Source organism: Dermacentor silvarum, chromosome 5, assembly GCF_013339745.2.
Source record: "Dermacentor silvarum isolate Dsil-2018 chromosome 5, BIME_Dsil_1.4, whole genome shotgun sequence".
Taxonomy (NCBI): Eukaryota; Metazoa; Arthropoda; class Arachnida; order Ixodida; family Ixodidae; genus Dermacentor; species Dermacentor silvarum.
Window position 1 is genome coordinate 112,751,547 of NC_051158.1, and position 72,089 is coordinate 112,823,635.

Here is a 72,089-nt window from a genome sequence, read left to right on the forward strand (position 1 = left end):
AACACCAAGTCAGGTGGCTGCCTTGTGAGAGACGTATAAGCAGTACAAAGGCGATCTATAATGCTTGTCGAAGGCCGAATTAACAATTAATGAAAAGAAAGGCTTTGCTTTAAAAACTGTCTTAGCCTATTGCTTCGATCGAAATGTTGCCGCCACAGGAAAATCTCTGCTAATGAAGTCCCAGCTGTCGGTAGAGTCCACATAAAGATGATGATGAAATAAACTTTAATTTACGTGACAGTGTTCACGCATAGAGAAACAGACAAAATGCATACAATGAATTTACAGTCACTCCGTGATGTATGCAACGAAAACTGCTCACTGAAAGATGGTTCCGTGTCAAGCGCGGCACGCTCTAGATAAATACAACTGTGCAGGCGATTCAGTTTCCTGTAATATAGTATTACTCGTTCTCTTATTAATTTTATTCCTAGTTTGTAGTTCCCACAATCATCTGACATATTTGAATGACACGCTTATTTCCTAAACGAGAATTTTGCATCTAAATCCTTGCTATTCAAAGTGCAATAATTCACTGCAGTGAAGAACAGGCTCGCATATTTCCCTATCGATGAAGACCCGCCGAGGACAGCCCGTGAGCATCCAAGAGCAGTTTCGTGGAAACGTTTCATAAAACTTTCTTTAGCAAATAGTTGTTGTTGAAATACAGTATGAGAATTGCCGAGACACAGACGTGTGTTACAGGTGGTTGAATGGGACGCACGCAGTAATGCACTGTGCCTGCCTTTCTGCGCAATCAGCATTGATCAGGTACATCACTAATTCCAAAGACGGACGTGCGCCAAATGCATATAGTTCAACTTTGAAGCGCTGTCATTCCGGACTCATGCGAGCTGCGAACCATGAAGCAAGATATTGTCTTCTCTTCTGGTGAACCTATCAATAGCACACTGCGGTTCGTTCTCTTGGGGCCTTATTATCAATACAATATTATCATCCATATTATACTGCAATAAGAGCAGTAAAGGTAATTCTTGCGCTAATGTTTGCGTCAGCCAATATCCAAACTGCTAGGCCAGCGTGTCAGTGACGTCTTTATTCCATCAATTTCTCTTAATTATTACTTGCCTTTTCTTACGACGTTCATGAAGATAACTTGCCGTCAAAAAAAAAAGGAAAGTTTAGGGCAAGGCTTATCCTCACATTAAATCAATGTCGTGTTGCTTCTTCTGTTTTGGAGCATTCTAAACAAAAATTATAAGGTATACCAAATACATGAGAACCATACATCTATGCAGAGGGATTCTACGGCAATATTATCTATATAGGAAGATATCGTGGTCCACGCCGATATTTACGCGATGAAATAATTTTGCCTAGCACTTTAAAAACAATTCTGGTCAGCCGAAACGCTGCGACTCTGGCGTGCAGAATAAAATTAAACATTAGCTCGAGAGCTCACTAAATACAGGGGAAGGAAAAAATAGTTTTTCTTGTCAACCACAGTCTTGATTTTCGTGAAGTTTGTTGCACTTAAAAAAAAAAAAACGTTTACATTTACCAACTGTAGTTGCCGAATTTTTTCATTATTATTTAGGTAGCTATCTTTTTTTTAATTGTTCAAAACTTGCAAACAAAAATACAGCTCACGTAGCATATTTCAAATCTGTAGCATAGTAATAACCATTGGCATCAAAATTTTGTATTGTTCTCTTAGTAAGACAGGTAGAGCCAAAAATTTTCATGTCATTTTCACGGCGCCTGAAATATGCCACAAATTACTGAGAAATATTTTTAGAAAGCGTCCGTAAACGTTGCAGCAATTTCACGTAAGCTGTCAATTCATAAGTCAAATTTGCCTGCTTTATATGCTCTATCAGTTACTTTTGCCGAATTGCGATATCTCTTCTTGGTCCACAGTTCCGGATGTCTAAATTTCGTCTTTAAATATTTTGTAAAAATTCATCGCCCTAAATTAAAATTTTACTCATGAGAGCAAGAGCAAGTACCGGTGCGAGATCAAGTGTGAACGTAGCCTCAGGCTTCGTTCGCATTTGGTCTCGAAGCGGGCGATAGCGGAAAAAAACGCCGATTAATCCGCCCGCTTTTCCGCAAATGTGACTGTAAAACCAAACGGAGGGCCAGATCGGTCTCGGTCCGATTTCTGCGCCTCGGTGAAAGCTTAATGTCGTTCTGCTTAGGCGGAAGCTGCATTGACACGCAAGCACTGAGAATAGCGGACTAAGTTTCAGCGACAATTTTAATCGACGCGATGAAAAATTACTCAATCGTGTACGATAAAACTCGCAGACTCTACAAGGACATGTTCCGCAAGAGTGAGATTTGGAAGAAGATTGCCGAGGAGCTGAGAACTTTCCAAAGGTGCAAGAGCACAGCGTTGTCGAGTACAACCTAACTTCTCGCTTTTGCAGAACTGTCAAAATTCATCACAGCCGCTTCCGGGGCGTCTGCTTCAACAGCTGCTTTTCGTACGTCTCCACAAAAGAAAAGCTTGCACGGATTGAGACTATTTATTCTGTTTGGTGGCTTAAAACCAGCGCGGGCAAAGTTGCATGCATTCACTCCATAGAATCACTCATTTTGATGACCAGTGGATCAATGAATGAACCCATCCCGCTTGAAATTGCGTACTCACCAGTGCCCCCACGCGGACAAATGCGCTCACGGTAGGTAGATTTGGCGAAAGCAGCGGCGGTGGTGGCAGAACAAGTGGGAACAGCTTTGGCACGTGCAGAAAAGAATTTCCGCCCGATTTGGAGTTCTCGCTCTCTCCTTTAGGTTCCCAAGTGCGAACGAAGCCTCAGAGTTCGATGTCGATACACATTGTGAACTCACCAGCTACAATTAGTAATTTGCAACGTGTGTCGTAAAAAAAGTTAGCTTAAACAGTAATTAGCGAAATTTTTTTATAATTTGTCGCCTATGAATTTCGACTTCGAAACAACGTACGCGTGGCAACGCCAGAAACAAACTGGGGCTGTTTCCTCCGCTGCAATCGGCATGAAATAAAATTTAATCAAATCCGCATGCTAACAGTAGCGGATGCTGACGACGCATCCGGCCAGGTGCTGCTGGTAGCACTTAAGAGTGCAACATGCCGCAAGTTATTTGACTACCGGGACAAAGCCAACATACTTCGTAATTGCAAAAAGCTAAAGGGAACGGAATAATAAATTAGCGAGGATTCTTCGCCCACAGTAAGAGAAGTTAGAAAGAAGCTATGGGAAAGAACGAAAGTGCATCGAGAGCAGAAAGATAAAGTTTATCTGTCTTACGATAAAGTCAAAATAAATAATCGCCTGTACACCTGGGATGATCAAACCAAATAATAGTGGAAGTTTCAAAAAAACGAAAGCATGGACAACGGACCAGTAAAGCGAACATGAAACCGCCGTCGGCCGTAGTTGTTCTCAATGTTAAGCGCGCAGCCTTTTGAACAAAATCGAGCAGCTGGAGGCGATTCTGATTGCTCTTGAACCTGACATTATCGGGGTGACAGACATAGCTGCATGCTGACACTGGAAACCATGAAGTGGCTCCACCGGTATACTCCGTCGTCCGAAAAGATAGGACAATTAGAGGGGGTGGTGGTGTTGCTTTGCTCCTACGCCAAGGCATACATTACTCAGTGATGCCAGATGTCCCAGGTGTGGAGGCGATCTGGTGTAAGATTCTGTTGGGCCAGAGCCACGTCTGTGTTGGCGCAGTGTACAGACCCCCCCCCCCCCCCCCCCCCTAAGCCGAGGTGTCGTATCGTGAGCAGGTTTTAGAGTACATGCATGAACACATGGTGCGGAACGCCATAATAATGGGAGGGGACTTTCATCTCCTAGATATTAACTGGAGTTCTCTGAGCCCAACCAATGTAACCAACAATATCTTGCTGGGTCATCTGTTTACCTTCAACCTAACCTAAGTTCCAAACCTACCCGTCTGCAGGGAGCTTCAAGCATGTTAGACCTTATTTTCGTAAGCGATTTCTTTTTGAAAGAAAAAAATAACGTCTATATTTTTGAAGGATTATCTGATCATGACAATGTTCTTTGCAGGCTAACTATTCCAAATCGAATCTGCCATCGTAGTACTAGAAAGCGCGTGTACGCATTCAACAAAGCAGACGGCGACGCTATTATGACTTACCTTGACCACGAGTACTACAACTTCCACGAGTTAGTCAATGAGGGCTAGGCCAGCATTGATTAAATTTCGTTGCTGTTCAAGGCACATGTTATGCAGTGCTTGAGGAAATTTGGCCAACAAATACAAAAGAACACTAATAAGCACAACCCATGGATAACACGCGATGTATACCCGCCGGGGTGGCTCAGTCGGCTAAGGCGTTACGCTGCTGAGCACGAGGTAGCGGGATCGAATCCCGGCCGCGGCGGCCGCATTTTGATGCAGGCGAAATGCAAAAACGCCCGTGTGCTTGCATTGTAGTGCACGTTAAAGAACCCCAGGTGGTCAAAATTAATCCGGAGCCCTCTACTACGGCGTGCCTCATAATCAGAACTGGTTTTGGCACGTAAAACCCCAGAAAGAAGAAGAAGAACACGCGATGTAATTCATTTAAAACGCAGAATAAAAAGGTTTAGGAAATCTAACAAATTATGCCCAGTTTCAAACTTGTGCCAAAAAATAAGCTCTTTAAACAGACTGCTTACAGAAAAAAGAAAAATAGAAAAACAGCGCTTCTGCAGTACAACGCTTAGCAATTTTATCAAAGAGTCACCCCAAAAATTCTGGCGTTATGTCAGGCATAAAGATAACCCTCCAAAACCGTTTTCGCCGACCGAAGAAAAGAAACAAGCAGAAGCGTTTAACGCATTCTTCCATTCCGTATTTGCCCCTGACAATGGTGTTACGCATGATCACAGGCCAGAAAATATAAAGCAAAACAAGGCGCTGAGCGCACCAGTCAAACCGAAGCAGGCGTGCTCTCAATATTATTAAATTTAGACGATAAAAAGTGCAATGGTCCTGACGGAATACCGAACTGCTTTCTTAAACGCTATGCCGAGCCTGTATGCAATGCCTTGTGTACAATAAATCAATCTCCGAACATCGCCTTCCATTAGAGTGGGAGATTGAAAAAATAGTGCCAGTCTACAAATCGGGTGATCCCTCTTGTCAAGGAAATTATAGGCCTATTTTTTTCAGACGTACTTGCTGTAAAATCTCGGAACATATTATCTTAAAATCTGTTACAGAGTTCGTTGAGGCAAATAATGTTCTCCATCCCTACCAACATGGCGTCATTACTCGTCTGTCTACAGTTACCCAACTTGTTGAGATCCTACACGATTACGCCAAAGCAATTAACGACCAAATACAAATAGTTGTAATTTACCTAGACTTCTCAAAGGCATTTTATCGTGTCTGCCATGCTAAACTATTTCCGAAACCCAAACATATACTAGGAAATGGGCCAATTTTTCGTTGCATTAGCTGTTACTGTTATGACCGACGCAAGTTTGTTCAGTTAAGCGCCCACACTTCTGAAATTATGCCAGTCGTTGCTGGCGTACCTCAGGGTTCCGTTTTGGCTTCTATCTTGTTCTTTCTGTTCATAAACGACATAACTAGTCAGGTTGAATCCAAGATGAGGTTATGTGCAGATTACTGCGTCCTGTATAGAGAAGTTATGAACCAACAAGAATATTAATTAGTCTTAACAAGGAAAATGAGAGCGAGAGAGAGAGAGACACTTCAAGAAATAGAAAGAGAAAGAAAGAAACACAGATAGAGAGAAAGAGAGAGACAGAAAGAAATGAAAAATGAAACGCTGCAAATGAAAACATCAATGCGTTGGAAATGGTGTCGAAGAGTCACTAGGCGTAAAAAACAAGCCAACTGAAGCCGCGGCTCGGTAGCCGGCTAAGCGCACAGTAATAAAACGCTCCAACAGATGGCACAAGTGCAGAGCGAACGCGGGAAACTTGAATTCGGCAAAACCTTCGCTGCATTCATGATGGGAGGAGTGAAAGTGGAGGGGAAGAGCGCGAGGGGTGGGAGGTGAGAGAGGAGAGGGTGTTACGTATCAGGGGCGGCAGAAGACTTTCGGGTTCATTTGCAGCGAAGCAAGCAGATATGCGGCCAATGTTTGTATCTCATCCTGCATATTAAGGTTAAAGTGGATCCTGACACCTGCATTTCCTAAAACACGTCTTGAGAAACCCGTCATAAGAACCACCTTACAGTCCAAGAATATTTCTGCACTAATAATACATTTAAATATTCGTTCTTCACGCGAGCTGTTCGTGAGTGGAATGCTTTAGCACAGACGGTGGTCGCACAGCCTAGCGTTGGCAAATGTTTTGAACTTGCTGGTCAAACTGTGCTGTCCGCAACGAGTAAGTGATACTATCATTATTGCGTTTATCATTGCTTTACTTACCAAGTAAATCGGAAATCTAGGATGTGATATTGTGGATGATGTTATCAATTTTATATCTCATGTGCTTGTCTTCCTTTTTTTTCTTGCAGTACAGGGTATGTAACTAAAATAAGTTGATTATGCGTTATATTTGTGCCCTACTCAATGCTGTTAACATTGGGTGCATTATCTGTAACATTTTATAGTTACCCTATTGTATACTTGTGTGAATGCCTGTACCACAATGTCTACAGACCCTTCTAACCCACTCCTGTAAAACTCCGTGATGGGACTGACAGTATCACGAAATAAATAAATAAAAATAAAGAATACAATTGACAACTTGGTCCCTGGGGTCTTTACTATGACATTAGCATCCTCTCCTCCACCCATTCCTTCCCCCTGCCCCCCCCCCCCCAAAAAAAAAAGAAAAAAAGAAGGGGTTATGTGTCTATTATTTTCTACCACATCGGCCTGATTTAAATTTGCGCTCAAGGAGAACGCTAGCGTCCATATAAAAATTTGTTTTATAAGTGTATTCTTTATAGGAATATTTTTTATGATAAAGGCTGCTAGTTATAAAACACTACCACATTTTAAGCACTTTAGCTGCTTAAATATCTTCTGATACGAATAAAAATGTCATTGGATGCAAGGTTTCGGCACATATCTCGCTCTAAGTTTGTTGCGCACCGAGAGAGAGAATAAAACATTTATTATTGAAAATTAATAGCCGTTTTGTGGTCGGACCTCCTAGTCCGGAAGAGCATTGGCTTTTGCCGCCGTGCGGGCTCGGTTGACCAGGGCTTGTTGCTGTTCTGGGTCCGAGCTGGACAGGGTCGCCTCCCACTCGACTGTCGTCCGATTATGATTGGCCGATATTTGCGGATTTTGTTGGCACGGCCAGACCATGTGGTATAACATGGCCGTCTGGGGACAGAATTTGCATTGCGGATTGTATGTCATAGCATCTATCTTTGATAATACATAAGGATTTGGAAAGGACAATGTTTGTAAGCGTCTCCATGCTACCTGCGTTGCCTTATCTAATTTGGGATTAGGCGGGGGTAAAGTGCGTCTACTCAGCCGGAGGTGGTGTAGGATCTCAGAATGGTCAGCGAGAATTTGTGCTGTGGAGCAATCGGCGGAGCCCCGGTGTAGAAGTTCTCGGGCGGAGGCATGAGCAGTCTCATTGCCTCGAACTCCCGCGTGCCCTGGTATCCACAGCAGCTGTTTCCACTGACCCTCTTGACGATTTGCCGCAGCCTGTTGCAGTATTGTGTGTGCGAGGGTGCCGACTTGACCTCTTGCGAAATTGCGATATGCCGTCTGGGAATCCGTGAGGACAAAGGTGGCTCTTGGATTACGCATGGCTAAGGCTATACCGGCCTCTTCCATGGCTTTGATGTCCATTCCGGTGGCCGAGATGCAGTCTACCACCTGTCCCCTGTGTACAACGGTTGCCGTGGAGCGGTTGTGCAGGGGTCCGGCGGCATCTACAAAGAAGGCACCTGCGTGATCCGAATACTTGTCGTAGGCTTTGGCTCTGGCAGTTCTCCTGTTTTCATGGTGGACGGGGTGCATATTACGTGGCAACGGGTGAGTGATGATATCCTGCTGCCATTCTGGTGGTAGTGATCGCTTGCTGGCGACCTGAGTGGGTGCATTGATGCCCAGTGCTTCTAGCGTGGTGCGACCTGCTTTGGTGCGGGTGAGCCGAATGACTTGGTTCATGTAATGAGCTTGGAAGAGTTCTGACGCTGTATCATAGATGCCCATTTCAAGGAGCCTGTCATTCATGGCCCATGGTGGCAGAGTGAGTGCTTTCCGATATGTAAGTCGGAGTAGACGGTCCAGTTTGAGTTCGTCCTTTTTGAGAACGCGCAGGTACGGGAAGCTGTAAGTGACACGACTGATCACAAAGGCTTGTTCCGCACCGAGTAAAAATTCAGAACTTCTGAGAAGACAGGGTGACGTTCACGGGAATTGAATTTCAAATGGTAATGAAAAATGAAAAAGCACTGTGTCACTTTCGTATAAGCATGCAAATAAGGAATTAAATATTGGGTTAAGACTTCTTAGCAGAGTTCAATAAAGCACGTTTTACCATCCATGGGTAACAAAATGAAGGAGTGTTTAGGACGTCAGTGAACATAAATTACTGCTGCAATTACTCATAAGAGCACACCGATAGTAGAGACAGGCAAGGCCCACGTGCTCTATCGTCTAGCTGTAGCTGCTTCAATACGCAGTGTGTTATTAAAGTGCATGCTATTTCGTTTTACAGACTTCGGCGTTTAGGGAGCTTGTGTTCATTTTGGTTCTGGTATCGAGACGCCGCCCTAGTGGCCCTATAGCAAAGTGCTCGCAGGGTTTCTCATGTTATTGTACGGTACCTACAGCCAGAGCAACTGCGAACACCAGTCATACATACTCTGACAGACGCAGAATCAGTGCGAGAACTATGCAGTGCACCGAGAGTGAGCGAGAGAAAACAAGCGTAATGTCCTATCGTGATAAAACTTTACACATGCGGCTGTGAACGTAAGAAAGCGGCGCGCGAAACCACGTACTTGCCTTCAACATGATGATCACGCCTGTCCTTCGTTTTCACAGCACATGCTTGTGAAACATAACTTGCACATTGTAATGGTATTTTCGACTGGTCAGCTCCATCCTCCGCAGCAGAGTCAAGGAGATCCGGCGTTCCCCGTACTCAGAGGTAGAGAACAAGCGCACCAGACTGGCTCTTGGAGGAGGAAATTGCTGATGCGAACCCACGTGACTGCGGCCAACGTGCGATGTTTCGCCTATCCAAAGCTCCCGCTGGGACGAGCGTTCGTTGAGACGCCAGCATGGAGTGACCTAGGTTGCCTAGGTTACGGTGGACCATCGCCAGCAGTGGCGAAGCTGTGTTGTGATGACGTTGCTGGAAACGCTCTCAATCTCGACGACTGCTCCGACGACAGGGCTCGGAGGGCCTCAGAGCGCCTGAAGATGGAGGAGAGCAATTTAAGAGAACCAGGCGAACGCAAGGCGCGCACCCTCTTTGAACCAGCGCCGAAGACAACGCTGCTCGCGAGAGTTTTCCAGGGGCTTTACGCGAGAGCGGTTTAGAGCGCTCCGAAACGGCAAGCTGAAGATGTCATAAGTGCGTACACTCGAAGCGAGAATCCAACGCGAGCAGAACAACTACCGATGTTATTTGTTGCATGCATAGAGCTTTCTCATCAAATTCGACGAACAACCCTAGTTCGTCGATCTTGGATTTCTCACATACCATGCATTTTCTTGCTGGCGCTTTTAGTCTGGAGCATTCCTGCAACTTTCTTTTATATGTATGACGAGGAATTAGGAGAGCAATTCAGTAATTTTTTTCGGAGGGCTTAGCTTAGGTACGCGCAAGTTGTCGTTAAAAGAGGCTCGGCGTAGGATTCTGTTTCAAAGCAATACACCTATTGTGAAGGCCTTCCAAGAGTGCACAGCTGAGGTGCAATCGAATGGTCAATCCACGCATACAAATCCAGATGTGGAATTCAAAGGTACATGGGTGCAAAAACAGGCTGTCACTACTACGCCAGCAAAACGAAGTTCGCTGTTCATTATTCGCTGGATGATAGAGGTGATTGTCGCACTTTTATAGCCCTGAATGTCCGCACGGCGACTACGGTTGAGCCTTGCAACACAACAGAGTGGCCTCGCAACTACACCGTCTGATAGAAGGCACACGTGGCCAGTGTTACCCGATGACTACGGATTTTATAGCGTATAGCATTCTTGGCCTACTTCATTCATTTGGAGCCTATCTATCTATCTATCCATCTATCTATCTATATATCTAACTATCTATCTATCTATCTATCTATCTATCTATCTATCTAGCCTCTCTCGCCGGCCCAATCGCCCACGTTGTCTACCTGTTTCGGCCACTAGGTATATGCTCCTGGTGGTGATGCCCTCGTTGCAGTTCCAATGTAGTCCTTCTAGTTTCGGGATCTGACTTTCATCATGCTTGGATCACCAAGTGATCGAAGTTGTCTAATAGATTGCGCCACTACGTATGTTTTTCGCGTTCATGGTGCCGTCGTGCTCATTGCGTGGTCTTCATTACAGCTAGGTTAACCGACTCTAGTAGTCCCGCCCATCGTCGTCTCACAGTCGTCGGCATGCCATCGTAGTCGTTTGAACGTCATCAAACCGACTTTCGTTATTCCATCGCTGTCATTCTTTCTTATGCATTGTATTGTAATCATACCGCCGTCATTCAATTGTGATTGTGCCTCCCTTGTAATGCTGTCATCCTGAGACAGTCGCTATCATGCCTTCATCGTCAGACCGTGGTCGCAATGCAGCCATGGTCGCGCCATTCTTGTCACTCCAACTTTTTTAAGCCCGACACTTGTCAAGCCTTTAGTCTTCGTGTCATCGTCGTTATACAGGTTTCCTGATACGGTCATCATCACGCCATCGTCTTTGTACACTCGTCGACTACCCATTGTCCTCATGCTTTTGTCTTGCCACAGCCGTCACTGCATCGTCGTCATACTGTCGTTTTCATGCATCCGTTCATATACCATCGTCGGGAGGATTTTGCGGTCGTTCCATCATCATCATTGTAACTTCGACATCCGACTCTCGTCATGTCGTCGTCGTCATACTGTTGACGTTTAACCATCGTCATCACTTCCGTATCCTCATCCCATTGTCGTCATGCCATCGTCGTCAATTCATATATGGAATGATATTGTGAGGAGTGCCCCGCATCGTTGTCTGAATAAAACAAAATGAAATGAAGTCCATTCCTGACAGGTCTTTTGTGAGCACTGGTGTCCTGCTCACGCTGGTGGTCACTATGCCGCCCCCCCCCCCCCCGTAAAAACAAAAAAATAAACACTCACACGAAATGACACGACAACACAGCGCCGACTCTATGCTCGAGGTCTATTCGCGACAAACAGAGCATTATATAATCACACGTGGTTAAACAAAGTGAACAGTTAGCCATTGGTAAAGAAAACTTCTTTCTCATGGAGCGCAACTCAAGCAAAACTGATACATCGATCTCGTTTTTTTTACGATGTGTGGACCGTGTCTCGATAATCTGTCGAACTGTCCGACTGTGATGCTTGGGTACAAGTTGAGTCTTGCTGAACTCGGGCATGGAGCCGCAGTTCTCTCAGTGCGAGGCCGCTGTGTTATTTTCCGCGTTTGGGTGCTTGCTGTTATGCACGGGAGACCAAGAAATGGAGTGATAAAATGAAGGTAGGGGAGCTAGCCAAAAAGCGTCTGGCCATATATAAAACCTATATAAAGTATGTTGAAGCTCCCCGAACACGTACGTGCAAAAGTTAAGCGTCACTAAGCGTCAAAAGTTAAGCGTGAGATAGTGCAGTGAAAGCAAATAAAGAATATGTTTCCTGGAACGGCCTAAATGATTGAAGCACCACAGTTTCTTTAAAGTTGTATAAATTCTGGGGCTTTATTAGACCAAACTACGATCTCATTACCAGCCACGCCATAGTGGGCAGCTCGTGAATAATTTCGTCCACCTGCGGTTCATTAGCGTGCGCCTAAATTACACGAGCGTTTTTGCACATAGGGCCCATTGAATTGCAGCTGCCGCGGCAGGAAAGGTACCCGCGACCTCTAGCTCAGCTGCCCAACGCCGAAGTACCGAGCTGCAGCGTAGGGCACGTGTAAGCGTTCGAATAAAATAATTTGAACGTTGAATTGTGAGACTTTGAGTAAGAATTAGTTACAAAAACTAAAAAGAAATAGCTTTGTTGTTCAGTGTGGTTCAGACCTACGCTGAAGACCTACGCTTAATCGCACTTGTTCACGAAACAATCTTGGGGATGCTCTGCATAGATGACTTCCTACGACCTAACATTAACCAAGCTCTTCTTCACTGAAACAAGCATTCCAGTGCAGATAAATTGCGATCAACAGCGTAGCCCCATCATGACTCATTAAAGCTTTCACAGACGCCCGGTAATATACGTACAGGTTAGCACGGTAACGGAGTGAGACTGCTCTCACGGATCAATGGTCGGATTACCAAACTCAAGAGAATACGTTTTGGATGACAGCGCAGATTACTAGCACCTTCGTGGCGTATACCGCTAATGAATGCACCGACGAATATTTAATGAAAGTGCCACGCACACAGAGCCGTGAACCAGTCCATCATTACGCTGCTAACCACGTTGCGCCGTGAAAGCTTAGCGTTTCTTGCCCGAGCGGCACGTTATTACCGCAAGATTATTCAGAGTGCCAGTGTACTGGAATTGGAGACACGCGCGCCTTTCTATCCCGCTTGGTTACGCGTTGTATATATATATAGCAATAGGTGCTCTCACGCAAGCGCCTTGCATGCACAGACATAGCTGAATAAAATAATTTGTACTTTGAATTGTCAGACTTTGAGTAAAAATTAATTACCTGGGCACTGAGCTACAAGTGCTTTTCGCGTTTCTGTTCCGATATTAAATACTCGAGAGTTGAGACGATGACGCATATAATTTGCGAAGCAGCTAATCTATTCATTAAAACCACTAGGTAGTGGAATTTGTGGCGACCGGCGGGTTACAAGAATTACAGCCTTTTTTTTATAGGACTATTTAGCCCGTGTGGCTTGAGGCAGTTTTGCCGGAATTTAGGTTACCTAAGCCAGTTAGCTACCTGAGTAGCACGTCGTACGGTAGGATTAGAAGGAGCGTGTTTGAAAACGTCGCTGTACCTTTGTGAATGGGATGTTATTGTTTTCTGAAGTCTCGGGATTGTCAGCATAAGTTCTGGCAATTTGAATCAGAAAGTATTGTGTTCCTAAAGACATTCCTCATGGCCCGGTGATCTTCTTTGGCCATTTAGCCTGTCAAAATAACGCTTTTAGTGCGCCTTCCTACGTGATGAGATTTTGGGCCAGCGTAGCTTTTGTTTGACTTGCCGGTCGGTTCTTCTTGTGCTCCTCCAAGGGAATTTCTAAGGGTAATATTCACGAGTGAAAATTACGAACTGAATACTTCAAATGCCTTACGTGGTCATTTCAATAGAGCATTATGAGAAAGAATTGTGAGGATTATGAGAAAATTATTAAAGTAAATGTTATGTCACGGTTATTGTTGATATTACGTACGACTCGTATCTCCTATAATTACACGGCCTGGATGGTGCCGTGTGTCTATGGTGCTACAGACGATACACCACGCGAAACAGAGGAGGCGCTGTTAGCGCCAGCCGTGCCTATTTGAGGTTGTGTTCCATTTGCAGCGATGGAAATACACCAACTAAATAAAGCAACCAACCATTTCAGCATTCTGCCTTAGCTTTTATGGCCCTTACTAAAAACAAAGCGTGAGATATATTGGCGGTGCACTGGGGGCAGTGCCTTGAGCACAGGCAAACCACATTTCAGAGGGCTGATCATACAGGTAACTTACTCCGTATAGCCTCTCAGATGCATTTTACGTCCATGTCATCCTCAAAGCGATTCGTTTAGTAATGCACCTGCATATACATGGAGTGTTGTGAATCACGCTCACAACAACAAGAGGCGCCTTTTCCGTGCAGCTGATGTAAAAGACGTAACGTCTGTAAAATTGCGGCAATTACAAGGGGAAGGTGTGACAACGTCAGCGTATAGTGCAATAAGTGTTTGATGTGATTTTGGGCACGTATTGTTTTGTTTTCTTTTATAACTGAAGCACTAGATATTCTGCTGAAGTCCACTGCCTGTCAGTCTATCAGTTTTTTAGAATGCGTTCATCTGTATTACACAAAACGCGTGCGTTACCTCAGCTTAGGATTACCTAAACCTGCTCTTTAAATAAGTCGCTGCATATGAGTTCGCCTAATTAGGCATGTTTACTGCGTGCGTGAAATTTCGAACCTTCGGATTGGCGAAAATGTGGGGTTTTTTTTTCATAGCAAAACCTCATACGCCAGCCAGCTTTCTCAACGTATATCGAGATGTACGGCAAGGGTTAAATTTCCAGTACTCTAATTATTTACACGACACCGCGCTCGTGTCGTGTTTCTTTCTCGTCCCTCGTCTATCGCGTTGTTCTTCGTCAAGATAATTCACTTTGAATACGCTACACACAAAGTTCAAAACACCAAAAACGAAATTGTTGATATTTCTAACGTGCCCAAGATTGTGAATTGAAATATTATAGGTCCAGTGCCACATCAACGCAGTATATGCCATTACGATTCCCGTTTCAGTGTCTTTAATGAAGTCAGTGTCATGACCCGCGGACATCGTAATCTTACAAAAGGAACCAACCAACGTCCGCTGAGTTTAGAAAGCGAGTGGAATTTAAATTTCCTGTGATCTAAAATGATCTTTAAAAAGTGGGTTCATTGCGAGTGAATCGTAGTATCACTACTTAATATTCTCTACATCAACTCGTACAAATAAAATGCAGCCGCAAGTAGTCGCAAATAGCCGCGAAAGGCTTACTGCCCTATACTGCGTTTCACAGCCTCCGTTGAGTGATGGTCTCATGCAGAACCTCGAACTGCAAACCTGCGAAAAAAAGCAAGCCACTGAATAAAGTGTAGCATAGGGGCACAAACAGCGTGGTGGCGCTGTGAATTGTGAGCTTCCGGCCAATTCAAAGCTATTTACGGCAGAAGAGAGAAAACTGATTTATGGAAAACGCAGGAAGATGACCCAGTTCGATAAGGAGAACACAACAGCGACGGTGCTCTCGGTGAAGCATAGCTTTCAATATTGGATAGCGTTACTTCCAGTGCGCGCGGAAAGAGAGAGGCTAGCGAATGTAGTAAAGTATTTGCTATACGTCTCGCTTTTCTTAGTTTTCTTGCCAGTGTTTCAAGTTTTGATCCTTCGGAACCCATTCATGCAAAAACAAGCGCTAAGCGTGCTACGAGTGTGCTGTTTAAATTAGTTTCGTTTTGTGCACCCAATATGACTAAAAAATAGTAAAACTCTACACGATCGTTTTAAACAATATGAAGTACTGGATCGAAATTTAGGGCAGAGAAGCTTATTTGCGTATCCTTTGTTTTTTGCCATTTAAAAAATTACTTTAACTAAGCTGAAAGAACGTTGATACGGCGGACAAAGAGAAGGGAACATAAGTATGGAATTGTAATTACCTGCGCGCCGCCCAATGATTTTTTATAGAAAGAAACACACTTGCCTTAGCATTCCAAGGAATCGCATTCTTGAGGCAGAAGTGCAATAAGGTGTCCTGCACAACATATGGTCTTTCAATGTTCAAAATGTTTTCGGCTGTTTCATCGAAGAAATCTGCTAAGTAAGCACTTCAGCGTGAAGAGGGTATTTCACCTGCGAACTCCTGGAAACAAATATGACACTAAAACAAGTAAGCATTAATCAAAGGGAGAGAGCGACATTTCGCGATAAATTATATTATAAATGACTGTAAGTGAACGTCATGTCTGTATGAAAGAGGAAGTGATGACAAATTTCGCTTATGCGTGAAAATAAAAAAAAAGGTCACTGTATCACACTACTGTTATAAACGTCCATACTAGGCATATTTATTGCGTTACAAAAAAAGAAAAATTGCTCGGATTTCACTCGCGAACCGAGGCCACAAATTCAGCGCCATTTCTTCTACTATACAATCATCTGGAATTCAATATACCTATGGCTTCCCAAGAAAGGTTGGGCGCTTCTTGTCTTATTCTTGCCTTATTGCATGAAGCTGGTTTGTCAAGTCCCTCAAAAAATTTTCAATACGACAAGCCCGCAGTGTGCGCGCACCTTCTCTTTGGCGCACTATCTATTGTACATCCTTCTCCAAAGAAAAAAGCCAAATGCCCAGGTCAAATTACGTTTATACATAGAATGGCGCATGACGTATAAAAAGACAGTTTTGAGACACGCGCTTGCACATATTTCTGTTCTTTTTCTCTGAGGGATCAGCTAAGCAGGATTTTCGAGCTCGTCAACAGACCGCAGGCAGCCTTCCAGAATAATTCCCACAGCAACCACATGTGGGCAAGTCTGTATCTGGTTCTCTTAGGAGGGGGAGAGGAGGTCTATGTTGTGCCACTATCAGTATACGATGTCTGATCGCGTGCCTAAGAGAGCACTTTGCTGCTGGTAATATATGCACATGATCAAACCGGCTATCTCATTGTAACAGTATCCCCATGCAGTGCTACTTTATGTGAAACGAACGTTGTGTCCATTAGAAAGAACCATTTATACTTGCAGCTAGTCGAGGTCTATCAGAGTTACAAAGATTTTGCCACTCATTCACCGGCTGCACTTCGATTGCAGTGCAGGGCCAAGAGAGATATTTTATTAGCGACATGGCTTGGCCAATAAGTCGTACTTTGCAATTTGATGTTTTGCATTTATCGCGCAATTTTCTGCGTATATAATGCCATTAGTTGTAGTAAACCGTGATGTTAAGAATGCAGCGCCCATGTTGCTTTTTTGTTGTTTATCCTATCCTTCGCACTGTTTTGTTTCAAAAAACAAAACAAACGGTGCCACCTTCGCTGATGTCAGAATCACAATCACTAAGGCGTGCTGGCCGGACAGGCTGAGTAAGGTCGTATTCGTGAGAGGAGACAATTAACAAAGTAGCGCTAGCACTTCTACTCTAGCTTCTTTTTCATTAAGCCGTCATACAACAAAGTGCTGAGAAAATAAAGGGTATCGTCATATATGTGTGACGTGGTCTCTGCAATCACAACTTGCCACAGCAATATCAGAAGCCACTCTTTGCCACAGCAACACCGGAAGCCACTGTCGGAAGAAGCTGTGCGAGTGGTTCCACATGTTCGCGATGCATTAGGCCATATAAATGCAACAGGCAAGCAAGCATACGTTTAATTGGCTGGGGTTGAAATTGTAATGTAGAAAATGATGTTCAAAGTGGAAAATGAAGGTGGACAAAAAGAGAACTCGTCACGAGCGGCAGATGAACCTACCACCTCCGCGTTACGCGTTCGTCGAACTATGAATCTTGCTACGGCGACGGCCGTCAATCCGTCCACTAGCTTGGATATTTATGTTTACTAGATCTATACCCCTGGGAGTGTTAGCCAGCGCCACTCAGAGCCATGGCGGGCGGATGTGGAACATCGCGTTGAACAAACATTCAGCCCCTCTATTTCCCTTATTGTCCTTCATTCATAGTGCTGGTCTCGAATCTGGCAGCCTTGGTGCTATCAGGTAGCATACGAGGGTTAATTAGCCACGTGCCTGTCTCCTAAGTTCGCGTGTCACGTGACGCTATCGGGCAAAAAAAAGAAAACGACTGGCGAGCTGTTGAAGACGTTTTAATGCTACAGCGTTACATGTGACCTTGATCCACTTGCAGGTATCTAACAGAGAGCATAAGTAGAAAAAGATCCTGACATCGGTGCAGCTTATAGAGCGCCTCTAAATTATAGCTGTCATGATAAATTATGCCAGAAAACGAACGAAATTGGCTCCAGAGAAGCATGCGTGCGATTGTGGTCCAATGGCTAGAGCTTTGGGCTGCTGTGCTGAAAGACACGGGTTAAATGCGTCTTTTCTTGCAGCGCGAAGCCCCGAAGTGCGGATAGAAAAGAACGAATTAGTTATCGAAAGGACAAACACGAGCACTGACTACCAACTCGATTTATTTTGTCAAGAACACATAGATGTATACACAAAGTGATAGGGTTATCAAACACTGTATCAGAGACACTAGTCGCATCGGTAGGTCACTGTACCAGCAGTAAGAACTTGTAAACACTTATGCATCGCAAGAATATTCCATAGATTAAAAACTAGACTCGATGACGACATAAACTTAGACGAACTCGCCAAAATCGATATTCTTATCCACGGCAGATGTTCGCTCCCACCACCGGTCCCACATTTTTAGTAGCATTATAGGTGTATTTCACTTAATTCGGAGACGTCTAACGGAAATCTCGATGTGTGTCCAGGGAGAGTGCCACAGTGTGCACGAAATCAGAGGTTTATAATAGATACAAGGTATAGAAACGTCACTTTTGATAAAATGTGAGCGTGCCAGGACTCCCGCGCGAGCAGCTATTGAGATGTCAAAATTCAAATATGCTGTCGCATACTTGAGAATTGGCAGTGTCAAACCCTGACCTAGTTTTCTTTTTTATTTACGTTTTCATTGTAGATGCCATGACTTCCCCACGTGGCCTGTTGCATAGCCTACACACAATCTCTATTTTCTTGTTTGTTCAGTCCTCTACAAAGTCCTGTGTTCTTTCGTGCTTCGGTACAGAAAAGATTCAACTCTTCGGCCAGCACCAGTTCAATGACCCAGCAGGGCTGCCACAAATTACCATGAATGACACCCGCACCCGTCCGTATGCAACAAGCGGGGAGATGTATTTGTTTGCCACAATGAAAAATGCGAGTCAGTTTACACCTTTACGCAATGTTGAACATTGAAGACCGCTATTTCGAAAACGACAACGTGTTTCTCACACAACAAATAAGCGCCATTCGAAACGCGTTCAAACGATTCACGCCACGAAAATATCTGTAACTGTGTTAGCATTGGTGCCGGGGATTCAGAACAGGCTTCAAAAAAAAAAAGATTACAGTATTTACTTTGCAAACAAGACATGCGCTATGTGCAAGGGGTTGCTGCAGTTGCATGCACGAAAGAAACCTAAAAGCCGATGCAAGCATTTCTTTCTTGCGGCTTTTTTTAGGGGGAAACGCTGAATAAATTCGATATCTCTACGAAAGAAATTTTTGTTGCAGAACAGCGAGTGGTGTTACTGAAGCCACGTTATAGTTTATAGTGCATGCACATGCCTTCCGAGAACGCCTTTCTGTTGACGTAGGCATACAGCGAGCAAAATAAGTTGGCCGCATGAACGCAATCGGAATCTGATGCTGGACAAAAATACAGCTATGCCTCAGTGGCCTGGAGTGCTGACGCGTTCGGCCGGAATGCACAATTGCAGCCTTTCTGTCTACGATGGCTACGTACGAAAAGGAGCTATAAAATAGAGCAATCGTTCGCGGTCGCCCCAACTTTCGCGTATTATTGTTTCGTAATCTCCGCACCGATGGCCGCTGCACTTACGTTACAGCTGATTGAGATCCACGAGTGATATATGCTGAAGAAACAGGAAAGCAGTTGAAAAAGAACAACGCTAGATTGCTACACACGAAGAAGGCATTCACAAAGAATGGCGGAAGAAAATTAGGTGGGGCGATGAGAATAGGAAACTAGAAGGCGGAGGGTGTAACATAGGCTTGCGAAATACAGGGGTAATGTGGAGGTCGCCGGGACAGGTCTCTGTTCTGCAGTGCACAGGAATAGGCTGACGATGAAGCGAGAAAAAGACGACAATTCACCGCGAGGGCTTTCAGTGCTCCTTTATAAGGAAGCTTTAGCTCGCCAGCTCCTATATCGAAACACATTGCAATGAGCAAATAGTTTTTCTGGGCAACCGCTGCACCGAATTTGATTACGTTTGTTGCACGTAAAAGGAAGAGTTTAAATATAGTGACTGATGAAAGGAGATTTTTGATTCACGCCGTCATGTTTTTGCAATACGATAATTGTGGAGTCTTGCAAAATTTAAAACAAAAACAAAACACGTAAAGTCCGAATTTACAACCCTTTAACTATGCAGTAAAAAGCGATATCATAATTAGGTAAACTTCCCCTAATGGCACATATAAAGTGGACACAGTTGCTGTATTATAGACTGCATGCTTTAATTTATGCCCCTAATTTGTGAATAGGACGTTCGCAAAACCCTCGTGAACATTGGAAAAACTTCACGTAAGCTGCAAATTCATTGATCAAGTTTGTCAAACTGCAGATGTTCTTACACATTCAACTTACCGAACAACGATATCCGTTTTTCGTGCAGAGTGACGGATTTCTAAACTTCGTATTTCAATGTTTGTTTGTTTTTTTACTACTAGGTTGCGGAAAAATTTCCAAGAAAAGTTTCAGGCCATAAATAAAAATTCTGTGGCACAGAGTGGGTGAAATTTAGCTTTCTTTTTCAAGTACATTTTTTTTTACAATTGATAGAGCCGTTGTCTCAGAAAATAACTCTGCGCTTTAGATGTTTTGAATACAGGGCATTCAGTAGCTGCCGAGCTAAATCTCTTTCTTACAAATTACCTCTCATGGCGCATTCCAATGGCCTAACAGGAACAGGAGCGCTGTGTTCTAATGGCTGGAAAAAAAAGCTTAAAAAAAGCTGGAAAAAAAAGCTGCTATAGCAAATTAACCTTGTAATATACCGAAAAGCCAGTACTTGCCGTGGGAAGGAGCTTCGTAAGGCAGAAAGACGCCAAACACGAAAGACGGGCCGCGCCGCCGCCTTCAAGTTCGCGCCCCAGATCGTCTTAATTAACGTCATGGATTCAGACGCCGTCTTATCATATAAGGTTAATTTTATTGCGATAGCAATTATATGGACACACCAAAGCAGATTTCTGCCGTCGGCGTCGCCGTCGCCGTGAGGTTCCGTATGACGTCAATGGAGATGAAATCGTCGCCGCGCGCCGCCGCACGCTGTATGTCCGAGTGAAAGGGCGCGAGGGACGCGCGCTTTCACGGAGAGTGAACCCACGGCGGAGAACAAACGCGCGTTCTGCGCCGTGCTCCCTTAAGGGCTGCAGAAGTAGGCGTCTCTTTCCTCCTTTACAATCACCATATATGTAGAGCAAACGCGCCTTCTTCCGACGCGCGAAAGGCCGTGGGGGGGGGGGGGGGGGGGAGGAAAGGGAGGGGACGTTTAGCTGCGGCACCAAGTGCCTATTTATATCAGAGGCTCCGGCAACAGTCACCAACGCCGCACGCATTTTGTGCGAACGCGGGCAAAACGCCGATGGCGTCGACAACAGTTCTGCGCGTTGCCGGTGCTGCTGCATGTCCAAGTTAATACAGCTGATAAAGCTAATATCATTTACTCCGTATAGCTCTCTTCAAATTTGCTATCGCAATTGATGCTTCGCATTTCAGGTGAAACTGCGACAACTTTTTATTGCGATAGCAATTATATGGACACTCCAAAGCAGATTTCTGCCGTCGGCGTCGCCGTCGCCGTCGCCGTCGCCGTCGCTGTCGCCGTCGCCGTCGCCGTGAGGTTCCGTATGACGTCAATGGAGATGAAATAGTCGCCGCGCGCCGCCGAACGCTGTATGTGCGAGTCAAAGGGCGCGAGGGACGCGCGCTTTCACGGGGAATGAATGCACGGCGGAGAACAAACGCGCGTTCTGTGCCGTGCTCCCTTAAGGGCTGCAGAAGTAGGCGTCTCTTTCCTCCTTTAAATCACCATATATGTAGAGCAAACGCGCCTTCTTCTGACGCACGAAAGGCCGTGCGGGGGGGGGGGGGGGGGAGGGAAGGGAGGCGACGTTTAGCTGCGGCACCAAGTGCCTATTTATATCAGAGGCTCCGGCAATAGTCACCAACGCCGCACGCATTTTGTGCGAACGCGGGCAAAACGCCGACGGCGTCGACAACAGTTCTGCGTGTTGCTGGTGCTGCTGCATGTCCAAGTTTATACAGCTGATACAGCTACTATCATTAGTCCGTATAGCTCTCTACAAATTTGCTATCGCAATTGATGCTTCGCCTTTCAGGTGAAACTGCGACAACTTTTTTACTGACAAAGTTAAATAACGTTGTATTGCAAAGGAGTCAAAAACCCAACTAAATAAGTTACGAGAACTTTTACACAGCCGCGAAGGCCGATGTACGAAAAAATGTATTTTGAAATCCATGGCGTGACACTGACTTGCACGCGGTGCGGATACGCCGCGAGATTAGAAGACAATAAGCTTTGACCCACATTTTTCTATTTTTAATAGTCGACGCACCGTCACGAAGCTTACAAATCTGCAGTTCTCAGATACTGCACCAGTCTAATTAGACTGATTTGGTGTTTCTGCTTAGCGTCCCTGTAAGAGAAGGTGTTTCTCAGATTTAGCCTTGCATGATAAGTGATGTGGTAAAATTGACCACCGTTTGCTCCCTTCTCACCCTGGCGGCGAAACATTTGCGACGTTTTGTCGTTATTATTGAAATCAGTTGTTTGTTTTCATGCTGCTGGATCTCGAGAGACGGCACCAAGCTGGGAAACTATTTTGATTTTAATCTAGAAGATGGCACCACAGCATAAGCGTTCATGCCTTCGGCATGCGAATCACTCTTCGAGACTGATTCATCACTGCATCATCATCAATTCTAGATAAGCTCTAGCAAGCTCTTCTAGAACGGTACGCTAAAACGTTGATCTCGTGGGACATTTACAGCGGTACTGAGGAGATGTGGTGGATGCGCAGAGGACCTAACGTATCACGGTTTAATGTATCGCGCAAAACTAAAGTTCTCTATTGTGTAGGCTCTGATAAAATGTGAAATGCTGAGTGTTATTTCCCCCTCCTGATATGCAACTGCCTTGCGCAAGTGGTAAACGAAACGACATTATGCGTCCGCGACACAACCTTGGAGCCGCACCTGGTTTCGATTTGCAGCGTCGTGCTCTAACATTAACGAGAATGTGTAACTAAAATGTCAAAGGCCCTCTCAGACTACTGCTCTGAGGGCGGGTGCACAGTTTGCATTCTTTATACATTCTTTCTTTATTACAATCATTGCCTATGGTCACCTTTGTCCCGTATTTCCCCATGCTTTTCAGCATTTGTAGTGCACTCCATAAAATGCATGAAAATGTTCCCGCTATATTTCTAGTTATTATTGTCCCACCTACTAGAGAACCACCTAACTCTTTAGGACACATAAGAAGAGACGCGTTCAAACTTAGTGCTTTTTGGCTACTCGTAAACGGCCATCTTTCAAACTAGTCGATTATATAGGAATCCAGCGGCATAATTATACAGGCTTGAGTTTCTCCTTATAAATGACGTCAGTTAGAGCCTAAGGCGCGGCCGGTGTGGCGTTTTATGAGTTTGTCAGAAGCACTGTCGCGAGCGACCGCAATTTCCGAACTCTACGAACACTAAAAAAAATAGTTTGCGTGATATGATGACCGCCACCATAGCGCACAGTCAAGTCTACAAAGGAATCTGCTCGTAAAAAAATAAAGGCCGCATCACGCCGAACCGCCAAGCGTCACTTGTCTCCAAAAGGGGCACATGTACAACTTAGTGGGCATTGCATGACGAAGCTGAGAAGCGCTTGAACGCAGAAGGACTAGCCTCGTTGGCCGTAGCTTGGCAGCTGGGCAACCGGGTCCTACTCGTATAATCAAAGTGTGGCATATGCGAACCTAAACAATAACAAAGCGCCGCTTTTCTTTCGTTTGTTTTTGTTCTTATGTGATCTCATATCGACCGAATTCGAAGTAGACGGCGCTGGAACCCTATACATCATTGGCACTGCAGCGATGCCGCATTGCCCGACCGGCCTGCCTATACAAAAGCTGCACCACCATTATGTGTTTCAACCTGTACAAGTTCCTGCAAGTTATGATACCTCTTCGTTCTCCACCTCGTGAGCTGAGAAAGGGCACGGTGTAGCAGAAGTAATGGTTATTACCCTTAACCTGACCAACACCTTCCAAAAAAAAATCAATATAGGGCGAATGTGCATTGAAGTCTTCCTTTCCGCTGTGCAGTTGTGTTGCTGTCACATCTACGCGTCACGAAAACCGGCTGCGTAAAAGATCGGCGTGTCCACATAAATTTGAATAGACGCAGATGGCGCGCCAGAACGCCTGAGACAACGCGAAATATTCGTATAAAATGTTCCCAAATACATTGAAAGCGTTAGTGTGACGACAAGTAACGAGACACCAACACGAGCTGATAGCTCGTAGGAAGTGCAGAGACCAAGCAGGTTTGGAAAAGAAGTCAGCTGTTGCATGTCCATTACATATGTCGGACATCCGCAAACCGCGTGATTTTTCATCTGCCATGCAGATGACATAGCAGCACAGCGCACGCAGACGCAGAACTGATTCATCTGCATATGCGGCGAGGAACCGGACTTGCCGCGTCGTGATCTTTCTTTTGTCGACAGTCAGCAGCTGTAGCTTTTTCTGGTCGTATTTCGTCACTTTCACGTAGAATAGCCTGAACTCTATTGGCCTTTCAAAGGAGAGCCGGGCAAGTCGGCTTAGGTTTATGACGAGCATGACCCTTATAACGCTACCGTAGGCAGTTAGCGTGAATAAAAGAACAGAAAGTTAGAGCACGTGACGTATACGAGCTTATTACTAGTCCTATCTTACATCCGATTTTTTTAAGGGATAACAACCCGAAGCTACAAAAGTAGCAAAAACAGCGCATCGAGGGGAAAAAAAAAAGAACAGGCAGACAATATCGTGCCTCCCGTTCTTCCTACACATACGATGCTGCATTGCGCTGCTTCACCAGACAGGCAAACAATGAATATCGATGTTCCCGTGCTATGCAGCTTCTGCGCTGTACAGTGATGGATAGCGGGCCCCACTCAGAGAACGTCTGACTTCGTAGCATGGTTTCGATTTCGCTCAGCCGGCAAGGCGCGCTTTCTACACTGTACGAAGCCACTATTACGCCAACGCCCCGAACGCGCGGTGATCCGCAAAAAGTACTCGAGGCTCCTTCTAGCGATGAGGGCGGTGCTTTCGTAACGCATGATCCGTACCGATTTCAGCAAAGACAAGCTCCTCCTTTGTTAAAGGTTCTGGAAATATTTCGCCTTCTAAAACAGAGTTCCGCTCCTTTATAACAGAGTTCAGCTCTCGTATAAGCATGACGTTACAATGAACGAAATGCATAAAACAGGGTCCGTATTCTCAAAGAGATTTTAAGCTAGAATTCTACGTAAGAGCAACTTCCAGCGATTCCTAATAATGCTGGACATAATATCACCGAGGATGGCTGGCCAATGGCAAAGTTAACTTACGAACGAGAAGCTTCGTAGTTTCCGCCCCAGATTACTACCTAATATAAAGATGTTTTGTGGTTGCCCTAAAGAGACACTAAAGAAAAAAATGGATCTGTTCAGACTAATAAAGTATTTTGTCAAAGATCTACACTTATTAGTTTCGCTGCAACACGTTGGTTACTAGAAGAAAAAAGTAAAGCTCAAAGTATTACTTCCAAAATTTTGTGCAGGGACTCCAGCGGCTGGCCGTCAATGTGACGTCGCGAATTTCAGAGTATTCTTTGTTTGTCCCTTGAATTTCGGCAATTCTGAATCAGTAAGTACACTTGAAACTTGGTGAGTTCCCTTTTTGGCTCCTTTAGAATACAGTGCAGTTTATCTCTGAAGATAAAAGGTTGAGTAGGAAATCCATGGCATCACGGCTAGCTGGAGCGGCAAGATCAATGAGTCGTCGTCACACGTCATCCGTTTTCGTGTTTTTTCTGCCTTACCATGACGTCTGTAATAGTGTTAGTGGCCGTTCTTGCTATCCTTAATGGTTATTTACTATTACAGGTAAACTAATATTTCTATTTGCAGTCCCCTTGATGGATACATTGTTCTGTGACGTTAAATGAAAAGTGCACTTAAAATGGATACCACAGTATTCGGTGTAACACAGCAGCCAAGGTTCTACATCTTCGCTTACCTTCATTTGCTTTCTTCGATTCTTGTGACCCCAGTGCCGCAGGGTGATTCGACACTGCATTATGCAATTCGCGTTTTTTTTCTTCCTTTCCTTTTTTTACATTGAGCGTTACCCATAGCAGGCAGAAAGCCCCCATTCGTTTCGTGTGCTTGCTGAACTGCCTGTGTAGACAAAGTGACCGAACGTCTCTCGAACGGCTTGAGAAACTTCAGAATTCTATCTCAATAGTAAATATACAAAGTGTTCTGGTAGTGCAACCTATATCCTGTCAGACATTTCTGACATTTCTTGCTCGTCATCCCCGTTGTTGTATTCTTAGTTTTTATTTCAGCAAGAAGCAGTGGGGAGATTCTTCCTACTTCTGTTGTATCGTTTGGATGATATTTGGGTATTGGAGTATTTTATGCAGGAGACAGTCTTGTACTGGCTTCGATCCTTACAAAGTACGTTGGGTCAAACGTGGTACTCCGCATTGCCATAAGCGCGTTGGAATTCAAGACGAAGGATATTTTAGATTTTCTTTCTGAGCGTAAAGCCGAAATTCAGGGCGTATAGCTTATTAGGTTTCCCAGTTTCGCAACTCGGGCACCGTTGCCGATACACTTTTTACACTTGCGGGAAGCACCAGCTCGTTTTTTCCATCTCAAAATCATCTTCTTTGCTCGTCGACCTTCGTACTTGCCGTTTGGTAACATATGGACGTCTATTTTCTGTGAAAAATGATGCCGGCACCGTTGTCCGACGGGCGCTGCTATGTGCTTTGCCTGAACGTGAAACTGACATTTCTTTCGGTATAAGATAGATTGTGGAAAAATATACTCACATACGCACACATCGACACTGACACGCACGCACGCACGCACACGCATGCACACACACGCACACAAAAGCACGCACACACAAGTACGCACACACAAGCACACGCTTATGTGCGAAGGATGACACAAAATTCTCAAAACAGGATGCACTACGTTCATGGAGCGTGCTACGCTCTCCACTGATAGGCAGTGACTGTACTGAATCTGGATAGACTTTATTAGGCGTTTTTCGCACACAACAAATAAAAATGCTACGATAGCGACAAACATGTACTATGTTAACATCTTCAAAAGGTCCCCAGCCTTCGCCTTTTCTTGACACAGAAAACCGCACATACAAATGGATATTCTAATGCCTATATAAACGAATCGCACAAGCATGGTTATGTGTGTAGTTGCTTCTAAGTGTTTTCGAAAAAAGCTAAGTGATAGCGCGAACACGTAATTTAAACTGAAGAAACATGCAAATCATGAGCTTTGAACCATCCTGGTGAGTTTCGTAAATCGTTGAGCGAAATTCTGCCACGTTTGTGTCGGTTTATCACCAATGATACAGGCATTCACGATAGGCATTCATGAGTCCGAGACACTCATGACCTTGCAAAAGCTTTCAGCAATAATGGCGTTGGTTTAAGTACTCGTAACATTAGATATCAGGCGTGACTTTATCTTCCAACGTTTGTTACTCTTTGTGGACATCATTTCCAGTTATTAGCGACAAAACGTCCCATTGGCAACACGAAACCACATCAACGTGTCATCAGAGAAGCACGTGTTCTGTATTGAATGCCGTACTCCACGCCAAGAAGAAAAGCATTTTTAAATTACCTCCCGATGATGTGGCCCTCGCCATTGAAGCACAGGGAATAGGGGATGTGAGCGGTGTCGTTCGTTTTACTTGATTGTTGTGCTTTAATTAGTAAACGCGTTTTGCAATACGCTAATTGCTTTATTATGTAACCTTCGTTTGATTGATTGTTTCTCCTCCCATTTGGATCAAGGATCTTATAGCCGCATTTTACCTTATCGTCTGCGTCAGATCCAATAATTTTTGTTATCTTGCTGTCCACAAAACATCAAAGAAACGGCTGGTTGAATACATGCACATTTAACAGTGAATGAACGTTGCGATAGTCTGACTAAATATGTTCCATGGTCTGTGGTCTATAAAACAATTCCACATGCGATACTATATGCGCGAATTGTCTCCATCTGAAGGTTTGACGTTACAATTGTCCGTTGTCAACATCCTTATATGGCTTCGAACGGTGAGCACAGCATTGCGTCATTTTATTCCCCTTTCTCATTTCACTCTTTACTGTTCGATAATCACCTCCGTGTGCATGATTCCTATCCAGCATAATGTTTTATGCACTGGTGTCTTCACGTCTAACATCATTATCTCAGCCGATGTCCACAGAGTTCCCATATTTTTTGCTGGTACATTCGCGTGTTTCTTTTTCTTCATTATGAGTCACCATTTCCGCTACACAGGTACTTAAACAGCCTAGTTGTCTGTCTGCTTCAGTTCGGATTGATTAGCCGCTTTTTCAAAATAAATTTGCTCGGAGCGTCCCGCACCAGCAAAGAACACCCAGCCCATGCCACACTGCTATGGTTGTATCCTGGTTATTGTATTTCGAGTAATGCTAATCATACAAGAGAGGTTTAGTCAATCTACAGTCCCAACAGCATTTCAGATTTTCAATACAACACAACGTTGGCAAACGTACGCCCAGGAAGCGGTACCACTCCCCGCACACCTCCTACTTAATTTTGGTTGTAACCTCTTGAGAAGTCTGTTTCACTATGCAGCGGGGTTCCTCTTGCCGTTTGCTCGGATTACGCTTTATACTTTTCCATGCATCTACTTCCACAATTTATTCGTTATCCTTGCATTTTGCTTCTTTGCCCCTGCGATTGGCTGATCAGTCGTGAGAGTAAATGCCATGAAACCTCTTTTTTTATGTTAGCATTAGGACTGTGAAAGTGAAAAAAAAAGTGTACGTGTCTGATGTTTGGGAAGCTGCTCATGTGGTATATATATATATATATATATATATATATATAGCATAAGAAGCCAACAAACAAAGGCACCTCCTCGGCGTCCTTGTTGGCTTCTTATGATCTCACTAAGCAAATCGGCCCATCGGTTCCCTTTCTTCTCGTTGAATTGAGTCGAATTCTGGGGATTACGTGAATTCTGGGGATTTTATTATGAGGCACGCCGAAGTGCTGGACTTCGGATTAATTTTGACCACCAGGGGATCTTTAACGCGCCCCCACTGCACGAGACACGGGCCTTTGCTGCATTTCGCAGCAAAGGCCCGTAAGCCCGCAAAGCGCCGCGGCCGGGATTTGATCCCGCGACCTCGTGCTTAACAGCGCAACACCATAGCCGATATGTCACTGCGGCGGGTATATGTATATATATATATATATATATATATATATATATATATATATAGCTTAAGCGACGGTGATCTGCTCCCGGGCCACCGTCCTTACACCTCGCTGCTCGAGAGGCAGGACTTCCGCTGAGTGAGCTCCTGAACAACACTTTGCAATTTGGTGAACGCCGTTTAAATCATGGATCCGGAACTTGAAAGAGCTACGACGAAATGCGAACGCATTTCACTTGCATTCAGACTGACTGTTTTGTTTTCCTTTTACTGTGCCTAAACCATACAGTTTCGCGCTCGCCTGTCTAGTTATCTCCGAGAGGCTGTATATCATTCTCTGACTATTTGCCGTATAGCTAATTACGTTGCTTGCGTTGAATACAGCAATACATGTTCCACACGACGCTATCTTGTCTATACGAAAGATTACTAATTTTCTATATGAAAGATAACAAATTCGATCGTTCATCGGTAAATATTACCTTGGCTATTTGTATATGGCAAACTGCGCGTTCATCACGTTGTGCTGTGGCGCAAACACTTGAAAATACGAGAGGCGTTCAAATGAAAAGGCACGAAACGTCGTAACGATGTAACCGTTAACATAGATGCATATGCCGCTATGGGAGAACGTAGCGAGACATTTAGGGATGCGCTTGGAGTCTCCGCCGTGTATTGGAGCATTCTGCGCAGAGCATTCTGGGCAGAAGAGGGCATAGGCTCTTCTAAAGAGCGCCGTCCAATTGAGGCGACAGTGCGTGTGAGGACAGGATGGCGTTCAGATTGCAAAATTCCATGATTGAGGAGCAGCGAGGCGTTATCCGAGTTCTGACAGCGGTAGGTCTTAAACGGGCCACCATTCATCGCCGAATGGTGACCGTTAATGCGACCAGGATGAGAGACTGACTCCTGGAGCTGACGAGGAGGAGACGAAAGCTTTATGCAGTATGTACAGATATGTCCAGATATAGCAGGTAATAGCAGGTCATAGCTGGTAATAGCTGGTAATAGCTGGTAATAGCTGGTAATTTTAGTAAGAGCGCACCAGACCGACGGGGCGGCTGGTGGAGACTCTCTCCTGTAACAATGGGCTGGTCTTCCTGAAATCACCTTGGCGACTCCCCGTCGACAGGAACCATACGGGGCGGGGCGGGTGCTGACGGCATCCGCGTCGTATTCTGGACTCGTCGCGAAGATGGCCGGGGGCTGCTTGAAATCCCCCGCGTCGAATGCAATCGTCGTGGGTGGGTGCGTCTTGAAGTCCCCCCGCCCCCCTTGTGTCGAATTCTTGATTCGTCGCGCAGAAGTGGGAGCTCCCGTCGCCTCGATGATAGGCACCTAGTACGGCACAACACCGTATATGGGGAAGACTGTGTATCCGACAAGTCCGTCAGAAAATGGTGTGCCTGTTTTCGTGCAGGCCCTGAGAGTTTGGTAAATTTATGACCCAAGACCAGGCCAGGCAAAAACACAGTCATCATGGTCGGTCTGATCGACAAGGTGGACAACTTATTGTGAAGTGATCGGCGCTCACATTGCGAATGTTGGCGGTGAACGTGGATGCCAGCGTTGGAACAGTGTGGACAATTGTTCACGACAGGTTGTGTTATCGGAAGGTGTGCGCGCACTGGGTTCGCAAGCAGCTCACCGACCAGCACAGGGGTCTGCGTATGGGGCTACCACTTCAACATATATTTCGGTATCATGAAGACGCCGCTTTCCTAGAGTGGATTGTCACAGGTAATGAGAGCTGGTGCCATCACTACGAGCCAGAAACAAAGCGGGACAGCCTGCAGTGGAAGCATGTGTCGCCACTTCCACTTAAAAAATGCAAAGCCGTGGCGTCAGCAGGCAAGGTGTTGCTCACCGCCTTTTTCGATGTCCGAGGTCTGCTACTTGTTGAATTCCTCGAGCACAGAAGAACCATTAACTCCGATGTGAAGTGTGAGACACTCCGAAGGCTAGGCAGGTCCATCAAGAACAAAATACTGGGGCTGCTCACGGAGGGTGTGGTTCTGCTCCATGATAACGCGCGTCCACACGTCTCCAGGGTCACAGACGCGGAACTGGCCAAGTTCAAGTGGGAGCAGCTTGACCATTCACCCTACAGCCCGGATATGTCGCCCTGTGATTTTAATGTGTTTGGTCCCCTGAAAAAACATCTGAAAAGGAAACGCTTCAACTTGGCCAACGAACTCAAGGACGCTGTGAAGGACTGAGTCTCATCACGGCCACAGGAATTCTGGGAACAAGGAATTTTTCAGCTCGTTCATCAAAGGAATCGTTCAGGTCAGGCCTATGGTGTATACTTTGAATAAAGTCTTCATTTATACCCACAGTGTCCTTTCGTTCCTTTTAATTTCAACACCCCTGTTATCTATTGTTACTTCACTACTTCTTCCTTCTAATGTTGCCTGAACACTTATCCCAGTGCGCCACCTGTTTCCTTTTAGTTCCCACAGATTTTAAACAAGCTCACCCTTAACAATTACCAATGTTTCGCTTGTACCGGTGGACTTCCTAAACAGGCAAAAATAATCGCCTTGAAAAATCACAATGTCAACCAAGCTAATTCAAGAGATGTATAGTTCTTAATTTCTTACTTGTTCATATTATGCCACAGCAGATATTCATACATCTGCAAGTACTGTGATGTCCCAGACACCCTATGCCATATGGAATGGGGATGTATACGAAAATATGGCACTGTAGACACCCAAAAGCTAACCGAGGAACACTGGGAGGCCAAGCTAGCCGACCCGGACCCGAAGGAATGGCGGAGCCTGATCGAACGGGAACGGGAGATGGTCCGTGGCTACCAGGAATAAGGAGGTTGCCCACCTAGTGCGCAAACTGCCCTTGCTCGAAATGAAAATTTACTTTCGCGCTCTCTTCATATTTAGCCACATTTTCCAATAGCGAAATCTCCCCCTAGCGGTAGTGTAAAGATTATCAGCACTTTCATTATATATGTGTTTAAAGTCTTCAAAAAAGGGTTGTGCCCCTCCTGTTATGATTCTCCCGAACTGCTATAGCAGGGCTCCGGAGAAGTAATACGGCTGACAGTCATTTTGAGACGCAGTTAGGTTGAGCGCCGAGTGCATTTCACAGCACGCATTATGGGCGCACATCGGGAAAGTGGTGGTAGTTTTAGAATGCTTCCTGAGCAGGCACGACTTCCTCAATGCTCGGTTTAATTTTGCGTTTACAACAAAATTGCCTTAAATTTCTTAATTAGGATGTTGGTTAGGAAATCTTTTTTATTTATCGATCTGGAATTAACGATTTGTGACGCCAGTACCGTCTCCCTCTTCAGGTACAATCCACCTGAACAGGTCGAACTGCGCAATACAGTCGAATACATTTTTAAAGAACTTCCCCCAACTTGATATTGCAATCTGATACATTCCATTAGTAGCGATCACGAATGGCTTCACGTTTAAGGATCTTCCATAGTATCTCACCGTTAAATACGAAGTATAACCATGGAAATAGTTTTCTTTCCTGGCTATTGCTATCGGATGTGCGGTTATATATTGTTTGTTTTTTTGTGCATGCGCCAGCCGATCGTTAAATCTTGGCGTACTTCTCTTACTGAATATTTCGGTTCCGCGTATGCTTAATACTTGAATTTTATGTGTTTCATTAGCGCGCTGTATTGACTATACAAGGGATGTTTCAATTGGTCTGCATAATTTAGTGTTCGTTTTTCTTTCCACTAAAGAGAAAAAGCGAGAGATCAAAGGCAGGGAGGTTAATCAGATGCGAGTTCCGGTTCGCTACCCTGCAATTGGGTGGGGGATATAGACGTTGGAAGGAGGGCAAGGATAAAGATAGAAAAAAAAAGAAAAAATGCAGGAATATGTAACAGTGTTGCCAGATTGGTCTATTTGTAGCCAAATTGGGTTACTTAAATTTTTTTTTGGCTGTTTTAGGTGAGTTGGCTATGTGGCTATTATTGGGCTACATTATGATGTGGATGAGAAATCGTGCAAAATCGTGTTTCGAGATTCGCGGTACGTTCGACCAGCTGTTGGTGTAACCTTTTTCCGTTTGTTTCCACATCCGCGTCTATGGCGAGGCGCGATGCAATGGCTTTTGTACTTTTGTGCTAGGATCTCATTTCTACGTCCACCCGTTACAAAGAAAAGATCTCCATACGATCATCATCAGCATCATCAAATTATGTGAAACTTTTTATGTGCTATTTATTCTTATATTTGATGTTTATAGGTGTGATAATTGATGGTGTTTACAATTCTTAACCTTCAGCATGTGATATGAGGGACACTGTATTGTAGAGTTTCATGTTATCGTATGCCTTAACCACTGGGAAACCATGGTAAACCCGCCGTGGTTGCTCAGTGGCTATGGTGTTGGGCTGCTGAGCACGAGGTCGCGGGATCGAATCCCGGCCACGGCGGCCGCATTTCGATGGGGGCGAAATGCGAAAACACCCGTGTACTTAGATTTAGGTGCACGTTAAAGAACCCCAGGTGGTCCAAATATCCAGAGTCCCCCACTACGGCGTGCCTCATAATCAGAACTGGTTTTGGCACGTAAAACCCCATAATTTAATTTTAACCATGGTAAATGATTTGTGTGTGATATTTTTGTTCGTGTGTTTTACCTATTTGGTCAAACCACTTTGCTTGGTCGTGTGCTTGATACTACCATTTGTGAAATTTTTTTATACTTTTTCTGCGGTGTGATAGTCTAGTCAAACACATGGTTTGGCCGTGTATTTGATGCTCTCAAACAGCACTTTCACTTTCAAATAAAAAATGTTGCTAGTTTGTTTCCATGACTCATTTTATTGCCATTTTATGCTAGCAGAAATGATGGCTACCTTCTGGCTACAAGCTACCGAGGCCCGACTGCATGGTTGGCTACTTTTGGGCTACAATATCCGTCTGTTTTGGCTACGTCACTCTGCGTCATCTGGTACCACTAATAGGTAACTGAAAAGGAGTTCCAATCCACAGGCGTTCACACAGGCCGGTCGATCTCCAGAAGCGCAGTAACGCTTGCACGGCCTTGTGATGCGATGTTAAGTCTCGCCGATGTTGCAGAATTCTTTGTTCCGACTCAGGCTGGTCGTCCAACTGGTTCAGCACGACGGAAAGCGATTGTCTCTGCACACTGAACTGTGGGCGCTGACGAAGAATGTGACGAATCGTTTCCGCGTCCCCACAATCGCCACATGCTGCGCTGTCATGTGTTTGACTAACCTCCAATTAAATAGTTATGCTCTGCCACCCACCTTCGAGGTGTATTGTCCTGTATGCCGTTTCTCAATAATTTCAAGAGCCATGCCATCGTGTTTAGCTTTAGCTGGGCCAGGGTTAATTAAAACTTGAGGATATTTCATCCAGTTTCGTTTTGACGCAGTTCGGAACTTTCTCATCAGGCACGTTTTACTCGACATCGTTCCACGCTGCTTTCTTTTCTTTATAGGTGTAATTTACTTTTATTCGCGTTCTCACGGATCCTTACCATGCCTTTCTTGAATGACTGGGCAACAGTTCCTGTACTGTAATTCAGAGCGACTTCGCCCTCCAAATTGCTTCCCTCTGGAACGAGAATGGTATGCTAATGTACATCAGTCAGTCTCGTTCAATTTAGACGTACTTCTAAGATCTTTTTTTTTATTTTTCAGAACCTGAAAGGTATTTCATTTTCTTCAGAGATGAGAGGGACCGCAGACAAAAGGCTACACTCATAGTTGATTGGATCTTTGGCTCCTGGTTACACAGCGTACATCATGGGAGGCAGGATATAACAAAAATTCATTCACAGCGAAATGAAATGTCTACACATAAGTGAAATACTGCACTGTTATAGTATTTTTAAGAATGTATCGAACTACAAAATGAAAATATGAACACACACGTACGATACACCGAACTACAAGAAGCACCAACCATTCAGGCAGAAACACATGCCTATTTACCACTCGTGAACACACAGTATGTACGTAAACTCACACTAAAAACAAAAGACACACACACAAGAACAATCACATTTAATGAGGCAGATAATATAATTTGCATCTGTAGGCACACTCTTCTCTGAACGTCGTTCTTAACAAAGCACTTTTTCATGCAAAAGTCGTGGTAAGCGATTTGTAATGCTTGTTCACCCATGACACGTTCACGAATATGGAACCATGTATTGTCATGTGCAAGGAAAAATTCTCAGGGATATGTGACACACCTATTAACCTACAGTTTGATGGGAAAATGTTGTTATACATTTAACTATTTTTTTATATTTGTGAGCAATGATCAACTTGCACAAATCCATGACCTTCAAATATTAAAGCAGCGATAAATGCCATCAGTTGACTAACGCTTGCTACATCACACTCCCGGCTTCTGCACTGTATAATTCGTGGAGTGAGGAGGGGGGGGGAGGTATTCCTAACAGCCAATAGCTTTTTGCGCTTTTGATTATTTCTCTTACCGTAATGTGCAAGTCAACATTCTCGCATAAATGTACTAAACATTCTTTGGTATTTCCTATTGGCATTTATCACTATTTGTAATTCTTTCTTTTCGCGCTTTTATTTCTCTTCAACAGCGTCATTAATCGTGGCATTCCATTCACCACGCGGCTTTTTTATCTTTACAGCTGGTATTTGTCTTCTATAAAATGTTTCTGCCGTCGGGATGTACTCATTGTTATCCCGTAGTTTCAAATTATATCTGAGTGCTCCCATGTTACTATTTTTTTAATATAACCGTGTGGTCTCTCTATGCTTTAGTTTCTGCACATGCATTTCCCTGTTTCTTAATTATTTGTGCATCTGTCTCTCGCAGTAACTTTTTTTGCATAGCGTGCCATGCCTGTCAAATTCGTCGAGTTTGTGGTACGCTTATTTTTTTGCATTATCGTGATGTCGACCAAAGTAGATATAAAACTACTTTTGTGCCGATCCGCGCCCTGACAAAATTAATATTGGAACTCTCCCTGAAAGATGAGTTCGCTGAGACTAAGCAGGTAAAAATGTGTTTGGTGTATCTGCTACAGTCCAGTAGGCTAGACAATTTCAAGAAGTGTTGGAAGTCTTTCGGAATTTTTTTTAATCTATTGTTACGTAATAGGTTGTGCCGAGATGAAAATACGCTGCAAGGACAAGACGAAGATGATGTGCGGTTGGTATCAATCAGTAGGAGATCTGCTCTACTCTGTGTAATACAGTGACGCATTCTCCTTGCATATACGTATTTATATCCCCTGTACATATGCTTTCCCGCAATATTCCCCCGACGTAGCGCGGCCATATTTTGTCAAGATTAAGTCCAGGCAAGGCATTTGGATAGAACGCAAACATCTTTTATCGAGTAACGACCAAGTGATGCTGATCTACGAATTTCCCCAATTTCCCATTTTCGTTTATTTTGATACGCTCTATGCCTCACGCAAATAATCTTGCGGTAGGTATACGGGGTTGCTTTATCACCTCGTTTAATTAAATAATAACAAATAATAACAAATTAAATAAATAACAAAAGTTAGGTTGATCTCTCTTTCAGAGGAATTGTGATCATACATGAAAGTGAAGCGTGTATTCTAAGAAACAGTGGCAGCTTCGGCGAAACTATACATCGTTAGAGCTCCGGCGGCATCACGCGCACGCGCCGATACACATCTTCAGATGTGAGTAGACGCGCAGATACGGCGTGAGCCGCCGCGGCGCCAGAGGGCGGTGACAGTTGTTGGGAACCTTCTTCGAAAAGGCGCAAAGAACATGCCGGGAACGTCATCTCCCTTAGACGGCTATCCGGTTGGGCCACGTAACACTTATAAGCAACTCAAAGAAGTGAAACCGTATCGTTCACAGAGCAACGAAAATGAGTGTAGCGGCGGCGTCGTGAACTCAAGTATGCGAGCGAACGATGGCGCTATGAAAATTAAAAGTAATATCATCATGTTTACGTAGTGTGAAATATGGCCGCTGCGTTGGCGGCTGCTCGCGCTGCTAGATGGTGGCTCGTTTTGGACGTTATTTTACGGCTGTTTGGTGTGGTATTCACGTGTGCGGTAGACTAACAAGGGTGCATTTTTCATTGAGTCACCACGGGACAGACAGTCCTCAACTGGCAAAGAAAACACACATCAAACATGTAAGCTTACATTCTTCATCGTCAATGATGAGTGAAGCAGTACATTTAAGTCCACAGTTTTCGTACAGGTCACGTAGACGTAATGATGTCAGTCACTTGAGTTTCCGATATACAGAACCAACACGGATGCTCATATATTTAATGAAATTGAGAGCTAAAATCTAGTGCAATTTACTATTCGTGTTCAGTGTGTCATTTAAAGCAGCGACAACGAAACTTCAGACAGCGTTATTTTGTGCTGGGCTACCGTCGTACTGCAGTGTCGTAGGTAGCTGCTTGTCGTGTTTCGTATATTCTGTCTACGCTCGACGATTTCAGCTTGATTATAAAAGAAAAATCAAAACTATTCGGCAAGGTCAAAGTGTCTGAACAAGATAAGCTATAGCTTCAGTGTCCTATTCTTATCATAAGGCATTGGTGAGAGGCATGTAGTGCGGGCAAAAAGTTATAAGCTAAATTTTCTTGCATATTGTCTGCACTTGATATTTCTGCAACACATTTAGTGTTCAGATGCTGCAGTAAAGGCGTTGACACAAGTAGAGTACTACATATGAAAACAAGAAACATTGAGGAGGCAACAGCGCACAGACAATTCTATAAAAAAGAAGATTGTGTGAATAGAACAAGGAGGCTAAATAAACACAAAACAAGCGCAGCGCTCGCAGACCCTTGGAAAGTGCAATTTATGGTTTCATGTTTACAAAATTAATAAACTCGCTATATGTGTTCAAGCAAGGCAAGGAGGTAGCAGGGTGAACATTTCAATAGAGTAACAGAGGGGGAAGAAGAAAAACCTCAGCCTGAAGCCAAAGTTTCAACAAGCAAGCATATATTTGTGAGCGTCGCGACGAAGATGAGCTTCCACGCGGAGGCTTCCCTTGCTCGTGCACTGTTGAGGGACTGAATATTAAGCCGAACGTAATATTCTCCGAGTATATTAGAAGAACTTTCTGGGTACAAGTTCTACTGTCGTTTCTCATCTGCTGTTTAAACATAAACAAAAATTGTTTTAATGAGTTGTAACGTTTGTCAAATGTGGAGTAGGCCTGTTATGTGAGCTTGCCTTTTGTAGCAACTATGTCTAAGTGTGCAGGGATTACCTGGTTATTCACTTCATGCTAACTGTTTATAAAGGACTTAAGATTTACTGCCACAAATTCAGTCAACGGGACGTTTCATTAACTCAACATTGTATTCAGAACTTTTTATCGCTTAAAAATGATTACCATTTTCATTTTACCAACTTATTGTTGCGAGGAAGCATGAGATACTTGGTGGCATTGCGCACCAAGTGGTCTTGCAAAGAACAGGTGACAAAGCTTGTGCATTAGCAAGTAGAAATGCGCTACGCTGTTTCTCTTCTGCTCGTCACAGTTGTAATGACTAGAAAACAAACAAGAAGTCGGACTCAATTCGTTCCTTCTCCATTTGCCATGAAATGGTTTTCAAAGCAGGTGAGTTTGTATGTCAGATTTTAGCGTTCATATTCTGTATGATACACAACTGTAGACTTGCTGTTGTCCTGTATAAGGCTCACCAGGGTTTAAAGTCTCCCTACAGTGGAGCGCGGGCCGTCATATGGTGACGACTAGCATAGCACGCGCACACTCACAGCCTCTCTCTCTCTCTCTGTCTCTCTCCATATATATATATATAGATATATATATATATATATATATATATATATATATCACAATGAAGCATGCAATCACAGGATCTGGCCGTCAAACAGGTCACCGAATAAAATTCCTGGAGTATTAGTGACGACCGGCCTTTATTACTCCGACCGTAACATCAGTACAAACCTGGTATGTTTCCTACGTGCTTCTATGCTTTGGCCTATATATATATATATATATATATATATATATATATATATATATATATACATGCGTGTGTGTGTGTGTGTGTGTGTGTGTGTGTGTGTGTGTGTGTGTGTGTGTGTGTGTGTGTGTGGTGTGTGTGTGTGTGTGTGTGTGTGTGTGTGTGTGTGTGTGTGTGTGTGTGTGTGTGTGTGTGTGTGTGTGTGTGTGTGTGTGTGTGCAGCGAGCAGCGACATTCCGTCGGGCGTCACCAAAACTTCCCCTCGGCCTTCGCTTCCTTCCCTCTCACTGCTCCAGCAAATGATCTGTCGTTCGAATGGTTTGGTGTGTGCCGTTCTAAAGCCTTCCCACCCGACTAATGTAATTCTACGTGACATTGTGTTCCGTCACAACACTCACAGGCCACAGCATTTGGGCTTGGGACGTTCACTTTTTCCTTACTTTATTGGCGCTGACACAGCCAACTCAAGCAGTATAATGAAGGCAACTTCCTCTAGCCCCAAGGGGTACCTTACTCCGATTTTTACGAGCAGAGTACACGTACCTGATCGAATTTAACAATACATATTTCATTTCGTTTGTTTAGTAACGAGTCGAGACGTAAACACTTAGCTTCATCCATAATTTTCGGCTTTGTGCTAGCGCTTTTTTTTTCTCTTCCATGTATTGTCGTTCGTCTGAGATTCCAATGCTATTCTACGCATGTAAACACCGCATGCTCTCCTGAAAACGAAACATGGATTAAACCCGAGCTGAATATAATGAATTCGCGCACTTGCTCACGCGTTCGCCTCTCACTCGGTGAAGTGTTTACGGAAACTCGCTTGCTAATCCACTCAAGGAAGGGTTTTTAATATACGGCTGTTGCGAGAACAACTGAAAGGTAGCCCAGTGGAAGGCTAGAGCAGTTCTCAGCGCCAGGTGCGTAATCTGTCTTCGGTTGGAATGCCACCGGTGTCAACGGGCAAAAACATTTAATATGTCACTCGGTGTAACGTTTTTCTCATTCCTAATGGCTGGTGTTGGATTTCGAACTTCGAGGACAGAATTTCTATAACATTGGCGAATCCTTTCCATCGTCTCACGATTAAATTTCGATCTGATAGAACGCAATTTTGCATCCCTTTGTACGCATTCCTTCCGTAAATGTTCCCTGTAGGGAAAAGGGTGGTATTCGTCCAATTTCTTAATATGAATGCTGGACGCATGTAAACAAAGAATCCACAGGTACCCGACAGGAGCTGATAGCGAGCAGGAGAACGAGGAGGCGAAACTTCCCCTCGGCCTTCGCGTCCTTCCCTCTCACTGCTCCAGAAAATGAGCTGTCGTTCGAATGCTGCGTGCTTTCACTGACTCGCATGTGGAGCGCCTTGCAATCCGACTCGCAGGACAGAATCTACCACCCTAATTCACCATTTAAGTTCGTAACAATAAAAATGGCGTTATCGTTAGATGGAGCAGGTGACAGGAGCTTTCAGCTCTGAAGATGGCTAAACATGGAATCCAAAGCTATAGTGACTTGTATTACCAGAAATAAAAGTTAAAAAAAGAGGAAACGCATACGCATTGTGAAGACTGTGGAATGGTTTGGTGTGTGCAATTCTAAAGCCTTCCTACCTGATTAAATGTAATTTCACGTGACATCATGTTTCTTCACAACACTCACAGGCCACAGCAGTTGGGCTATGGTGGCTAGAAGGGGAGGTGGGAGCAACGCAGCCTTCGGAGAGCGCGGCGCGTGATGCAGTGAATCATGCTGCCGAGTGGTGGCGCGCGCGTCGACACTTAGATGTTAGTGATTTTGATTTATCCTACATGCGTAATGGACAAATGGTGCAACAGAAGGTCCCTGGACTGATGTACGCAGACGACATTGTGCTAATAGCGGACAATAAAAAAGATTTACAGATACTTGCGAATATATGTGGGAACGCAGCGACAAATCTAGGCCTTAAGTTTAGCACAGAGAAATCAGGGATTATGATCTTTAATGAGCACACGAGTAACTTCCTGGTGTCAATTCAACAGCAAGTAATTCAACAGCAAGTGAAGCAATATAAGTACCTCGGCGTACACATAAACGAAGGAAAGAATTACTCAAGCAACCACCAAGATAATCTGTAAATAAAGGGGAAGCGGAATGCAGCATTAATGAAACACAGAGCACTGTGGGGCCACAATAAGTATGAGGTGGTGCGTGGAATCTGGAAAGGAGTAATGGTGCCAGCGCTAACATTCGCAAATGCCATTATATGCTTAAAATCGGATATATTGGCGGGTTTGGAAGTTAACCAAAGATCAGTAGGCCGGTTGGCTTTGGGAGCACACGGTAATACGACAAATGAGGCAGTGCATGGAGACATGGGTTGGGCCTCTTTTGAAGTCAGAGAAGCAAAAAGCAAAATTAGTTTGAAGAAAGGCTCAGGAACATGGATGAAAATAAATGGGCAGCTAAAGTGCACAAGTATCTCTACATGAAAAGCGTGGACACAGAATGGAGGAAGAGGTCAAGGAAGTTGGCAACCAAGTACAGGATAATCGAAACTGTAAATAGACAACCAGGGGTCATCAGAAAGAAAGTGAGAGAAATAGAGACCGTGAATTGGATGCAAAGAATGGAAACAAAAAGGACAATGGAGATTTACAAGAATGAGTAGAAAGAAATTAGAAGGGAAAATTTGTACGATAACACAAAGGGCAGTGCCTTGCTATTTGAGGCTCGAGCCGGTTGCCTAAGGACGAAAACATATCGGAACAAATATTCGGAACTAGATGAGACATGTGTATGCTGCAGTAAAGATCCAGAGACCACTCAGGACATCCTGATGGAATGCGACCGGATCCACCCAGCGAGAACCGTAGGTAACGTGCAACTCCCAGAAGCGCTTGGGTTTAAAGTGGAAGGAAACATAAACAGATCAGCCGTAGAGATCAGCAAGAGACGATTAGAGCACTGGTGGAAAAAAAGCCGGGAAAAGTTGAATACGACCTGATCTCTTAAAGTCATAGGCAGCGGTACAAGGTAAATTTTTGAAAAAGAAAAATAATGAGAGGTATACAAAAAATGCTAGATAAAGAACATGTATAGTATACCTGATTAAATCAAGCAGGCTAGGTGACTATTTGTCGCCGCCCCGTTACAAAGGGGATGCCACAAAATCATCATCATCACCATCATCAGATGCCTCCGCTGTAGTTAATTGGCTGCAGCCGGAGCTAGCAAATGCGCTCGGTTATCATGGTTCTGTTCGGTTCTTTATAATCCACGCTCGTTTCTGTTCGCATTCACGCTGTGCAATTGTGCCTCCTTGCAGTGACAATATTTTTTACACGTTCCCATGCCGTAAGGAGCAATGACAAGTCGCAAGAAACGACAGACGCACTGTTGTGTGCCCGGCTGCACAACAGGCTATGTTTCTGCTAGAATAGCAGGAAAAAACATCCCTTTTTGCGGTGCCTGATGACGATGAGGCACTTAAAGCGTGGCAGGGGCACAGAACCAAGATAATGTTGCTTGCCATCGCTTGGGGATACTGAGATTATTTTTTTGCATCCCGCCTAATTACATAATTAGTCATAATTATTGAATCAACTTCTCAAGTATTATAATTAGATGAAAAGTTTCAATAAAAAATTGTAGGGCAACATGAAAAACTCCCGATACAGCTTTCTGTTGCTCAACACGTGCTACATCAAAGCGTTTTTCTGAGCGTGAAAGAAGCCCGCCAATACACACAAGGTGCCTCGAGCGGAAGCTCACGCGGCAATTTTGCGTGTATTTGCAGGCATTTTTCATGCTCGGAAAAACGCTTCTATGTAGCACGTGTTGAGCAACAGAAAGCTGTATCGGGAGTTTTTCATGTCACTCTACAATTTCCTCATTGACACTTTTCATCTAAATATAATATTTGATAAGTTGATTAATTAGAACTAATTATGTAATTAGTCGGAATGCAAAAAATAATCTCAGCATCTCCAAGCGACGGCAAGTAATATTACCTTAGTTCTGTCCAGCTACGTGCCATTTGCATATTTTTAAATCTTGGTGCATGATAGTTGACACACCCTGTATATTGAATCATATATTGAAATGCTATCTGTCGTCCTTTTGAGTATTCTTCATGGTCACCGCCATTCTATTTCATCACATTGGTGACTAAAATAAATTTGCTTACTTAACTCCTATGTGGAATGATGTCGAAAGCATCATAGATTGGTATTAACCAATATGACGAGCAGGATGCAGTGAGTCGCAGTAATATGACCTAAGCAGCTCTTCACTGCGAGCCTAGAAATTGGTGCATCTTTCTTTACCCGCACCACTAGCATAATATTCTTCGCATTAGCTGAAATCATTTTTCCCCTCCCGATGATTCGAGAAAGCAGGTAGAACGCGTGCGGCCGAGACCTGCGAAAAATCTTTGTGTCTGCCGTGACGTGCCCGAAGCGAATGCATCTGTTAACTTAATCACTCATCAGAGGATGTGAAAGAAGTTCATTGAAAAGCGTCACGTAAGCGCTTGCACGCACCCAGTAACACAAGTTGGCGTTAAATGGGTTCACTCCCGAAAGACGCATACCCATGACCCAAATTGGCCCGAAGATTGGTTTCAAACCTGGTTCCCTCATCACAGCTTTAGACCAACCATTAACCATTAAACGAATGACTACCCAGTGACTCAAGATGTCTGAAAGATCGTTAGAGACTCCGACCTCTAGAGAGACAAACATACTGCCCCCGGAATGCGCGTGAAGTACACTAAAAATGCGGACATCTCCAACCTTAATGTCACTAAACTTTTCTCTCTTTCTCGCTCTCTAGGAATGCTAATCGCTATAAATTCTTCAATGATTATTGCCAGTCTGACAACTGATATATCAAAAACAGTGACGCTGCAAAGTTAGTTCTCACCCCTCCGCAATTACTGGCCCTCGTGAAAATTTCTGACCTATGCCTGAAGACACGTTAATGTTTTCACATTAGAGTAATCAGAAATTTGAATTTTATTCTGAGTACCTAATCTAATTCATAGGGGAATAGGCCACCGTCTTCTTGCTTGAAAATCGATGCGCATGTTTTTTTTTTTGGTTTTCTAACGTGTTAATTATTTTGTAAACATGAGACCTTTTATTTCAGTGGCTGATTGATGTTGTCCGTACTAGAGCACTGCACGGGCTCGGGCTTACCCGAAAGCCCGGGCCCGGCCCGGCCCGTGGGCCGGGCCGGGCCGGGTAGAGCAGTTTTTTCACGGGCTCGGGCCGGGCTCGGGCACGGCGTGTGCTTTTTGACCCGGGCCCGGGCCGGGCTCGGGTTCTTTGACGCGGGCCCGGGCCAGGCTCGGGCTTTCTGCGAGTTATTCTCGGGCTTCTCAACTCTGAAAAACGTGTATTTTTCGGTCTCGGGCCGGGTGCGGGCCGGTTTCGAGCCGGGCTCGAGCCGGGATCGGGCTTAAGGTAAAGGGGTGGCGGGCCGGGCCGGGCGGGTAACGTAGATTCTTTCCGGGCCGGGCCCGGGCCGCAAGAATCGGCCCGTGCAGTGCTCTAGTCCGTACACTAATTGCGTTTTACATGGTAATTCTCCATGCTCGCATAAATAATACTCATAGAAAATATATTACCGAAAAAAGAAACTTCAGGGAGTTCATAGGATTGGCTGTTAGGCAAGTTGGTACCGTCAATTACTGCATCACTTCCAGACAAGAACAGGCGAAAGAACACATGACATGTGCTGACTATCAACTCAATTTAATATACGTAAACATGAGTTTATATAAACCACAACGTCGCTCCTTGAAACGCGCGCCTTGTCCGCCGTGGTGGCTTGTGGCAATCCTGTTCCTCTGCGAAGCATCAGGCCACGCAATCCAATCCCGTCCACGCCGGTCGCTTTTTGATCTGGCCAAATGCAAGAACACCTGTGCACCATGAATTGGGTGCACGTTACAGAACCCCAGGTAGTCAGAATTATTCCGCTCTCCCCAGTCCGGCGAGCTTCAAAATGAAATCGCGGTTTTTGTACACAAAACCCACAAATGAAACAAAAAATGAAGCCAGTTCTATGAAGTGAAATCTGTCGAAACAGCCGAGTTGTGCTCGTTCTGTTTCTGCGATTGTCGCGCATGTTTCTTTTTTTTTCGCGGCGGTAGTCTTCGTTTTAGACCGAAGAAACGACATCTCTGCTGTTGCGACATATTTCACTTCGTGGAACTGGCTGTATTTTATTAGTGTGACATGAACATCAAGGTAGGGAAGAAAAACTTTTATTGACTGTTTAATCCCTCCCATTGCTTGGGTTTTCGCAGGTGTCACGTCGGGTGTTTTTTGCCCTTTACAAGCACGGCCTTGTGATCGTTTTGGTAGACGGTCAGTGGACGCCGCTCCGTGCGAAAAGCGCACGGCGCACGCACCTGCTATTATACTCCGGCGCCTCTCCTCCTCCTCCTCTCCGGCGCGCACTCCGATTGGTCTGCTCCTCTCCTCGCGGCGACCGGGGGGAAGGCAGCCCTCCCGGGGCACGTGATTTCTTCGTATAGATATCCCTGACCTCTCCGGTCGCGTGACGGCGCACGCTCGACTAAGAACAACTCCGCTGTTAAAAAAAGAACACGCCCTCGAACACACAGCCTGCCATCTGATATATGATGCAATGGTTTTCACCAGATATCGCAACTTTACAACCAAAAATGCTTCACTTGGTGGTATATGAAGCTTAAATACTTCTCCGCAATCGCATAAATAAATCGCCGGATGACTAGCGCACTTATCGTCATACCTCGTTATTATATGCGCCTCTGCTATTTCACGCCTTAATCTTTCAATTGTGCCGATAGGTGATCTTTGTGTCGTCCAAAATTGGAGCGCATCTGCAATCACGGCAGTGCATGGCAAGGCGTGTGGGTGCGTGGGCCCCCTTCATGGAACTTTTAAGCTCCCATAGTCTCGTGTTTATACCCCTCCCGGTCTCCCCCACGCACCTGCCGCCACAAGAACACGGCACAACACGCAACCCACCTGCCCTGCATGGTCCGAACTTGACCTGATGCTTAAGCATATAGCTCCCTCGGCGAGCGCTTAGTGCCGTCCGCTCGTTTTTCGACTGCTGCACATACTCTACTAATTTCGTATTTTTGTGGAACTTACAACATGTACACCGAACCTCGAGCAACACTTCTTTAGAGGGACCCTGAAACGATTTGGACGATTTTGTAGAAACGCACTGAGTAGGTAGGGTAGGTCTTTATGATTATTAGGAGACATATTTAAGTGCCCTGCATAAAGCGTGTAATTTATTATAAAGTTTTACAAAAGTGCATTGCTACCTATCGCAGCGGCTCCGCTCTTCCTTGGTTTCAACCGCCCCTTTCCACGCTACGTACGTGAATGGTGTCGTTCGGGTCAGCAATCCAATTTGCTACCCATGCAACGTCATCGACAATGCTAGAAACATGTCGCTTCATTACACTAATCTTTAATACCATGTGTAGGCACAGTTTTTTACGTAACCTTTAAAATTAATAGACAAATGCATGTAACTGTAGAAGTTTCTTTAAACCAATGGCCCACTTATACGCCTGAAAATTTCCAAACGTATGTTACAGCTCTCGAGACTGCAGCCGATGCGAAGCGGAGGGTTTCTCATACAAAAATAGGAGCAGCAATGCTTTCTTTGGTTGTGTGTCGTGCGCGTCGTGCTAAGCATAAAGTTTAAACGTGGTAAAGTGTTGAGCATAAAGCTGAGTGGGGACCATGCAGGGAAGATGTGGTTTCTGAAGTGCCGTGTTCTTGTGGTGGCAGGTACGTGGGGCAGACCAAAAGATGCTTAAACCCCCGGCTAAAAGAGCATAAATGTTTGGTGAAGTGGGCTGCACACAGACACACGCACACACGCACGTCGCCATGCACTGTGGAGATTGCGGATGTGTTCCTATTTTCAAAGGCACAACAATCGCCTACAGGCACAATGGAAGATGAACGCGTGAAATAGCAAAGTCGTATAAAATAATCAAGTTTGGTGACGCGTATGCTAGCCACCACTCGATTACTTTTTGTGATTGCGAAGTGGTATTTTGGGAATCTTCACATGCCACTTTTGGTTGTGAAGTTGTGCCATCTGGTGAAAACTCTTGGAACCAAATATCTGATTACAGGCTATGTGTGCGCGGGTTCGGGTTTCAATCAGTGACGTTGTGGTGGAAATAAGCCATTTTTTACGTGTAATAAATTCACTTGATAGTCAGCACATGTTCTGTATTTTTTCGCGTGTCCGTGTATGGAAGTGTTACAGTAACGAAATGTTTCTGGGAGTTACCACTAAGAACGTTTTCATCCTTCCAGTATTCCAAAGTCACTAACAAATTTATTACCTTAAATACAACGTCACGCCCAAATTTCTCAATTACCGGATACTTTAGCTATTTAACATGGGTTTATATTTCGCGCATCCACAGGGCAGGTTAAATTTCATACTGCACATCTACAAACTAGAATGTTTGCGAGCTCTTTAAAGGACATACACAAGCCGCTTTTGGACAGTTGAATGGACACGGTAGGAAGAAAACACTTTACTTGAAAGCACCATGGCAATAACGAAATTCTAGCGTCCCGTTATTTGGTCCTAATTGTTTGCGCTTGAGCCCAGGTGCTTGGATCATGAGCTCAGGCGGTCTTTATAGGCCTAATCTTTGGTCGACTCGAACGAGATGGTATTTAACTTGACACTGGTGACTGACAAAGACAAAAAGTTCATGCAGGTGAACTTTAGAAGCCTTTCGTTATTCATGATAAGCAGGAGCGTGAGCAATGCCACAGTTGCGGTAATGGTGGAATAATTTCGATAATCCCGTGACCCGAGTTGCTCCCGCATGATGCCACCCGCATAGGTAGCGAATCACCTATGTTCTTTTCATTTTTTGATTGAGTAATCGTGTGCAAAAAAATACAAGTAGGAGTTCCCCTAGCTTTTTCAAACATTCTTTCACCTACGAGTACGCAGAAAACTCTTTACGTTTGCTCGATATTTCCGTCATTCCCGACCTACAGCATACTCCCATACAATATTGAATAGCTTTTTTGAAGAAAATTAGGTTTAACATATGACTAGTTTCTAGCGGAACATATCAGACAATAGATAGACACACAGGCCGCTTGCCAGAACTTCGAAGCGAGGCTTGTAATGAAGGCTGCAGTATAATAACATTATTAGCCCCAACAAAGCGGGACTTTCATAGACACGATTAGGAACGACTACGTGCGTTCCTGTTTGCACAAGACGCAAGCCGTCTCTATGTATGACGATCCTACAAAATAGAGTGCCTAAATACGCCAAGAGACGGTGCTCTGTCAACTAATCTGTGAGAGTAACTGCGTTTCGAGAATTCGGCGCCGTTTTCAAAGCACTTCGTAGCCCCAAGGCATACCTTACTATGATTTTGTACACGCAGAGTGCACGTACCTGGTCGCATTTAACAATACATATTTCATTTCGTTTGTTTAGTAACGAGTCGAGACGTAAACACTTAGCTTCATCTATAATTTCCGGCTTTTTGCTAGCGCTTTTTTTTTTCTCGTCCATGCGTTGTCGTTCGTCTGAGATTCCAATACCATTCTACGCATGTAAACACCGCATGCTCGCCTGAAAACGAAACATGGATTAAACCCGAGCTGAATATAATGAATTCGCGCACCTGCTCACGCGTTCGCTTCTCACTCGCTGAAGTGTTTATGGAAACTCGCTTGCTAATCCACTCAAGAAAGGGCTTTTAATATACGGCTGTTGCCAGAACAACTGAAAGGTAGGCCAGTGGAAGGCTAGAGCAGTTCTCAGCGCCAGGTGCGTAATCTGTCTTCGGTTGGAATGCCGCCGGTGCCAATGGGCAAAAACATTTAATATATCACTCGCTGTAACGCTTTTGTCATTCCTAATGGCTGGTGTTGGATTTCGAACTTCGAGGACAGAATTTTTCTAACATTGGCGAATCCTTTCTATCGTCTTACGATTAAATTTCGATCTGATAGAACGCTATTTTGCATCCCTTTGTATACGTTCTTTCCGTAAAAGTTTCCTGTATGGAAAAGGTGGTATTCGTCTAATTTCTTAATGTGAATGCCGGACGGATGTAAACAAAGAATCCACATGTCCCCGGCAAGAGCTGATGGCGTGCAGGAGAACGAGGAGCACGACTTGGGAACAGGCAAAGCGCCACCGTGGCTGCACAACTCCCTGCTAAAGACTACTTCACTCCGCTTTTTTTTTTTTTTTAGCCATCGGGCGTCTTTGCAAGAACGGAAATGCCGGCGGCAAATATTCTCCTACACATCCACCTGGGCGGTTAGACGTGGTATCAGCACAAGTTCATACGTGAATATTTTAAAACTTCTGCAATGTGTTTTTCCGTTTTCCGTTTCCCGATTCACCTGCATTTGTAAAGTGGCGCCATTCCGCCTCCGGAACGTATACTTGGGGCTGCGCCATGTTTACAAACCGGCTACAGAGTGAGTAGGCGTCGCACTTTCTTGCAATCAAGCACAAAGTGCGTTCTGATCTGTCACTTCCTGTACGTTTATCAATCATTGCCAATGGTAAAAGCCCAGTCGTGGAGACTAGGGTGCATCACTTACTGCCGCGTCACACGTTTTCCGAGGTACCATTTTCTTTAGCTAGAAATCCGACACATTCATGTTTACGAGGCTCTTGGTTGCGTGGTAGAAAGTTAGCGATGTGTCTAACCCTCTAGGCTATGCGCGCGCAAGTGTAACTCGTAACCTGAGACGAAATGTTCGGGTGGATATCAAAACCATATCGCGGATGTTGTACAGTTAAAGCCATAACTGAACCGAAACCTTAGTGCTATCTCAGTGAATATAGCGTCGCGCTGTTCAGCACGAGATCACGGGGTTGATTCTGACCTGGGCAGCCACATTCCAGTAGAGAACAATGCTCGTGGTGCTTGCGTTGGGTGCACGTTAAAGATCCCCGAGGGCTCAAAATTAATCTGGCGCACACTCCGGTGCGCAAGCAGCACTATGCTGCTTGCCTCATAATCATATCATGGTTTTTACACTTAAAACCCAAAAATGTTTATTTTAGGTGGAGATTGTCATGAAAAGACTAGACGAGTAAATATATCCACTGATTCAACAGCTTTAACTACGCGCATGTCTCATCTATCACGGAAAGCAAGCGCGTTTTTTTTTTTTTTTTTTTTGGGGGGGGGGGGGTATTTTATCTCCTTACTTTCTCATGTTGGTCTCATGTTTGCTCCATTGCTATTTTGTATGGAACCTGGCCATACTTGGACTTGCTTTGTCTTTCTCTTTTTTTTTTTGGTCAATGTATAGCCATTTCAGTACTTGCCACGCTGAAATATATTGTTTGCTGGATCATTTTGCTGCCCCGATTTGAATCTAGGTCAAGCATAGATTGTGACCCATTGGTACCAATTGACTGTGACCAATTGAGTTGATAGTGCGCGCTACACTGTGCAATGATCTCTATTTTATTTACATACAGAATCGCCTCTTATCGAATTGGTGAAGGCCATATCGTTATAAAACGTCTGCTTGCGTAAGAATACGCAAAAGCTGCTATGCCACGCGCCCTTGATCGTGTGTACGCCGACCTGCAACGGCAAAAATTTTGGACATAATTCTTCGTACATAGCAGTGGGTTAGGCAGACTTCGTATGCCACTTATACAACGTGTGGCTGTCTGCCAAGACCTTGTGTCATATTAGTATGCATACCCAGGTTGTATCCACTCGCATGCGATAGTAATACTGCTGTGTGGTGAAGGCGACTTAAAACAAGAGATCAAATGTTTCGAGCAATACATGAGCTTTCGTAATGCGCGTGAAGCGCACATCATGGGAACTGGACCAGAACCCATATGCTTTTTCTATGCACAAAGAAAGGCTCGAACAACGGAATTCAGTTTGAAGTTTATGGAAATATGTATTGAATCTACTCACAAGGTCATTCAAATAAAAAGGCGGATATTTTCTACTATACCTCCATGCTCACAAGGACGTTCCCAAAAATCAATGTTTTGCCTCACTCGTGTGAGGCGATACCCTACAGATCAAATCAAAAAATTTTCATTGGCTATTTCTGATTCTTTACTTAAGAGAGGGTGCTCCGGACTTATGGAATAACCACATGAACGGCATTCTTTCAAAAATACGTTTCTTTCTGATTCCATTTTACACGTGCAATAAGAAGTGCAGTGTACGAAATTGGAGCTCAGGTCACACTCGTGTTTCATTGGAAAGTGTAGAAGCTCTATTCAGATGACGCAAATGCGAAAATTATTCGTAAAATACTTCTGCTCCTCACTCGAACTATTCTTGAATGTTGATCTAAAACAACCTTTCAGCTGTAGGAAAAAAAGCGTTGAAAACTCAGTTGAAAATGTCGTACTGACGAACACTAATCATCTCGTCGTCTTCATTCCAACCTTACGTTTAAGTGCAACGATTTTTCCAAAGCAGTATTTCAAGGATGTGCGAACATTAGAAACTTTCGAATAAAATCTAATAGTATCCTATCAAATTTGGTCTCCGAATCGAAAACAAGCTCGTTTAGAGTATACTCACTATTCGCGAATTCAATAGTCACTATTCGTAAACGCGAATGTTTCTCGATTACTTTTTAAATATTTTAAAACGTCAGCTGCTTCCAAATAAACATAAAATTGCAGCAGAAGTACGGTAAATGCTCAACCCAGTGGGCATGGTATAGATATAAAACATGGGAACTTGCGTAGTCAAGCAGTCTACGTCGCTTAGGTAGCCATACATTAGAGGCTATACAGTGATAATTGGCTCAAGAGTGCTGTATATGCAAAGAAACTACTTGTTTGCTACTTAGGCTCAATTCCTGATTTTAATAAACAATGCTTCGTAACATACCTTGTAACGACAGAAACATGCTGTTTTTAAGAATATTGGAATGTGAACATCGTTTTATAACAGTTTTGGTAACTGCTAGTTATTATTCGAAAACTATTCGAAAAGTATTCGATATTCGATGCGATTCGACTCGCTTCTGGCACTGTACGATTCGTATTGGTTTCCGTCTCAAAAGTCATTATTCATACACGCCAACAGTACTTCATCGCTTATAAGGCGTTATCAAGTCTAATTAAATGCGTAGAAAAGGACACACGTAAGAAATGGAAGCTTAGCTAACGTTTCGATCGGGGCCTGGTCTTTGCCATACCAAAAAGCATCCGCCGCGGTGGTTAAGCGGCTATGGGATTGCGCTAAGCAGGAGGTCGCGGGTTCAAATCCCTGCTGCGGCGGCCGCATTTCGATGGGGGCGGAATGCAAGAACTTGTGTGTCGCGTGCATTTAGGGCACGTTAAGGATCCCCTGGTGGGCAGAATTAATCCGGAGTCCTCCACTACAGCGTGCCTCATAATCAACTCATGGTTTTGGCAGGTGAGACCCCCGAATTCAATTCAGACTAAAAGCAATCGCACGAGAATATCAGTTTAAATAGGCATTCAGCTCACGTGCACTACCACGTGTGAATACGGTACCGTGCGGTAAAACGCATTATATAAAGGTCTCGAATAATTGTTTATTTTTTATGCAGCTAGTCAACGGATCACCGGAGCTCGACGTTCTTTAAATATTATATTAGTTTATCCACAACGCGTGCGGGAACACTAAAACAGTTTATCAGACTCGAGTGCTTATCAGACGTTTGTATGCGACATGAATGGATAAGGACTGATACGTAATAAAGAAGAAAGCAAGGCACACATGTCCTTTCAATTCACGCAGTGTTACGCAAGTAGTCTCTGTTTATATACAGTCGCCGATGCAATCAGTCTTTGTTTATTAAAACTTAATTACGGTGAGCGCCGTAGTGAGTGACTTCAGAATAATGTTCACCACATAGGGTTCTCAACCGTGCACCTAAATCGAAGTACGCGAGCGGTTTTGCGTCTCATCCGCATAGAAATGTGGCCACTACGGCCGCGCTTCTTCTTCTTCTTTCTGGGGTTTTACGTGCCAAAACCAGTTCTGATTATGAGGCACGCCGTAGTGGAGGGCTCCGGATTAATTTTGACCACCTGGGGTTCTTACTACGGCCGCGCTGTCTATCTTTGGAGTCTCTTTATGTGAAACAGAAAATGAAAACAGTCACCGCACATCCACGAAGTGAATGATGATGTGTGGGCGAAGCAACAGGGGAGCATTCGTGTAACCGTGAATCCCCCGTGTATATATATAGTGTAGTGTACAGTATATACAGCGCTTATATAGCCCTTGTGCACCGCAGCGCCCTTAGCGGTCTCCATGCAAACCCGAGCTACGGACGGACAACGGACGACGAAGGACCTGGTTCGGCCCTAAGGTGCTTCGCCCCTAAAAAAAAAAGCAAGCCAGCTTTGAAGTTATAACCTATTGAATGATTTAGTAACCATGATGAGAGTAAAGTAAGTCAACAGGAAGGTACCCATCAAACTAGACTGAATCTTATTTTTTTAAGAAACGAGATACGCTTCGTGTCCCCAAAGGCTAGAAAAGCAAGCATTTCAACAAAATAAAATTCTCTTTCATGCTCCTACAGTGACAAGGACGTAACTTTCATATGTTCTAATTTAAACCCGATGAAATGGTATTCAATATGCAAATAAAACGAAGATTGGTACATTTCGTTCTCATGATACTATATCTGTACCCAGTTCCGACACTTGCTTTAAATTTCTTAAAGTGGAGACGAGTTGTTTTGGTATGTTTTGATATGGGGGATTCGGAAGATCACATTGCTATTTTTAGTATGTTTTCACATGAGTGGTTCAAGGTGACATTGCCATGGCCCTTGTGAATGCCACATCAGTACCCATAAGGCGTCTTGATCACATATGTTGAAGTTGGGGACACTTGAAGGGACACTAAAGAGGAAAATGATTTCTTCTGTATCGGTAGAATAAAAAAAAAACACCGCATATCCACGGGGTGAATGATGATGAGTGGGCGAAGCTCCGGAGAAAATCATCGGTAAACCGTGAATCTTCCGTGTAATTCGCCCAGTCTCGCCGCACTAAATCGAACGATTGACTTCCACCAATGACACGCGCCATATGTGACGTCATTCCTATTTTATAACAGCGCCCTTCATTATAATTGCACCATCTCCCGTTTAAGGGGACGCTAGCACAAACGCGTTAGAAACGTGCAGTACTCTCGAGTAAGGGGGAGAGGCCACAGCGTCTTACGCAGCCGCTTACACATGCCGGAACGTGCACCGCGTTTGCCGACGCCATCACATGACTGCTGAGAGAGTATAACCCCCGTATTCATAAACGCTCCTCGACTTGAACTTGACTTGCCACCGCCTTCAACGCGTTTTGAACGCGCTGCCCAAGGCGGTGGCAAGTCAAGTTCAAGTCGAGGAGCGTTTATGAATACGGGGGTAAGGCGGAGAGGCCACAGCGTCTTACACCAGCTTCTTACACGGGCCGTAACGCGCTAGCACAAACGCGTTAGAAACGCGCAGTCTTTCGTTAATGTTGGGTATTTATTGTCATCGTGGTGCGTGTGTCCATGTGCGCTTCGTGGCGTAGTGGTTAGCGCCGCGCGTTCGGAAACGAGGGGTCCCTGGTTCGATTCCGCGCTACGGACACAACTTTCGGAATTTTTAGGGGCCAAGCTCTTTAGGGTGTGGGTCTGTCCCTCCTCTGTAGTATGTCGTAGTAGTAGTAGTCGTCGTCGTAGTAGGTAGCCACGTCTACTTTTATGAAAAAAAATTGCCCCACCTCCCCGAGGGGAATCGTGAGGAAATGCGAATGCATTTCTTGCGCCGAGAGTACACGGCGTAGTAATTTTAATGGCGTAAATTAATGACGAGACGAGGATTTGTACCGTAACCATTTATTTACACATTCATCAGCACCTGTTTGTGTTGTCATTGTACCTGACGGCCATAATCACAGCCTTGTGGACGCTAAAGCGTACAGTCAAAGGGTCTTTGAGAAGCATGCGCACGCCACAGTTTCGGGTAAAGGCGAGATCAATGCAACTTCCGTGAATGGTAGTCGGACACTTGTCGGACTCGGCGGAGGCACACTGCATAGAGTACTTTGTCCGCATGTACTCCACCAACCACTCGCCGCTCTTCTTTCTCACGTCCACGTTAAAGTCACCAACCAAGACGACGGGGTCAGATACATTAGAGTGCGCAGACACACTTTCCATAGCCGCGTCCAGTTGCGCGGCAACGGCGTCACGAGCGAGGTTGGGCGAGGTACACGGTCATCACAAAGACTCCGTCTCCGGTGTAGGCAAGGGTGTAGAAGTCTTCGTACGGAGACGTGTCTCGAACGGGCGAGGTGTCAACGGCATGCGATATGAGGTTCCCATACCCGTTAGCAACGAGATTAACGCCGCAGTATTCGCCGTCCTTGCCGCTTCGAGCAAAGTAGTACTCGTTGACGGCGTCGTCGGCACCATCGTCACACAGACCACCACTGACACTAGGGCAGACGCGGCTATCGAGGACGAGAAGCGAGGACTGCCGTTGCTGTCGCAGTTCTTCGCTGAAGGGCAGGTATCGCTTGAGGAACACGTCCACACCGCCCGCTCGGCGAGTGGCAACGGCGCGCGCGCACGCAGCAGCGTCGTACCCGCGAACCACAGCGTCCTCACAACCACTACCGGCAGCAGTGCCGTTATTCCAAGTCTCGGTGAGACACAGGAGGTCAACTTTGCCGAGCACGGGGTCTCTGGCAACGCCCAGCGCGTGGGCGGAGAGAGAGCGAAGGTTGAGGAGCGCGAGCGTAAACTCTCTGGAGCCGCCTTCGCACATTCGAGACAGTCCCTGTTCTTTCAACGCGGCGAGGTATCGTTGCGTGACGGTGTGCAGGCGGTGACTCTCGAGCCTGCAAAACTCGTCCACCATGGGCTTGTCCGGGTTGTCCTCTCGATGGTAGAAGGTGTGGTCTCGATCCGTCGCAGTTTGTGAGGTAGAGGCCGTTGAGGTTGGTGCAGCGCGAGAGCGGAGCGGCGAAGCACTGCACCTACCCTGCCGCGTGCATCGAAAACGGTGTGATCCGCCGCGGCGCCACATGCCGGGGTCTGTTGTCTGGCATCGCCATAGCAAATGCGTCAGGAACGCGCTTGGAACGCTGTCGCGCGTGCAAGCCGAAGCGTTCCATCCCCCTCAGCTAGCGCCGTTCGGCCCAGCCAAGCGGCTGACAATGCAACTACGGCCATCACGTTCTCTCCCATAAGAGCGCGCCCTACGCGGCAGGCCGCACCTTTTTATTGCGATAGCAATTATATGGACACTCAAAAGCAGATTTCTGCCGTCGGCGTCGCCGTCGCCGTAGCCGTCGCCGTCGCCGTCGCCGTGAGGTTCCGTATGACGTCAATGGAGATGAAATCGTCGCCGGGTAAGTGGTTCTTGAGGGAAAGGGAAAGGTTGGCGCTATCTTCTGCAGCCCTTGAGGGAGCACGGCTCAGCGCCAACGGGGAGGGGTAAGTGGGAGCGAAAGAAGGGATAGAGTGGAGACGCCATGGCTGGGCGAAGCAAAACCGGCAGGCATAGGCGGCACGTATCAGGCTGAGATGGAAGGCCTTGGTGTGCTGCAGAGTCTGCAGGGGTGTTGTGCCAGGCCGGTCAGGCCCGGGGTGGAGTGGGAGGCCGTGAGGCCTTCCCGCTTGTAGAAATGTCCTTAGAGGCGTGCGGAGAGCCCTGACGAGTCAAGGAACTCCACGACGCCTCGAAGTGCAGAAAGGTGGTGTCGGCCGGGGAAGAGGAGATCTTCCTCCTTGCCACAGGGGAGGCCCAGGCGGCGGAACTCCTGCAGGAGTGGGCCCCGCTGCTGGAGGTACGCCGGGCAGGCCAGCAGGAGATGTTTGATCGTCTCCGGCTCCCCGCAGGAGCTGCAGGCCGGGGACGTCGCTCGTCCCAGTCGGTAGCTGCGTGCTGCCGTCCAGCTGCAGCCGATGCGGAGCCGGAGAAGGAGCGAGGTCTCCCTGCGAGCCAGGCCTCGCTGGGGGAGTGGTCGTGGGGGGCATCCCAGTGCCACCCGTTTGTCTGGGTGGTGGGTCGCCAGGTGTCGCCGCAGCCTCAGTCCTGTGAAGTCGCCCTCCGTCACGGCCCGACTGAGGGGCACAGTGGAGTGGTGGGCGTCCTTCGCCAGGGTGTCGGCTGCCTCGTTGCCCGGGATCCCTACGTGGGCGGGGATCCAGTGCAGGGACACCGGGTGATACAGAAGTAAGCGTCTCTTTCCTCCTTTACAATCACCATATATGTAGAGCAAACGCGCCTTCTTCCGAAGCGCGAGAGGCCGTGGGGGAGGGGGGGAAGGGGAGGGAAGGGAGGCGACGTTTAGCTGCGGCACCAAGTGCCTATTTATATCAGAGGCTCCGGCAACAGTCACCAACGCCGCACGCATTTTGAGCGAACGCGAGCAAAACGCCGACGGCGTCGACAATAGTTCTGCGTGTTGCCGGTGCTGCTGCATGTCCAAGTTTATACAGCTGATAAAGCTAATATCATTACTCCGTATAGCTCTCTACAAATTTGCTATCGCAATTGATGCTTCGCCTTTCAGGTGAAACTGCGACAACTTTTTTTTTATCCAGCGGCCGTGCCCCGACTAATAAATGCATTCGCATTTTTTTAAAAATTCCGAAAGTTGTGTCCGTAGCGCGGAATCGAACCAGGGACCCCTCGCTTCCGAACGCGCGGCGCTAACCACTACGCCGCGAAGCGCACATGGACACACGCACCACGATGACAATAAATACCCAACATTAACGAAAGACTGCGCGTTTCTAACGCGTTTGTGCTAGCGCGTTACGGCCCGTGTAAGAAGCTGGTGTAAGACGCTGTGGCCTCTCCGCCTTACCCCAGTATTCATAAACGCTCCTTGACTTGAACTTGACATGCCACCGCCTTGGGCAGCGCGTTCGAAACGCGTTGAAGGCGGTGGCAAGTCAAGTTCAAGTCGAGGAGCGTTTATGAATACGGGGGTTATACTCTCTCAGCAGCCATGTGATGGCGTCGGCAAACGCGGTGCACGTTCCGGCATGTGTAAACGGCTGCGTAAGACGCTGTGGCCTCTCCCCCTTACTAGAGAGTACTGCGCGTTTCTAACGCGTTTGTGCTAGCGTCCCCTTAAGCGGGAGATGGTGCAATTATAATGAAGGGCATTGTTATAAAATAGGAATGACGTCACATATGGCTCGTGTCATTGGTGGAAGTCAATCGTTCGATTTAGTGCGGCGAGACTGGGCGAATTACACGGAAGATTCACGGTTTACCGATGATTCCCTCTGGAGCTTCGCCCACTCATCATCATTCACCCCGTGGATATGCGGTGTTTTTTTTTTTCATAAAAGTAGACGTGGCTACTTACTACGACGACGACGACTACATACTACAGCGGAGGGACAGACCCACACCCTAAGGATCTTCGCCCCTAAAAATTAAGTTATGGTGTTTTGCTTGTTAAAACCACTATCTGATTATGAGGCGCGCCGTAGTGGGGGACTCCAGAAAATTTCGACCACCTGGGGTTCTTTAACGTGAACCTAAATCTAAGTACACGGGGGTTTTCGCATTTCACCCCCAACGAAATGCGGCCTCCGTGACCGGGATACGATCCCGCGACCTCGCGCTTATTAGCCCAATCCCATAGCCACTAAGCAACCACGGCGGGTATCAGTAGATTACCCTTCCACAGTACCGAAAACAGCACTCTTACTGCGAGAAGCCGCTTGACAACCCAGAAAGAAACGAAAAACACAGAAGGTGTGTGGCGACGCCACCTTGAAGTTTCCGCACCAGCTCAATGTGACGTCATGGATGTTGACAGCGTCTTCTAGGTCCCCGTTAATGCTTAAGCGGTAAAAATGGACTACATTGTGTTCTTAAGGAGCCCAAGACTGATTATGGCAAGTGTCGCGAACTTTTGGTGAACCAACGTGGCCCAAATACGAAAAAATTGCTTTAGAAGTCGTGACGTCACACTAAAGTGCTGGCGTTGAGGTTTCCACGCTAAATTTTAAAAAATTAACTGTGAGTTTCATTTTCTCTTCTAATAGTTCACCTATTACAGTGTAATTAACGACAGCAGAGTTTTCGAATGATACTTTATCAGTCTAAGTTGATTTATTGTTTTGCTTTGTATCCCTTTAACTATAGCTGGTAAAACTGATCGAAACTACGCACTGGAGTTTCTTGCATGAACTGTAGCCAAAATTTACACAATTTGCTGCTTTTGGTGAAGTCCTCATATCAGGTGAAAAATCTGCCAGATAAGATGATGCCAGCTGTATGCTGTAGTCCGGGTCGTTATGTGAAAACTTGCTTTTGTGGTTCGCTTTCAATAGTATATTATGATGATCTGCAGCGATAGCAGTAGTTATTCGAGCCAACACCGTAGGCGCCATCATGCTTTAGCAGTATCACCGCGCATGCGCGGCTGGCACGGGGTGCGGTAAAAGGTCTCCACCGTCCAGAGACGCGATAGACGTGCAGTTAGTTTGGCTGCAAAAACGAGGAAGCTAAGTGGCCGCACCATTCTTCTGTGCTCAATCGACCCCGCGCCGGAGCCAGGATTGCATGCTGCCTCCCATTGTTTCGATGAGCGTTGCGCGCACAAACATTAGCGTTCCTACTGAGAAGCTACGTGCGCACCACTCCGTGCTTGATACAGTGGTCCGAGCATGAACGGACAGTGCGCTTCAAGCTACAAATGCTGACGGTTACCCTTTGGTCTCATATTGGGAACCAGTTAAGAAAAAGAGGCGAATCTTTGAAAGCGATAGCAAACTTAAAAGAGTTGCGCTTTTAGGCTTATCGCATGGTGTTCTAACAAACAATGTGGGGAAGCATTCACAGCGATGCCAATGTCTCGCGTTGCGCAGAAAGTCCTCGGATGGGGTTATAGCATAAATTATTTCTTGCATTCCGCCTAATTAGATTATTAGTATTAATAAATAATTGACTTCTCAATTATTATAATTAGGTGAAAAGTGTCACTCAAGATTCTGGAACAACATGAGAAGCTCCCGATACAGCTTTCTGTTGCTCCATACGTGCTAAGAGTGTTTTTCCGAGCGTGAAAGATGCCCGCTAATGCTAATACGTGCAAAGTGCCTCGAGCGGCTAATCGCGTGGCAAAAAAAAAAAAAAATACTGCATGCCAGTGCATTTGGCAGGATATGTTACTGTAATCACGCATGTTCTTGTTGGTTTCTTTTTCTGAACCTTGCACCAATATTTGAAGGGATGTACTGAGCCGATCTCTGTCTATCTGTAGTCGCAAGTGACTCTGATCACGAGACGAAAATTTACGAAACACTAAAAATGAATTGGCGTGCTTACGAAGGCCATTGCCATCTGATGACCGGCAACGTACCATTTTCCTTGAAAACAGCAGTGTATACTTATAGTATTTTAATGACACTAGCACATGGTGAAGAGACTTGGAGGTTAAGATACGAGTTTGATAAAACTATAAAGACCGTGCCCAGAGCGATGGAAGGAAAATTGATAGGCTTAACTTTAAAAAACAGAAACGCAACGGTATGGATTAGAGTTCCAAAGGGTATAGCCAAAGCCTTTGACGAAGATAGGTCCTCCTATCGAAACGTTGGCCAGCCTTTCTGAGGCACCTTATCCCTGTTTATAATCCTTATTCCAAGGGTATAGCCAGTATTCTAGTTGAGATAACAATGAGTAAATAGAGTTGCGCAGAAGATGCAATGCGCAGGACAGGTAATCAGATGTCTACCACAGAGAATCGGCGCTAAGAGAAGAGAAGTGCTGTCGAGGACGGCGGAGTACCAGGTAGTGTGGAGTACCAGGCAGTCTGAAAAAATTTAAAACGATGCAGGCATAAGATAGTGTTAGCTGGCGAAAGTCACAGGTAACTGGAGATTGCTGGGGGATGACTTTCTCCTATATAAATAAACAACTATTCTTGAAGTCAATGCATATTGTCCTCCTTTCTTTCTCATTATTAATACATAGGCCTATAGCACTAATTGTGTCTGTATTATATTGTAGTTTTCATCTTTTCTTTTACAGCGAAGCTGTTAAGGGCTCACTTTTTGATGGTAGCGTCCGGCAATAGAAAAAAAAAATGTGGTTGATCCCTCTTATATAGGAATCGGTATAGAACACGAAAGTGAAACGTGTCTTCACAGAAGTAGTGTAATGTTTATTGCACATTGATATATAATGTCTATTGGTGTTTTGTGGCTAAAGCGCCCTTAGGCGTTGATGCACCCACGCTGACGCCTGGTGGCACGTCTCCTCCATCACGACTACCAACGTCGATGACCATGAGCAACCGTCGTGCATATGGAAGCTGCACTACGCTGCACACGCTAGCACAACGCGAAAGACGAAGCACGTAACTGACACACTAATACAACGCGCAAGACAAAGCACGTAACTGAATCGTCACCGAGTCAAATCAGCGCGTACAGCGCGTCGTAATTGCAGCCTCCGCGATCAACTTCAGTGCTGAGACCACCGAAGCGTTCACTGTCGGTGCGCGTTAGTGTCATAATGCAGTACTTCTCTGTTCTGCTCGTAGGCGGCGGCACAGCCCCGAGCAAGAGCGCGGGTACACGGAGGAGTGTTAGATATATAAGGCGCGTCTGTGTAGCTCTCTGCAAATGCGTTTGTGGCGCAATGGGTTAAACGCTCGGCGATCTATCGTCGCGGACCGAGAGGTCGTGGGTTCGATTTCCCAATTTTCCATGTTTGTGGAACTTTTTCTTCTGGTTTCTTTCTTTGTATTATGTTCGTGTACATTGTAAGCTGACGTATTTCCGTGACGGAAATACGTATTTCCGTGACGGAAATACGTCAGTGAAGTCTTGTGGACCCCGGCATAAAACACTTTCGTGTTAAAAAACTCTCTTTGGCCGTATGCTGTATGTGCGAGTGAAAGCGCGCGAGGGCGAGGGACGCGCGCTTTCACGGGGAGCGCGCGCACGGCCCAGAGCAAACGCGACTTCCTAGTGTAAGGGGAGCGGTGGTCGAGGTGGGCATCGAGGCACCCTTGACTGTGCGTGTGCGTGCGCTATCTCCCACTGCGGTGCTTGCGCACCGCCCTGCCGGCCTCTGCCGCCTGTGCCGCCGACTCCTTCTGGGCTCCCGCCCGCCTCTCCCCTAACAGTGTCGACAACGGCGTTTAGCCGTTCCGTCACGTAGCCAGCGTTTTGGCAGCGGTTGTGTGCGGTCACACAAACAACGCGCACAACTGTTGTCGACGGCGGCGGTGTTTTTCTCGCGTTCGCACCGAAAGCGCGCGGCGTTGCTGAAGTGTTTATGAAGAACGTGCCAACCTTTGCCGCACCCCCTATGGCGGTGTACCATAGCGACCATAAGGCCATGGTCCCTGTGGTCACTAAATAAATGAAAACCACTGGATCATATATATTTCTCATTCTTTAATAGTTCAAATAACCAATTACACCATCACATCTTAATGGTCATAACTGCAAATACATAACCCCCACCATAGTACAGCTTCGCTGGTCTTCACGCCAGTACTATTCACGCCAGTAGAAGGGCTGACAGTTTTTTGTTTGGGAAATTGTTGTGCAGGTCTTTTCAAGCGGTGCATGTACACTAAACATTCCTGTGCTATTCATGCGAATGAAACTTTCTTGACTGAGGCCAAACTACACAATTTCACTTTCTTTCCTGATTTCCTTCGTTCTACCGCAAAGAAACATGATCCGTTAGAACCTTCCTCAATGCAGCGACTTACATATTACAAAAAGACGCATTGCAAAGCACGGGCACGCATTCAATGTAACATTTCTTATGCGCAACTTTTGATGAGAAAGCCTTGGAAGCCTGAACATTTACGAGTCGTACCACTGCCAGGTGCATCGCATACCATACACTGGTCGACTCCGTGAATGGTGCTTTGCTACTTTCATTGTTAATTTTTCTTCACATTTTTTTTACATTTTTCTTTCACGGTTTCCTTGTCATTTTATCCATTCTTGATTCCTGTCTTTACCAGTGCGGGGTACTGCTTTGTCCTTTCTGTTTATTTGCTAAGCGAAGGGCAATAATTGTTGTGAAATGTCGCCCAGACGAAGAACAGTGGCAATGTGCCCGCCAGGTAAAGGCCTCTTCGTACGAGGATTATAAGCACACAAACTTCCTTGGTGCAGATGACAAAGGTGGTTTCTTCCGGAGAAATGGAGCAGAAAACTGTTTTCTCCCGCGAATTTCCCGCAGATTTTGGATGGGCTTATCCGGAGGGAGGCGAATGAACTGGGCAGGCTTTGCCTTTAATCTGCCGTCTGGTCACGACTACAATAAAGACAAATAACAAGAATGGCTGCGTCTGTGTTTGGATCCAGGGGCCACGCCTGTTGTTTTCAATCAACGACTGCCCCAAGCAACTCATTTTTTTACGTGCCTTAAATAAAACACGTCGAATAGAAGGGCTGAGGTTTAAGCTCGCCGGTGCGCGGGTCTCCGATACCGCAGGTATTCGGCACCCACAAAAGTTTTTCGGAACACCTGAATCACCATTTCGTACACATGTATGTGACTGCTGCGATTTTTTTTTTCAAAGTGATTTCTCGATTGTTCATTTTTCAATACACACGGACGTTTCTTACGGATGAGTACACACTCTTACCTAGTGATTGTTATCACTCCAGATGTATACACAACGAAAAAAAATGTAACTGGAGATGATGCCAGTTTGGAGCGTGTGTACGTTGACTACACTACACAGAATAGTGGAGTCGGCAGCACCTGCGCTCGTGAATCCCTCGACAGTGCGGCAGACCCTCTGTTCCCCCATAAAGGAAATTTAATTCGGCCACCCTCCACACCGTTATCAGGTTTCGGAGCCGCCAAACGGTCGGGGCAAAGGGCAAAGGGGATAGCGGCGCACCAGGTGTTGCTCATTTTCCCAACCGGTAGCGGGTGCGTTCGAGCGACGCCATCGCCGGAACAGGCCGGCGAGCTCTGCGCTTTAGCCGCGCAGGAAACAGCTTGCGCGGTAATCCCGGCGCCCCGCAACGGCTTCTCGTTCTGTTTACGCTGTCGGTTGCACACACGCCACTCAATCGCGGCTTGCGCGCGGTGCTTCTCAGTTGTTGGCACAGAGCGCCTCGATACCGCGCCTCTTCTTCGTGTGCCGCGACAGCGACCACACGCCGTTGTGGGACCGACCCGTCGGGGAAATAAATTAAATGCTCTTACGGGCGTTCGAGATCTGTGATTGATATGATGTGATTTAACCCCTTCAGTCACTAATCAAAACGGTCTGTCGATGTGCCAAGTTTACGTAATTTTATTCCGAGATGCCGGAGCCTCCAGTAAAAAAATGAGATCAAGGTGGTGCGATGAGCCTTCGTGCATCTTCTAGTGAGTCCTCGCAATTACGTAGTACTAAATTTTGATGCAGTGTACTGTCAGCAAATTCGAGTTTTGCTTTGATAAAGATAAGTTAAATATTTGCTAGAACCATATACACAATTTATTTATTGGCTCCGTGCATTACGGAGACAAAGAAAATTGCGCAGAAACTATCGATGATGATTGTCAATCTAAGCGAATAGCCCGAAAAAAAAAACGAGCGAGCGAGCTACCTAACGAAAGAAAACTGAAGGCGCGGCGCGTGTTGTAATATTCTATATTCGAAGGGAACTTTACCCGCGTTCAGTAAGCGGTGGGTTTATTTCTTTTCATTATTGCCACTATTGGGCAGAATTGAAAAACACCAATCGCGTACATGTTTATTCATGGGATAACATCACTAAAGGACCTACCAGCTACGATCTAGACGTCCCTACTGGGGCGCTTTAATACACTTTTAATTATTACAATTTTTTATTGCGTTAGCATTCTTAGACTACTTCACGGACTTTCCGGGGGATAGCTATGCACGTATACGTGTATATCTAACTGTTTTCGTGCCTCCCTGGGTTCACCGTGTAGTCCATGGTCGAATCGGTAGGGCATTTCGCTGCTGTGCTTACGGAACGGGGTTAAAAACCAACCGTCGGACCAACTTGGGTCGCTGTCAGAATTCCCAGCGGAAAAACGCTAAAAAAGGAATCAAGTAAACCGAAAGACGTTGGCTTTTCGGTATCTGCGTCTTTCTGTCCACTTGCTTTCTTCCTTAAGGTTTTACGCTGGTAATTCTTACAACGCACTTAACGCAGCACCAACTAGCCCAACTTTAAGCTCTCTAAATTCGGTCACCGAGTAATGTGGCAGGGTGCACATATGGGCATCACTTCAGCTAACTTTTTTTCGCGCCGACGTCGATCGCTGTACAGATTCGAGACTGGGCAGGTGTCGCAGTTCGGTGGAACTCATTGACGCCGACGCGGAGAACTGGGTGTGTGCCACTCGCCACGTGCTGGCCTTTGGAGAACCTCCTTGTTGGCAAATTGGTGACGTGGTATGGGCCAGTATAGGTGTGTGCCGTTCTATGTGCCACTCGGCAACGACGAAAAAAAAAGTCCCTTAAAAGAGCGGAATCGGATGTACATCTCAATGGTTTCCTCGAGGACAGCAACCCGACGCTTTAGCAGGCTGTGCCATTATTGCACTGGGTATGGGCTGCCGTTCAATGACGCACTAGCCAACTTGGGTCGCTTGTTACGTGCCACTGGCTGTGCGGCAACCGAGCGAACAATTCTCAGCATTCGCAGCAACGGCGCACCACGCTTCGCGTGTCGTAGGCCACGCGCGGACTTCTCGGCGGCGCGACTAGATTGACGAAGCGTGTCCAGAAAGAAGCGCGAGAGGGATGGCCGCGTGACGCGTTTCTCAGCGTTCACAGGCACCTGCGCGCCATGCATATCGGAAGCCGAGCGCGCAGGCTTCGTGGCCGTGGCGCTAGATGGCGCCGAGTACGTGCTCTTAGGAAAATGCGAAAGACGAGTCCCGCTGCAGTCGACGCCTCATACATAACTCGTTTCGATGGTGGCAATATATCGATTCAATGCTAAACGCAATGCCGTCGAGAGTCATATCGTGAGATGGGTTCTGCCGGACTCGTTTTTTTGTGTGTGCCGGGCAGTCGGGGACAACCAATAGCAATGCAGTGACAAATACACCGCTGTCAAACTCAAAAGAGTTTGTGTATAGGCGCCGACTGATTATGTTCGCTCATACCCGCGAAGTCACGGAAGAGGCGGACTTCTTTCAATATCACTGTCACTCAGGTACTATGGCAAATCAGTTATGCGGAAGGCCCCAAGGTGAAACAAGCTTCATAAAACGGAAGAAATGCCCTCAACCCTGCACGAGGCTCCAATCGAAACCCAATACGAGTTTCTCAGAACGAAAAGCATTTCTAGCAACGCGCTGCAGTTGGGTGGAGGCCAGCGTTCGCTTTCATGAAACCTATTCAACCTTGCGGGTTCCACATTACTGATTAGCCATATTCAGTGTCCATGCGCTTTGTTTGCCTTGTGGATTAATTTAGCTTTGTTTTGTGGTCTGCTAGTCTCTTGGTTATCTGAGATGGTACAGTGACCACCCCAGGAAGGCATTGGTCAGTCGTTCAATCCACAAACCAGGACACAATGTTTAACTGCAACGCTTTTCTTCCAAAAGCGAGACAGTCTGCTTGTGACTATACCGTGAACCACCGCGAGGAAAGCGTATTCCTGGCGTAAATTGCATGGTCCACTCAGGCGTCTCAGCCCTGTTACTTTTACATGCGAAGCTCCCTCCCTCCCTCCATCCATCCGCCGTGCGGCGTCCACACCCGCACTGCACATCCTCCTCCCCCTCCTCTCCTTGTCTCATCTGCTCTCCTTTCGGCATTCCTCCTCTCCTCTCCGACGCTCCTCTCCTCTCCGGACTGCGCAACGAATGGCAACACCTGCGGCTCCGCTCGCGATAATGAGAAGCAGCTTAGGTTAGAGGCGCGACGGTAGGCGCTGCATACTCCGCTGGGGGGCGCCAGTGTAGCTCGCGGTATATTGACGCGCGCGCGCCCTCCGCCCCTCTCATTCTCATCCCGCAACGCCGCGATGACTGCCACGGACAGCGCCAACGTCAACGCCAGTGTCAGCGCCGTGGACAGCGCCGCGGAGAAGAGGGCTCGAGCCGCTGCCACGAAATGGCAGCGGCGACAGGCCGATCCCGAAGTTCGGGCTCGCGAAGCCGGTAGCTACGTACCTCAACCTAACGGAAACGACGAACTCAAAACTAATGGGAACTTGAGTCGACCCCATGGCTGCTTCACATACTACTCAGGGTTCCCCTACGGGCAGAGGGTGTAATTTTTTAGGTGACAGCACAGCACGGTAACCGCATTGTTCGTTTTTACGCGGTTCATCAGGCCTCTACCATCGCGGCTCGCAAGTGGACGTGTCACGTGCGTTTTTATTTGTATTTCTTTTTTACATTTCTCAGGCTACCAAGTAGGAAGTTAAAGGCTGTTAAGTTCACTCGAACGCTGTACAACATTCTCGTAAACAATTACTGGCGGTTTCTCAAATGGACATTGAAAAACAGGCATTAGGTCTTATTCGCGTACGACGATCCGCCCTTTTTAAAAGCGCGGCACATGGTAGCTGAGAAAGCCTGTATATCCTATATATGTCTTTTTCTTTTGATAATATTACATGCGCTCATATACCGTTCAAATGCAAAGGGTCTGTTATCACTGGTTCGGGTGCGAAACCGAGTTCATGGGAGGAAGGGCCTATGTCAGGCACGGTACCCTTTTTTACTTCCTCCTAAGTGTGTAAATTTTCGCATTTCAATAAAATTGTAAGTTCACTTTCAAATAATCTTGCGCTAATCGGTCGCTGATGACGCAATGCTTACTCACGTACAGCATTCCATATTTTATATGCGAAACAATCTTGCGTACCTCATCCAACTTTGCAGAATCTGGCTATTGGTCCTCAAAGCTAAACTGACGTAGGCGAAATAGTAGGCACTTCGTCAGAAGTTTTCCTCCATAGCCAACCCAATCCACTTGAGTTGAAATACGTTAGAAAACTGTACCAACGTAAAGTAGAAAGGAACTATTCATGTCATTTCCAGGGTTCGAGCAAGAACAGCCTAGACTGTGATACGCGCGGTCGGCTACTGCTCCATAACATCGCATTTCTCGACAAAAGAAAGTAAAAAAAAAAAACCTGTCAGCCCTTCCACTGGGGTGGAAATGGAAGACCAGTGAAGCTGTATTATTGTGGGAGTCATGTATTTCTAATTATGACTATTACGATGTGATAGTGTAATTGGTTATTTGAACTATTAAAGCATGAGAAATATATATGATCCGGTGGTTTTTATTGATTTAGGGACCACAGGGACCATGGCCTTATGGTCGCTAAGGTACACCGCCATAGGGTGTACGGCAAAGGTTGGCACGTTCTTCATAAACACGTCACCAACGCCCCGCGCGTTTGGCGCCAACGCAGGCAAAACACCGCCGCCATCAATAACAGTTCTGCGCGTTGCTGACGTGCGCTGACAAAACGCTGGCGTGAGCAAGCGTGCCAGCAGCAGTGAGCGAAGGTTAATGCGGTCTATCGCTTCAACGGAAAATGAACGGCGAAAGCTTAGCGCATACAAAGGTTGGAGCCGTGTTGCAGATCGCTTTCAATATACGGTACGCGCGACCGCCCGTCGCTGCGCAAAGTACAAGTACGCAGTTAAATGCTCGCAGAGCAAAAGCTGCACTCCCTCCCTCCCGCGCTGCCTTCCCGCTTTTCTCCTTTCGCGTGGGTGATTGAGTCGCCAGTTCCCCTTGCGCCCGGTCGCAAGATACGCATTTTGTGCCGCATCTAAACCTCGCCTCCCCTCCCTCCCTCCCATATCCCCACGGCCTTTCGCGCGACGGTAGAAGTCCCGTTTGCTCTCCGCCGTGCGTTCGCTCCCCGTGAAAGCGCGCGTCCGTTGCGCGCTTTCACTCGCACATTCAGCATACGGCCAATAAGAGTTTTTTTTTTCTACATGCGGACACGACCATCGGAGACTGAGCCATTAACAGCTTCGCTGTAAAAAAAAGAACAGAAATGATAATGTTCTCTTGTAATCATACCCTCAGCTATGATTACTCACTAATTGTGCTACGTTTTATTAAATATAGTACGACGAAGAACATAACTCCTACCTTCGTGATGCAGTGAGGGAAGACGTATTTGAGCACTTATTCACAAGAAGCTTACATAATTGGACCCGCCATGGTTGTTTAGTGGCTTTGGTGTTGCTCTGCTAAGCAAGACGTCGTGGGATCAATTCCCGGCCACAGCAGCCGCATTTCGATGCAAATCACCCCCCCCCCACCTAATAGTACCCCTGTACTTAGATTTAGGTGCACGCTAAAGAACCTCAGGTGGTGAAAATTAATCCGGAGTCCCCCACTACGGCGTGCTTCATAATCAGATTATGGTTTCGGCACGTGCAACCCCATAATCTTTTTTTTTAATTTCAAATTGAGATATGTACCGCCCCTCAATAGCCCTTGATGATGATGATTATGATGATGATGATGATGATGATGATGATGTACCTCTGTCATGGCTCGCACCCACTAAGGGTTGTTGGCCAAGAATGGCCCTTTGGGCAGTGAGACACATATGGCACTCCAGAAGCGCCCTCAACGTGGCATATCTATAGCCACAATAAACATACTGAAACGCATAAAATATGTGGTAATGCACCGTGCCTCTATATTTATTAATTTACTTGTCTCAGTACCCTGAATGCCCGTCACTAAATTACACCGGCGGACGGAAAAAGAAGAAGCGTAAATACAACGTACGCCACATAAATGCATCCTCCTAAATGCATTCTCATTCCTAATCATAAAACATGACTTCCATAACGATTTTATTTTTTTTTACTTTTGCCCCAAATGCATTATGTCTGGCACATTTTGCAAATGGGTAGTGTTTTTCAAGCCGCACTGAATTTCCATATTACAGGTGTATTTTAACACGAAAGTGTTTTATGCCGGGGTCCACCAAGACTTCACTGACGTATTTCCGTCACGGAAATACGTCAGCTTACAATGTACACGAATATAATACAAAGAAAGAAACCAGAAGAAAAAGTTCCACAAACATGCAAAATCTGGAAGTCGAACCCACGACCTCTCGGTCCGCGACGATAGATCGCCGAGCGTTTAACCCATTGCGCCACAAACGCATTTGCAGAGAGCTACACAGACGCGCCTTATATATCTAACACTCCTCCGTGTACCCGCGCTCTTGCTCGGGGCGGTGCCGCCGCCTACGAGCAGAAAAGAGAAGTACTGCATTATGACACTAACGCGCACCGACAGTGAACGCTTCGGTGGTCTCAGCACTGCGACGCCTCGATGCCAGCATTCGAAGGGACGCTGGCATCAAGAAGCACTACCAACGCCAGGTGGCGTTCACCGTACTCAGCACAGCGGAGCGTGGCCTCCGCAATTAGCTCTGAAAATGTTTCTGAAGTTGATCGCGGAGGCTGCAATTACGACGCGCTGTACGCGCTGATTTGACTCGGTGACGATTCAGTTACGTGCTTTGTCTTCCGCGTTGTATTAGTGTGTCAGTTACGTGCTTCGTCTTTCGCGTTGTGCTAGCGTGTGCAGCGTAGTGCAGCTTCCATATGCACGACGGTTGCTCATGGTCATCGACGTTGGTAGTCGTGATGGAGGAGACGTGCCACCAGGCGTCAGCGTGGGTGCATCAACGCCTAAGGGCGCTTTAGCCACAAAACACCAATAGACATTATATATCAATGTGCAATAAACATTACACTACTTCTGTGAAGACACGTTTCACTTTCGTGTTCTATACCGATTCCTATATAAGAGGGATCAACCACATTTTTTTTTCTTTTTTTTTCGGTTTCGAAAGAAGGGTACACCCCTTGCCGCCCCCAAACTAATCAGAGAAGAGGCAGTGGCTCTGGGGCGCCTCCAAATTCTTGTGTATACAGCATTTTAATCCACAGAATGCACCCAGCCCAATTCCCGTACATTTCCCGGTACAGCGGGGCAATGGACAGCCTTCGCCACGTGGTTATGGAGTGTCCTAACCCTGCAGAACCCAACAATCAAAAAAGTAGAACTGAGAAAAAAAATTGTCCGTTGGTTACGATACTCCCTAATGCGAGATTTGAGCGCAGCTCCATGCGTGTTTTCAATTCGCGATATATTGGCTGGCGCGGTCAATCTGTCTCGTGCGGCACGTTGCAAACGGAGCGGAGTGGGACGCGACTGCCTCGATAATTGGGATATCGCGAGAGGCAGCGCATGGGTGACGCGTGGGCGCGATTCACAGCAGCAGCCGCAGAGAGCCGCCTCCGCTGATGCAGTGCTTTGTTTCTGTATATGGTATTGCTGGCGTCATCGCCGAACAGACAACGCGTGCTACTCTGGCGCCCTCTTGTGGCCATCGTCGCCGCAGAGACCGTCTTCCGCGGCACAATGCTTTTTTTCTCGCGCTTTCGCCATACCCTCGTTCTCCGCTTTCCTCTGCGCGCTCTATTCGCTGTCGCCATCTTTTATCTATAGCTGCGCTCCGCGTTCGCTTTCATCCTTCGCTGCGCTCGTTCGCTCGGTTACGCCGAGGACGCTGACGGCCTACGCCAACGCTCGCCGTAGAAACGAGCGCCTAAGAGCTGCGCTCTACAAAGAACAAAAGACACAGAAGAGGACCCTCAAAAATCGTGTAAGGCCATGCTCGCTGCCCCGCATGACCAGCGAGAGCTGGTCATGCGGGGTCATGCTGAAAGTGGTCATGCTGGTCAATCCGGCCAGGGAAGCAGGTAAGGCCAATGCCTACCTGGACTTATGAGGTCACCCGCCTTGGGTGAAGAAAGAGCGTTCTTTCTCACTGGTTCAGATTATTAAATATTTATTCTAGATATATATATATATATATATATCGTCGAACAACAGTCCATTTAATCAAATATGGAGGAGGCATCATGCTTGAAAAGCTTGTCGAACTTTACACTCAATGCCTCATGTCTTCAAGTGTACCAGCGAACCGGAAGAATGCCAACTTTATGCTAATCCATAGAAAGGGAGACATTAAAGAATT

The 72,089-nt window shown here is 45.8% G+C and overlaps 1 protein-coding gene across 1 annotated transcript; it reads left to right on the plus strand.

Moving 5' to 3' along the window:
* Positions 1–30,646: 30,646 nt before the first annotated feature.
* Positions 30,647–31,324, plus strand: LOC119454340 (histone-lysine N-methyltransferase SETMAR-like). Its single transcript, XM_037716296.1, has one exon. It carries the CDS (start codon positions 30,647–30,649, stop codon positions 31,322–31,324), a length of 678 nt encoding a protein of 225 aa, XP_037572224.1.
* The last annotated feature ends 40,765 nt before the right edge of the window (positions 31,325–72,089 follow it).

Bases quoted from the DNA above. Each gene is read 5' to 3' on its own strand.
- LOC119454340 (XM_037716296.1), top strand. From the start codon at position 30,647: ATGTTGGCGGTGAACGTGGATGCCAGCGTTGGAACAGTGTGGACAATT.